The sequence below is a fragment of the Crocodylus porosus genome, unplaced genomic scaffold (assembly GCF_001723895.1).
Source record: "Crocodylus porosus isolate Cpor-Errol unplaced genomic scaffold, CroPor_comp1, whole genome shotgun sequence".
Taxonomy (NCBI): Eukaryota; Metazoa; Chordata; order Crocodylia; family Crocodylidae; genus Crocodylus; species Crocodylus porosus.
Genome location: NW_017728932.1, coordinates 12,594,332 through 12,663,514, shown reverse-complemented (window position 1 = coordinate 12,663,514; position 69,183 = coordinate 12,594,332). Strand labels below are relative to the sequence as shown.

Sequence of the window (69,183 nt, the reverse complement as noted above, 5' to 3'; positions counted from 1 at the left end):
AGGAGCCCCAAATCTATTTCTTCCCCTTGATGTGGGGGTCTGTAGCAGACCCCTACCACCAAATCCTTTTCTCCTTGCCCCCCATGTAGCCTAACCAAACTCGTGAGATTGGCCCCACTTCACTTCCACTCCTTGCTATGCAAAAGAGTCCTCTAATGTCCAAAGGCAGGTCTAAACTTTTTAAACATGCTGGTTCCCACATCTCACCTAATCCAGAGAAAATGACTTTCCTTCTCTCCTGCTCTCTGAGAAGCACGACGACATGCTAATCAGACAAAGAGCCTATATTAATGCAGCAATTGTGTGCATCCTAACACCCAGTGCAATAGCCATGATTGCATTTGTTTATTTGAAGTTCCCTGCCCAGAAAGTTTGCAGAATACAACACCTCCTTATGACAAGTTACAAAGCCCAACTGATCAGTACTTCAAGGTAATTTATACCTTTCTATTGTGGAAGTAAGACATGGATGGATCTGAATTTAAGAAGTCTTTACGGACTGTTATAATACAATATATGGGAACTAAGAAAATAGAAGCTTTGGATATTGCATATCCCCTGACTTCATTCAACTGCACTCATCAAGACTTCGTACAGCAAATAACACATCCTAACTTGTCAGAAAACTGCTACTACCAGAGACAGCATTGTCACTCCCTCCTAGCAGAGACTAGCTCCCAGGCTGTCAAAGCGTTGCTTTGTGAAAGACAAGGATTTGACCCCCGGTCCCCATTATATGCTCTCCAACCCAACTGAGGCACAAGGGCATGCAAAGGAGAAGAATGCAGATCAAAAGCAGAAAGGAAGTTGTGCATCCTTCTACACTGGCACCTCCTGGCAGATCGGGAGCAGACCTGGCCTCAGGAAAGGAGTAGTAGAGAATACAGGTAGCAGCAAAACAATCCACTAAATGCAAAGGACAAACACCACCACTGTATTAAGAGGCCATTTTAGTAAGCGCCTTGTGATGCTCCGTTTTGCAGACCTTAGAAATGCTTCCATTTGCCTTTTACTGTAGCCGTTTAATGAGTTGCAGTTAAAACCTGACAACTCAAAGCAAAGAATCTCAAGAAGGACCAGCACCGCCCAGCTTCTAGCATTCAAATCTCACAGCCTCATTAAACAGTTATAGGCACGTGCGAGTCATATATCTTATACACCTACAGCATTGTACACTTTTACCCAGAATACAGAGCGCTCCACTCACAGAAGACTAGGATATAATGCGGCAAAATGATTGCCCTAAATTGTTTCAAAACCTCCCACTGTGTCGACAGCAATTCCAGTTAAGGTGAATTTCTATAGTCCTGAGAATTAGACGAATGCTAGAGGAAAGGTGGCCACAAGTAATTATAAATAAATTTGCTCCACATCCCTTTCATGCCCGCCCTCTGCAAATTACCCTGGGAAGTGCCTTTACTAGCAGAACTGTTTGCACACACAATTTTTGAACAAGTGCTGTTTGAACATATTGAAGTAAGCTTCTATTGCACCCCAGAGTACAAACACCAGCAGACTCTCCCTATGCCTGAAGAAAGGTGTCTGTGCCCGAAAGTCTGTAATAAACAATTTTTCCAACCAATTAGCTGATCTAATAAAGCTAATCACATTTTACCCAAAGAACCTTGTCAGAATAAATGCTATACATTGGGGTTTTTTTCTGAAAACAAATTTAAAAACAAGCATTCATATTAGAAACCTGCTTCAAAGAGATACTCTCATCCAGTCACAGAACAAAAACAGGGCTGTACAGCTCGTTTGTCCAAACTAAAAAACCAAACAGACAAACATTACCATCAAATATTTGCAATGAATTGCTTGGTAACAAGCTACAAACCAAAAAGTAATTTCTGAAATGTCTGGCAAATCACTTACAAAAGCAAATGAAAATGGCCCAGCTTGTGAAGCTTTCTGAACAGAAATCAAAGCAAAATTTATACACATAATTCATTAAAAATTATTCACTTAGGTCTACCTAAAGTTCCTCTGTAAGAAAAATGAATCCCTAGGAGGGTTGGAAATTGGATTGAGACCCTCAAGACTCATTTCATACAGGCCACTGAACAGCTATCAGATGGTAACAGCTTTTGGCCACTAGCAATCTGGTATGCATTAGGACAGACAGGCCAGAGGCAAAGGGCTCTTTATATTATTACCAGCCCCAAGGGGACATCAGCCCCCTGTAATCTACTTCATACTGGAGCCCAAGGATGTTACGCTAGGCTATTGGTCTGAAGAACAAGAGGTCTGTTCCACAAATCACGTTTTTAGGAGTAGCGTTGCTTAATTTATTAATCCTGACATGCATTTTCCTTCACTCCACAGCCAGAAATTCACATCAAGCCCCTCTTAGCACAATGGCCAAGATCGTTGTCATTCTTTTTGCTCAGTTGCCAGCCTCAAGAAATCCTAATTTTCTTTGATTTATCATAAATCTGTATCGTCTTCTTCCTCTCTACTTACTAGCAATAAGCAGCAGCAGCACATCAGACCGAGCCAAGCTATCACGGACTGAAATGAGGGGTCAAATTGGCGCGACATTAATCTAGTTTCAGGGCTCCCCCTCTGAAAGCATCTGTGTGCTGACTACCTTTACAAACTATTTCTGACTACATTTTAACTCCACCAGCATGGTCTAGTCATCAGAGTCAACAAGGGGAGCGAAGCTACTTGTAGAAACAATAAAAGTCTCACTGACATTACAAATTCTGCATCCCCTGAATTCTTAGATTAATACCAGTAAAAAAAAAAAAAAAAAAAAAAATCCTAGCTATTCATACAAAAACAAGCAGCAAAGTTATGCTCAATTCTATGTAGCTACTAGGTCTCATTCTCCCTTTCCTAATGCCTTTATAGTTATTTACATCCATGCAAAGCAGGTACAAAATCTTTGTAAAATATTAATCAATGATTATGCAAAATGAAAGCCAGTGGGGGGGGGGGGGAGGAAGGCATTAATTTTGTGCCCCCAAGAAATCTGCTTTGAGTTTAATTTGAAGGGCTGATTCAAGGCTGGGATCTTTTACTGATTTTTTTGCAAAGCCAGGTGAAACTCCAGGAGGTTTTGGAACACAGAAGTCAGAAGTTGCCACACAAATCCGGAGTGAAAGCAGTGTTCACGCAAGCTGCTGTGCATTACAAAGCTGTGGATGAAACACAGCCCCAGGAATCTGCAAGCATTATCATTTTTTCTATTATGAAATCTGAGCATTAGTCAAGTTTTGATGAGCAAAAATGACAAGAAAACATTTTAACACAGTTTTTCCAATGCGTTGCTTACCACTTTGTATCCATCCGCATACCTTGCTCTGTTCCAGTTAAGTGTTGCCATTTATCAATATAATCAGTGTAGTCCAATTGCTATCTAGCACCACAGAAAATGTTTATAGACTGACAGGTTTAACATTCAAAGCCAAATAAGCTTGCATAGCTATACCTCTAATAAATACACAGAAATACTCTGGTAAAGAACTGGATTAAGTATGAGACTGTTATTCTGGAAAGCCCCACAGTGAAGGAGTATGCCACAGGATACACACCAAAATACAAGCTCTAACAAACCATTTTTTTCCTTAAAGGATACATGAAAATAGTTGCCAAACATTTGCCAGTGCCTCCAAACCACTCAAGACAAGCCATCTTAGATAAAAAAATTACCACTGTTCTTGTACCAGTGTCCTATACAGCTGCTCTATCGGAAGTTTCCCAATCACAGGCCCCAGCTCTCATGGGACACTTCAAGCACCCTGAAAATATGCCAGGGGGGCAAAACAGCAGTGTACAGGCAATCCAGGAAATTTTTGGAGGGTGTTGGGGACAACTTCCTGGTGCAAGTGCTGGAGAGGCCAACTAGGAGCCATGCTCTTCTTGACCCACCGCTCACGAACAGGGATGAACTGCTGCAGAACGTAGTAGTGAATGGTAATTTGGGCAGCAGTGACCATGGGATGACTGAGTTCAGGATCCCAAGGAAAGGGAGGAAGGAGACCAACAGAGTAAGGACCCTGGACTTCAGAAGACCAGACTTCAACTCACTCAAAAAACTCATGAGCAGGATCCCCTGGGAAGCCAGTCTGAGGAGGAGAGGAGTCCGAGACAGCTGGCTGCACTTTAAAGCAGTCTTACCAAGAGTGCAGGAACAAACCACCCCAAGGAAGACAAGCAAGTACAGCAGAAGACCAGCTTGGCTTAGCAGGGAACTCTTCAGTAAACTAAATCACAAAAAGAAAGCTTGTAAGAAGTGGAAACTTGGACAAATAACTAGGGAGGAGTATAAAAGCATTGCTCGGGCATGCAGGAAGGAAGTCAGGAAGGCCAAAGTGCAGCTGGAGTTGCAGCTAGCAAGGGAAGTGAAGGGTAACAAGAAAGGTTTCTACAAGTATGTTGGCAGCAAGAGGGGGATCAGGGAAGGTGCTGAATGGGGGAGGCAACCTTGGGACAGAAGATGCAGAAAATGCTGAAGTGCTCAATGCCTGTTTCACCTCAGTCTTCACAGGCAAGGTCAGCTCCCAGACCACCGCACCGGGCAGCAGAGTTTGGGGAGAAAGTGAGCAGCCCACAGTGGTGAAAGAACAGTCGAGGGACTAGTTAGAACAGCTGGACACATACAAGTCCATGGGGCCGGATCGGATGCACCTAAGGGTGCTGAGGGAATTGGCTGATGTGATTGCAGAGCCACTGGCCATCATCTTTGAAAACTTATAATGATCAGGAGAGGTCCCGGATGACTGGAAAAGGGCAAACATAGTGCCCATACCTGAGAAAAGGAAAAAGGAGGATCCAGGGAACTACAGACTGGTCAGCCTCACCTCAGTCCTTAGAAAAATCACAAAGCAGACCCTCAAGGAATTCATCTCGAAGCACGTGGAGGAGAAAAATGGATTAGGAACAGTCACCATGGATTCACCATGGGCAAGTCATGCCTGACCAACCTGATTGCCTTCTATCATGAGATGACTAGATCTGTGGATGCGGGGAGACTGGTAGATGTGATATACTTTGATTTTAGCAAGGCTTTTGCACCACAACATTCTCATAGGCAAGATAAGGAAGTATGAATTGGATGAATGGACTGTAAGGTGGATAGAAAACTGGCTGGAGCATCGGGCTCGGAGCATAATAATCAATGACTCAATGTCTAGATAACAGCTGGTATCAAGCAGAGTGCCCCAGGGGTCGGTCCTGGGGCTGCTTTTGTTCAATATCTTCATCAACAACCTGGAAGATGGCATAGAGTGCACCCTTGGCAAGTCTGCAGATGACAGCAAGCTGGGGGGAGTTGTAGATACACTGGATGGGAGGGCTAGGATTCAGAGAGTCCTAGACAAATTGGAGGACTGGGCCAAAAGAAATCTCATGAGGTTCAGTAAGGACAAGTGCAAAGTCCTGCACTTAGGAGGGAGCAAACCCGTGCACCGGTACAGGCTGGGGCTGACTGGCTGGGCAGCAGCTCTGCAGATAAGGACTGGGGGGGTACAGTGGGCAACAAGCTGAATATGAGCCAAAAGTGTGCCTTTGTTGCCAAGAAGACTGATGGCATACCAGGTAGCACTGGTAGGAGTGTTGCCAGCAGGTCGAGGGAAGTGATTATTCCCCTCTATTCAGCACTGGTGAGATCACATCTTGAGTCCTGTGTCCAGTTTTGGGCCCCCCACCACAGAAAGGATGTGGACACATTGGAGAATCCAGTGGACAGAAACAAGAATGGTTTGGGGGCTGGGGGATATGACTTATGAGAAGAGGCTGAGGGAACTGGGCTTATTTAGTCCGCAGAAGAGAAGACTGAGAGGGGATTTAATAGCAGCTTTCAACTACCTGAAGGGGGGTTCAAAAGAGGATGGAGCTGGACTGGTCTCAGTGGTGACACATGGCAGAACAAGGAGCAATGGTCCCAAGTTGCAGCAAGGCAAGTTTAAGTTAGATATTAGGAAGAATTTTCTCACTAAGAGGGTAGTAAAACACTAGAATAGGTTACCCAGCAAAGTTGCGGACTCTCCATCCTTGGAGGTTTTTAAGACCTGGCTAGACAAAGCCCTGGCTAGGATGATCTAGTGAAGAACGATCCTGCTTTGAGCAGAGGGTTGGACTAGATGTGACCTCCTGAGGCCCCTTCCAATCCCAATTTTCTATAATTCTGTCTAGTTCTGGTGAAGCAAAATTACGCTACTCCCAAGATTTCTAGCCCAATGTTAAAGCCCCAAATGGTTCAGAATGAGGAATGAGCCTGAACAGGGACACAGGACCTAAGCCTCCCCCAGCCTCTACTTAACGCTGTGGAGGTGCTGAACCACATCTCAGTGTCTGACCTTGGGGCAGCCTCCATCTGTGCAAAGGCTCCAAACTGAATCTCTGATCACTGGCAGGTTACATATCTCTACCAAGAGCTTCAGGTTTCACAGATGAACTGCCAAAGGCGACATCCGCCTGTTCTGGAGATCAGCTCTCAAGTTCACATGCAAATTTGCATACATGAATATAAGTAGCCTTCTGGTCTCATGGTGAACAACGGGACATTTCCTCCAAGGGATCTAGATTCTGTCCACCTAAATCAGCATCACACAGCCTCTCAGGGTATATAAACAACATTTCAAACAAAATTAACATCACAACAAAAGCAGAAAAAAAACATATTACAGTCGAACAAACAGCAACAACTGTTTTGGGGGGAGATTTTGGTTGCTTGTGGGGGAGGGGGTTGGAAGAAGGCAATTAATTAATATTGGGTTATAATATCCAAGTTGTGGGTTATTAGGTCATAACCAGACCAGGTGTTCCACAGAGGTGCATTTTTCTACAATGTGTGTATGGGAAAGCAATGATATAGAATAGCATCACAGATGCACACCTATTAAAAAAAAACACTTTAATCTCTGGAGTAGGACTTTGATACCAAACATAATGTGTTCTGGTTCAATCGGTTTGGTACACAGATGAGAAACAGACCTCAACGAAAACTTGTAGCTGAGCCTTCCCTGACCAGCAGTGTTATGCAAAGCAAGATTCCCTCTGTTCAGGTATCTGCCTTCATTCTCCTAGCAACAGATAAACAAATGCAAAGAGGACTAGAGTGCAACACAGCAGGAGGGAACAAGGTAAGGTCACTAGACCGGAAAATATGGACAGGGAAGGAGCAGAGATACTAAAACAAAAAGCGAACCCTGATTCAGGAGGCCGAACAGCTGATTTCACCAGCAAGGGAACTTCTGGAAGCTTACTTAGGGGCTCCTACTGAGGAAGGGAGAATTAACTCCTCCTTGGTATAGCTACGTTGAGATCAGAGGCGTCACACCAGTGAATGCTCCCGAAAACAGGGATAAGCTGCAAGTGAATTGGTATTACACAAACTGAACCATATACCCAGGAAAATATATTACAAGTGCACTAAACACTTACGGAGGAAGACTCCGCCAGAGCTAACAGGTGATAAAAACATGACGTGAAGAACTTGTGGACCAGCAGGGAAAGGAAGCAGCAAATGCAGCAGGTGAGATGGGCAGAGAGGAACATCAGCATGATTTAACATCTCCCCGCTCTCACCTTCCTCCAAGGTTTTGCATTAAATCGGCCCTTTGGTGCAACAGGTGATTTGGATGGCCCCTTCAGTTTGGGATGAGGCTGCAGCCCTGAAGAAGTGCATGCAGACCAGTGAGTGGGAACTAGATCCTTTCTGATTTGGGCTGAAACTTTCCACTTTCACATCACCCTGCCTCTCATCTCATCTCATTCCTCACATCCCTCCTTACCGTCTCTCCTTCCTAACAAAGCGGTGTCTCGCCCTGTGCCTCACCCCTTCACCTGCACCAAGACACACTCCCAACAGACTTCCACAGCTCCTCCACAGATTGCTTCTCATGTGGCCCTGGCAGAGCACTTATGCCTGGGATATTTGTAGGGGTGCATTTGGTAGCTCTGTTGATCTGAGACAAAAAGAAATGCAAAACTCTAGGGCACTTGGTCCAGAGACAATACCTTTTATTAGACCAACTAAGAAATTGCCACTAAAAAAAAAAAGCAACCTTTTTTTCTGGGATATTTGTAGGGATTGGTTATTATTTTGCTGCCACATTGTTTGTGATCGTTCTGTTACAGCTGGGAACAACTCCTCATCCTTCCAGTGGCACCAGGACACAGTCCTGCAAAGCAGGTGAGGCTGTTTGGGCAGGAAGGGGTGTTTTGAAAAGGATCTTTTAAATGTATTTGCATTTTTTCATTGAAACAAAATCTTGTTTCCATTTTACAGGGGTGTAGGCTGTAGCCGTGTTGGACTAAGGACAGGGGAAATAGGCACGGTTCTCCGGGTGAATCTGGTCTCTTTCATTAAACCAACTCAAACAGTTGGAAAAAAAATTCCTTTCCATTTTAACCCCACGTTCAAGCGGTTGCCCCCTCCTCCCTTTCACGCTTTGGCCCAGCCTCCACACTCAACAACCCCACTCCCCAGCCAGTAGAGCAGCCCAGTAGCCACGTGCGTAGCGCAACACGCACGCGCAAGACACACTACCTACTCGCTCCTTTCCCCACGTGGATGCTGCGCCACGCATGCGCACGCCGGCCAAACCCCGCCGCTGCGCATGCGGACACCGCCCCGGCTGGCCTTCACCCCTCGCGCATGCGCACAGCCCGGCCGCTGGTGGCAGGGTAAGGAAGGGGGGGCGGGAGGAGCTCGCGCGGCCAAAGCACGTGGGGGGAGGGGGGAGCGCCCGGTGGAGAAGCGGCGGCGGGAGCGACCACGTGAGCGCGGCGGCGGGGGGTGGGGACGGGACATACCAAGAGGGTGGAAAACAACCGGGGAGCGCGGGTGGGCCGGCTCGGGGCAAGTGGCTTCCTCCCCTGTTGTGTCAGTTGCCCCGTCTGTGAAATGGGTTTATTGACTATATGTACGTAAAGCGCTGAGAGCCTAAATTGAAATGACTTGTATTTTTTGGACAGGAATAATTGGCTGGGCTGCCTCATCAAAGCCCATCTGCTCCTGCACCCAAAGGACTGTGCGCCTGGTAGAAACACCAGTTGACATTTTTGTTTGCGCTGCCCGCACCCAATTGCAAATAGATCAGGTCTGCGTCTTCCCGCGGTTTAACGCCCCGAAGGAGGGCATTTGCAGTTTGATGGAAAAAAATTAAGGGCGTGTTATATTGAGATTTTCGACGCTGCGGCCCCCCTCAGCAATCACAACCGTTATTGGGCCCCATCCATCTTCTCTCCAGATAAGTAGTGCGCCCAATGCCCCCTCAATCTTTAGTATTATGAATCGTGGCTTTCTGCATTTGGTTTCAGAAAATGGACTTTCAGCCTGGGTTCCTGTGACTGCTGACGGCCCTGTTGCAAGAGTGGTCCTGGCCATCTGACGGGACGCTCATCTACGCTAAGGGCTCCGTAGCAGCCTGATTTATTTTAGGTGGAGGCCACCCAGCCGGGCTCATAGACTGAGGAGCGCCGAGCTGGGCAAGACGACAACGGCGTGAGGAGCATGGAGCGCCTGGCCTCGTTCAGCAGTAAGTACCGTGCCTGAAGGTTCAGCATGGACAAGGAACGTTGCGCTGCTGTTTAGGGGAAGTTGGAGCTCCTTGAGAGAAGGAGGTCGCGTGCTGCATTTCAGCACCGAGTCCAGGGACTGCGAAAGGGCTGGACCACCTTGTGAAACTGACTAGCTCTGAAACTGACCAGGTCCCATCATTTTCCAGACCTTCAGTAGCAGCCTTTTGACAGCTGCTGCTTCACGGTTTTCTTCCACCAACTGGTACGTTGTCAGCCGGAGTACAGTTACGTTACAAAAGTAGATCTTGCAGCTAAAACGTGCTTTGAGTGGCTCATTCATTTAAATGCTACGCAGACAGGGCATTTTTACACATGTAAGTGCTACAGAAACCGCCCAGTGCTGCAGCGCTTGCAGATGCATAAGTGGCAAAATGCACATCAGAGGGAAGAAAATGGCAGTGGTGTGGTTTTGAATTAAAACACCTCTGATGCGCTTTAGTTCAAAAGCGCACCGCTGCCATTTTCTCTGGACTGACATGCATTTTGCTGCTTATACAACTGCAAGCGGCACAGCGCATTGTGCGTCAGCTCCCATGCGGAGCAGACTCGATTAATCGAGTCTCTTTCAAAGCGGCAGGTCTTCGGCACATCCGAGAACTAAAAGGTACATGTATACCAGTGTTTGTTCTAGTGGAAGCAAAAAAAAATTTAGACCTGCTTCATACTATGCAGTGAAGAGAATTATGCGCTTATCCAGTATGCATGTAAGTGGAGTTGACTACAAACATGTGAACTCTTTCCCTGCGAAAATAATTCATGTAAAAATGGAATATAACCTGAGAATCTAGGAGAGTGGAGACACACTTTCTAGAACCATAGGAAATACCTTGAGGGTCCCTGAAAGGTCATCTAGTCTGTTTACTTGCTGTTCCCAGGCAGGACCAGCTGTCTATAAACATATACCTGCATTGTAAAACTGAGACTAGCCATTTTGAATAACTGTATAAACCACAGTTGCATGCTTGTATTGCACTGGATTTCTTTCAGCATGTTTTCTTGATGGTTTTGTAGATGACCCATTTGATAAGCCCCCTTGCCGAGGCTGCTCTTCATACCTCACAGAACCGTACATCAAATGTGCCGAATGCGGCCCTCCTCCTTTTCTCCTGTGTTTGCAGGTAAGCTGATGGTAAAAAGTGAAAATGTGTGCTTTCTTGAGAAGGTCATCAAGGCAACTTCTAGTGTTAACCCACTGCATATTACCTGCATTACTGTTGGGCTCATATCATCTCAAGTGCACCTCAGAAATGTCTGCTCAGGGACCAAGAGAAATGTTAAAGGCTGGGGGGGGGGGAAAAAACCAAAAAATGTAACACGAGCAGATGAAGGAAATCCTTGAGTAGGCAGCAAAGGACAAACCAGGAGACATGGGCTGGTGACCCATGTAGATAGCTGAACCATCGTTTGTCCTATCGCTTATCATGTCTCAGGGTTTATCTTACCACTGAGCTTCTTTTAAAAGTTGGAGTACATAGCTATGAGCCGCCCTTAGTAGAAAATAAAAATGCTTATCAATTAAATGTTTTCTTCTGTGAACTTAACTCTCACACATGCTATGTTTGGAGCTCTGGGTAAACAACAGCTAACATCTTTTCAGTAAAGCCTAAAAAGATTCAGAAATAAAGCTGGGGGCTTTTGACTGCACCAGTGATCTTTTAGTTCTCTTGTAGGCAAAGTTCATTCATCTCAAGATACAGTTATACATACTACACGAGCAGGTTAAATTTCTTTTCTGTCTTTGTTTACGCATGCCAGCATATTTGCGTGTGAGTGCATGCATGCATGCATGTGTGTTTTGTTCAACAAAAGGGAAAAACTTTTTTCTTTCATTATGTTGCTCCACATAAAACTTTCTAGGCTCTGTCTGAGGAGTGTGCCAAGAATAGATGGCTCCTCATATCTGCCTGATTTAAGTGCCATGATACATTGCAAAACACAATTACAAGCATTTCCTGGTGCTGAAGGTCAGTAGGATACAGAATAAGTTTCAGAATTAGTTTAACTTTAATGTTCACCTTTTTTAAAAACTAAATCACACTTGGAACCTATTTTCAAATGGGTATTTTCTGGTAACTACAACACAAGAGAGAAAAACCAAACAGAAAGTCTCAAGAAAACTAACGCAATGCTAATCTCCTTGTTTTGCAGTGTTTCACACGAGGATTTGAGTACAAGAAGCATCAGAGTGACCATACCTATGAAATCATGGTAGGTACACAATTCAGGTGACTTTTATTCATCTTGGGCCTTGTTAGGAGAGAAACTTTTTTTTAAAAAACATGGCTTTACTTGATCATGGGTCTGTTAGATACAGATCCTTAAATTCAGAAATGTATAGCTATGAGGAACATAAATGAGGAACAGAATTCTGCATGGAGAGTAATGGCAACTAACTACGTAGTGGTGCACAGGGGCTTTTTCAGTTTATTTTTTGTCCATACGTGGCTCAAACTCTTTCATTAAAAAACAAACAAACAGGAGGCAATATTTCTATCCATGGAACAATTTTCTATGCACTTGCCCCCAAGAAGGAGCTACGAAACCTTTTTGGGAATAACGTGGCTAGTTTCTGTTTCAAGGCATCGCACTTTGTAGAAGTACCAGAAATAGTACAAAATGCAGCCTCGTGTAATTTTGATGACATTCTCACAAACTAAGAGCTATTACAGCAGGTGACGTGCATTTAATGATTTTTATACATCCCTGGGACACAACAAAGGCCTTAAATGGCCAGGATCAAAGCAGCGGGAGGTTTTGCCAGACTGTGACAGGGTAATAACTTCACTAGGTGGTGGGCTATACTGAAAGGATCACAGATTTTTCTTTTCCACTCCCCAGACTTCAGATTTTCCTGTGTTGGATCCTAATTGGACGGCACAAGAGGAGATGGCCCTTCTAGAGGCTGTGATGGACTGTGGATTTGGAAACTGGTGAGAATTTAGTGTCTGGACCAGAGCCAATTTGGAGTTTTCCCATTGACTTAAGTGGGTTTTTGAGTCAGGTTCTCAGAATATGCTGGGGCACAGTAATTCATCAGTTAGATGGTTAGCAGAAGGCTGAGATGCTGGCCTCTGTTCTCTTATCTTTCACTGATTGTGTGTAGCATTGAGTGTGGGATGGAAATCGCTGATGACCTGGTACTACAGGCTGCTAAGAATCTGAGAGATGTAGAGTTCCCTCCATTCCCACCGAAGTCTGTAGGAATTGACGGAACTTGGCAATATGCAAGATCAGGCTTTCAATGACACTGTGCCTCGGCTTATACATAATTGTTTTATAGATGAGTAAACTGCTTAAGACAAAGGTTCTCAAACTGTTCTGTAGCAGAGCTAGTGGTCTGCTAAGAGTTTGCTGCCACATGTTGCAATCTCTTCTCTCTTCCAACTGCTATATCGCATCAGAGACAGCTAGACATACATTAAAATACTTTGCAGATATTATTTTCCATTCACGTAATTGGCATAGTTGCTACAGGGATGATATACATTTGCAAATTAAAAGAGATCATGCTTGCAATTTTGAACCATCTCCCTTCTCCTTCACAAGCCAATCCCTATATTAAAGACAGAGAACTCCAGGCTTTGCTAGAAGAGAACTGTCAGGTCTTGTGGATATAATCGTAGACAAAATTAAGCCTGAAAGCCTGTTCCAATTTCCATTTTGAAAAGGACATTGTCATGGATGCTGCTTGCAGTACTTTAATCGCATTGATTGTCACGTTTCTTTATGCTTAAACACATATTGGCTTTGTTCATTTTTTCCCCTATGCAATTTGGCAAAAGCAGCTTTTTCTGTCTAACAATGCCCCTCCCCATGCGCACACATACACAGTTCTGAGCTTAGTAGAAATAAAATGTTTACCTATATGTCTAAAATGTGTGTATGTGTCTATACATATACACGTGCGTCTTCAAATTACACTACAACTTAATGCAAATAATTCATGCTTTTAGAACAACTCTCACCCAAATTAACTTTACAAAAGGAATTAATAAGTTTCCACATACCTGTCCAAGATTTCAAGGGACTGTTCATACATGCAGAATACAGCTACCTGGTAGGAGTAAAATACAACAGTGGTTTCATATTGCAACACAGAGAAGGAAGAAAGTTATATCCTCATCTAACTGCAAGAGGAATTTGGGAGACTGAATGCAGTTATGTGGCTTGGACTTTGCCATCACTTGAGGGTTAATGAAAAATCCTAAGGGATCTTTAATGACAATAAAAATATGAAATTATTTGTCAAGTGGCAACAGTATGCTTGGAGCTGTAAAAACAACAAAAAAACCAAAACAAAACCCCAAAAACAGGTAGTGGGGCACTCTCTCTCATCCAAAGAGTTTATAATCTGAAAATCCAAGAATTACATGGGGTCAAGATGCCTTGGTTTTTACATGGCGCTTGAAACGTGCTGCCCTGAGTCTGTGCTGAAGATATTAGTTTGGTACTGACTCAGAAGAGAGTGCCACCCCATGGATTATCAGGCCTGTTAACATTCTGTGGAGGTCTCCCACCCATGTACTTTAAATGATAAAACATGACAGGATCACACCACACAGTGAAACAGATGCAGGTTTTACAAAGCCAGACTGTTGTAATTCACCCGCATTAACATAGTCTAGAGTTTTAGGCGTAACGGAAGCCAGTGATAAGCTATGAGAACCTGTGATGAATAGGTCTTAGACTCTCAATACCCAACTGGTGATTTTGAGAGAGCTCAAGAAATACTGCATCTCAAGCACTTTCCCATGTTAGATTACAACAGTTTTGAGGAGAGTTGCACATTAGGATCCAAATTACCACAATTGATGATATTCTGAGGCAGTATTTTTGTCTCTCAGAGACCAAACGTCTTGTTGATTTGCTTCAGAAAATAGAGATTTAGATAATAGTTGTTGGTAAAGACCAGTGGGATACAAGTGCTTCTGGGCCAACTGCAGTTTGTTTGTTTGAGAGCCAGAGAATGACCAGCTCCACTTACATAATGAAACCAATCAAAACCTGTCCGAAATGGATCCCCCCTGGGGCCATTAATGAAAAGAACAATTGCTGTACTCCTTTTCCCCCACCAACCATAGGCAAGATGTGGCCAATCAGATGTGTACAAAATCCAAGGAGGAGTGTGAGAAGCATTACATGAAACACTTCATCAACAACCCCTTGTTTGCATCCACCTTGCTGAACCTGAAGCAGGCCGAGGAGGTCCAGAACGCAGATGCAGCCATTCCATTCCACTGTAAGTATCCCCCACCACGATAGACATGGGGAGAGGGGGAATGGGACATTTCCTTGCACAGTCCCTACAACAATATGCAGGGAATGCAGTGAACAGACCTTAGGGGAAAAAGTCTGTACTCCAGTTTTTTGGAAAGAGGATTTTCCATATTGTGAGCTGAGCCATTGGTATATGGATTATATATGACTGTGTCCTGCAGGTGCCTTGAAGGGAAGGGAGGAATATGATCACCCCATGCTGAAAACACATGCACATGCACTTGCATACATGCAGCCAGTTGTTACAGGCAGACAGAAAAGAGGATTTCTAAACTGCAGGATGTTAAGGTTATTCTATGAAGCACTGGCTTACTCCTACTTTAATATGCATCACTGCTTATATTTATCAAAGAAATGGCACTTTTTAAATGAGGCTAACTTCCCATTCTTTCTTTGACTAACTGTCCGTTTGTATATATGCCAGGTAGGCAGCTGTAGCAATTTTGCAAATTGATTAATCTGTCACAAAGTTAACGTTGCTCAAGCTATCTCCTATGTGGTAGAAGTTCCCTTACAAACCTCACATAAATCACTGGGTTCTCAACATCCTGAGGATGCCATTTCATCATAAAGGATGTGCCAGTGGTTAGAGCCAGTCAAGTGGCAGCTGGAAAATCTGGTTACTGCTCCTAGCTTTCATTATGTGACCTGGGGATAGTTGCACTCTGTCTGGCTCAGCTCCCTTACATGTAACATGGGGTCTGTAATGTCAGTCTCCTTCACAAAGCTGCTGTGAGCCTTAGTCCATTACCATTTGGCAGACAATAAAAATGCAGAGTTATAGGTGTTTAATTGAAACTCGCTATAAATGGGACCCAGAAGGTGGCAGCTTTAACAACCTTGTTGCTGTTAACTAAAAGAAAACTCTGACCTAAAAGTGAAGGACAGCAGCAGCTTCTGCAAGGGATTCTTTTATGTGAAACACTGAATTTGCATTTGATGTCACATTTATCATCTTGCATTTTATTCTTACCACCAGAGAGCTCCCTGTAAGGAGCAGAGGGTACCTCACCCCAGCACTTTTACCCATCCCAGTTTATAGACTGATCAGGTTTCCTTGACTAACACTAGTTACTCCTGCGTCTGCTGCCAAGGGAATATCTATTAATAAACTAAAGCAACAAAACCATGCATCTCCTCAGCTGCTGATGACCCTCCGCGACCAACCTTCGATTCCCTGCTCTCCAGGGACATGGCTGGATACATGCCCGCAAGAGCAGACTTTGTCGAGGTAGGAGTCTGTCTTGTTCTATTATTGTGTATGTGCTACTGATGCTGAAGCAGATGCAGCTGCACAAACCTCCTACCTAGCAATCTCTTTCCCAAAAAATTATAAAGGGAAATGAAATGGGGGCAGTGGATGATATAATGAAGGATTTATAGATCAGAGAGAGGTGGCGCCAAAGGGCTTGGAAAACTCCTACGTGTCCTCCCGCAAGGCAGTGCCTTGTGTAGAAGGTCTGTAAGGCAGGTTGTTATGAAACACCCCATAACAATCGGCTGCTTATGCAAGAAAGCTGGATGTGTGAATGAGATGCTCAGCTAGATCGGCCAGCTTATTTTTAGTTCATTTTTGTTCCAGAAAAGTATATGTGAGCTTGATCCAAAGCTCATTGAAGCCTCTAAGAACCTTCCCATTGCTTTCAGTGTCTATATCAGGCTTGTCAGAAAACGGCGATCATTGCATGTATAGAACCTGTCACACCCCAGGCTAAATTCAAACCTCATGCTGCCAGCAAGCACAGCCCCCATTGGTCCATAATATTTTTTGGTATAACTTTCCTTTCAGCTTGGGAGCAATATAAATTATCTAGTGGATTACATCACTGCATTTGAGTATTAAATCCCCATTCTGGTTGGCTGCATGTGTAATTTCTGCAGCCTTTGTAAATTATATTTCCCCTCATTAAAACCCCATTAATGTCCCACCTACTCATATCTTGCACAGGGATGTAGCCAGTTACATACAGCCATTCTTAAGCGTTTTGTGCGTGGGGCGACACTGATATTTAGCAAATGTTTCCATTTTCAGCCTGCCCCACCTTGTTATCCAGGTTTCGAGCATTAACTAGAGAGCTTTTGTTGGTCTCCTTTGAACAGGAATTTGACAACTATGCTGAATGGGATTTGAGAGACATAGATTTTGTGGAGGACGATTCGGACATTTTGCATGGTAAGCCCCAGAGCTTGACAAAAATGTTTGAAAATGATGTTTTAAAATGCCTGCTCACAATTCTTCCCCATTTACTGATGGGTAAAGTTGCAGTATTGATCGAGTTCTCTCACCTGTGTGTGCTGGGATTTCAAACACTTGTGCATTCTTTACTGTCTTTCCTCCCAGTCTCCTGCCAAAAATATTAACCCGTGTATTAACTTAAGACAGGGGGCATTTCTCCTATTGCAACAGTGCAAAGCAGAACATGACCTCAGGCAGTGATCCCCAACAGCAGCAGGCAGCACTTCATAAAGGAAGAAAAGAGTACTGTGTCCAGTAAAAGCCAGAGGTGAAGTTTAGGTAGACATAAGATAATTACCAGAAGTTTGCCAAGAGACAGGTGGCAAGATGCTCTTCTGAAGAGTATATGGAACAGCCATAGATCTTAAATGGTCAGGACCTTAGTTTCACTGAAAGATGGTGCTGTAGGCAGCTAAGTATCTTCTACCGGTGAACTGGGATATTGCTTTACTACTGACCCAAAAGAAAAAGTACCACCTACTGTATTATTGCAGTGTCTGTTGCACTTTGGAAGTCGTCCCATCTATCCTAACCATAAGTTGTTTAGGGAATTTGCTAGTGTACCTATTTAGGATAAATTCAGGCAGACACCAGGAAGACAGATGCAGATGAAGCCTCAGTGCAGCAAATTAAGACTCCTGTGCCCTTGAGATTAAACAAAGATTGCACAGTCAAGTGTGTGCACGGAACTGCCACCGCACAGGGGAATGTAAAGATTTCCTTTCTGCTCCATGGAAACAAGGCTTATTCAGAGCTTCTGATTTTAAAGGGTTCAGTTCCTGGAACTTAAAATACTGTGAATAATGTTGTCTAATTGCTACCAGGTAGGGGGAAGTATTAAAATAATGTTTTAATCCATGGAGAGAGAGGATTTCTGGTCTCTCCTATTTATAAAGAAGTTCAGTATTCCACAGCCCTCTGCTTGCACTTGAGAGTACTCCAGCTAATCGCTGTGGGTCAGTTCTCAAATAAAGCCTTAACTTCTTCAGCCACAGAGAAGAATCGGCATTCCTCAGTCCACCCAAATGTCACAATTTAGTTTGAAATTTAGTGAGATGCAGTTGAAGGCTTAATGATTACAAAATCTCTTGTACACGAGAAAGATTTTCATCTCCAGATGATACACTGGGAATAACAACAGTTTGTCTGAATGAGAAATGGACCCCTTATTCCTTTACCAGCTTACCTGTAGAAAGTATGGACTTGTTCATTGTACGGACATTCACCACACCATTTCTCCAACAAAAAAGTCATAATTTCTAGCACTGCTTGTAGTGTGTTTATATGTCATTACATCAGGTCTGGTTTCCCCCAACTTCTAGGCTGAAAAGCCAAGAAGAGTCACCTTGTTCTGTTCACTGATTTTAACTTTTTCATTCGTTAGTTATTCACTGAAACCACACGTTCTCTGTCTCTCTCACACAGACACACACATACTCTCGCATATTTACTCCCCTCCCCTCTTCAATTCAGCTATTTAAGATAGCTGTTTTCCAGCTTCCTATTAACTCCTGTCAAGCTAGGTATTATAATAAGATTCCTTTCAAGACCTAACTCCTGCCTTGAATCTTCCATTATATACACCGTAGAGGTGTCACGGTCCCTCTTGGCAGGCACGCAGTCAGTCCCATGGCCGTCTAGGTCTTTTCTCTCCAACCCCACGGACCCTGCAGCAGCCATCCCCTTCACTGCAGCTCCTTGGGCAGATTCTCAAGAGAGCGCCTGGGCAGAAAGTCACAGGGTCTCTCTGGCTGCTTGTCCTTCTATGTGTCAGACCTTTTCCAGTCCTAGCAGATCATCAGATCCCTTTCCCAGCTTGTGCAAGAGGGGAAGGAACTGTGTCTAGTCCATATTCCGTTGTCCGAGGTGTGATTCCATGCTGTATGCCAGAGGCATGGGGAATTTCTGAGCCCAGCCAAAGATGCAGGTCTATGTATGACTTCAACCAACTTCCCTGATCTTGGGTTATTCCAGGGGCTGGAGAGGCTCTCTAGTACATTTGAAACCCTCCTGAAGACCTGAATGATAGCTGCCCTGAGGGGCTTCAGTACTATCTAGAATATCTGGAACTGATTTTTACAGTGCCCCTTCTGCTTTCTGGCATAGATCCGCTGAAGAACGGCTGGCTGGGATGATGTAGTTGGGACTGGTCCTGCTTTGAGCAGGGGGTTGAGACTAGATGTGACCTCCTGAGGTCCCTTCCAGCCCTTGTTTCTATGATCCTAAGAAGGTCCCTGAGAGAGAGCCATTGCTGGCTCACAGCTGGGGCTTCTAAGCTTCTTTACAAGGCTCTGGCGCCTTTACACACTATAGAAATCAGCCAGGGCTGAAGAACTCATCCTTCTACAACAGGGGTGGGCAACGTGGCCCAGGGGCCCCGAAAAAATTTAGAAAATTAATATTAATCTGCCCTGGCTGCCTATCATGTGGCCCTCGGTGGCTTGCCAAAACTCAGTAAGCGGCCCTCTGCCCAAAATAATTGCCCGCCCCTGATCTACGAGGATGGAATTTCTCTTCCTGGGATTTAATGTAAATTTGTTTTCCTTTCCTTTTCTTTTTTTAAAGAAAAGAAGTCCTTTCCTCCTACTACAAATCTAGGTTCCTTGTCTACTTTTTAAAAATGTTTTTAGATTATACAGTGAAACTGAACCTGTTGGATTTGTTTTCTCGTCTTTTCCTGTCAGGTTCACATCCCCAGACAGCCCAGCAGTTTTGGAATTGCGTGCATTGCACAGGAATGTTTGAGGGCTTTCATTTTAATGATTTAAAAAAAACCTGATAGGTAATGCTGTTACTTTCCACATTTATATTCGGCATCTACACTACCTGACCCACATCCCTCTAGTATCACTGCAGTTGTCCTTGTTAGACTTCCTTGTATCGCTGAACAGTCTCAATACTCCCACAAGAAAGATGACTGTGATTTTAACATCAGATCCCCAGTCTCCCAAGCCATCTTGAACCAGAAACTCAGAATCTTGTCTGCTGAGTCATCCTGCACAAGTCTGACCGCACAAGGGATAATCAGTATTCCTCGGTTTGTCCTTTTTGATTCGAACAAAACAGTTTCAGCAACTCTGAAATATTTGAGTCCGTGGCCTTTTGTTGTATGTGGGCAGCATTTGTAAGCCAGCAAGTGCATGCAAATATATAATTTATATTGCAATTAGATATAGCATAATGGATAGGGTGAAAGAAACAATTGATTACAAATCAGTAATTCAGTCAAGGATTTCTGACAATCTCATAAATTGTGCAGTTCCATCAGAGACTGAATTACAGTATTAGTTATTAATTCTTGTCTAGAATTCCCCCTTCCCTCCCCTATAAAGAGAGATTCACTTTCAACATTGGAAAGCATTTTCCTGAGGCTCTTTATAAGCTTGAAAGAAACTATTGGAAGCAGACTACAAATGTGATTTTCAGAAAAGGGCAAGGTTATTTTGTATGAGGTGAAAACTAGCAGGGTCCTTTTCAAAATGCTGCTTTTAAGTACTTGCAGACGAGCTTCTTTGGGTAAATCTGATATCTTTTATTAGACCAACTGAAATAGTTGGAAAAATTCTTCTTTGCAAGCTTTTGGGTACAAATGCCCTTCATCAGACTGAGGAAGCATCTGCAGTTGGTGATGCTACATGATGTTTATGCCCTGCACATTCCTGCGGAGACCGCTATAGCTGCCTCACTTAGATCCCCTGCCTGCTTGGAGTCATTGGCTCAGAGCGGACCTCGAGGGACTTCTGGTCCAACTGCCTGCACAGATGCTGGAATCCTACTCCTACACCACCCCTGTCCAGTGCTTATTCCATCTCCTCTTGAAAAACCTTCACTAACTTGAAAACCTCCAGTGACAAGTTCCCTGGGCAGTCTCACAGTAAGGAGGCTTTTCCTAAGATCTAATCAAAATCTACATTGCCGCATTTTAAAGCCATCACTTTATGTCCTGCGGGGTAAATTTGGACTGTACCCACTACATGTACACCAAGCTGGGTGCATACTGGGAAGGCCATCCATTTGCAGAGGCTAGTTTAGTCGTAGGATGCCAGACACTGGGGTAGTTTGCCTGCAGCAGGCCTATCGCTCAGTAGCATGGCAAAGGTCTCTGTAGAGCAGATGTTGGAAAGAAAAGCTCTTGGACATGTTCTTGAAGATTTGCAATACCTTGATTTTGGAGTACAGGAAGTAGCCTTGAACTTCTGCCTATTCTGGGAACCTTAGAAACTATTGCCCAGGGCTTTATCATGCCCTTAAAGGACACTTTGAACATGATGTCAACTTGGATTTTCCTCAGGTACCAGTACAACAGCTGTTTCTCTAAAAGAAACATGTAGACCAGTCATTTTAATTCTTGTAGCATTTCTTTTCTCATTTCCATGCAGCATGTAGCACAGTAGTAGTCTGAGTTATTCATGCATTCCATATCTTGTAATCAGTTGCTTCTATGTGAATGTGTCAATAAAGAGAAGGAGAAGACTGCAACAAATATGAATTTTCTCTGTGTGAGAGCTCCAATTTTTCCTTCATTTGCTCGGGTAAATGTTCTCTCTCCTCCCCAGTCAATCATCATTTCTTTCAGAACGTTTTACATTTAAGTGAAAGCGTAAGAAATACAATCCTCCAGTTAAAGGTGACCAATTACTAGTGGTATTTATAGGAGTCCCTTTTTCAATTTCTGTGTCTACTTATTACGTTCTGCCCACACAAGTCCCCCAAAAAATAACATGGTAGCTGAGCTTTCTACAGGTTCAAGAATGCAGAAAGGTTTTATTTAAATTGGCAGCAGTTCCAGAACTTAGTAAGGTATTTCATTCATATTTGACTCGCCGCATGTCTCCTTCTCTCCCTAAATCTAAACAAAAGAGAATTTCCTAATCTTGCCTTATTGCTGGGTTAGGTAACCCCCAAAGTTTATAAGACACCTTTTTTTCCAGTCACCCTGCACTTAACAGGCAATCAGTAAAAATCAGAGTCATAATAGCAATAACGATGCAATTTTTTGCAGCTTGATTTTTATAATGCTTACAGTACTGCATTTAATAAGCTGAAGTCTGAATATGTTATAACCCTTATGTCAGTCTTTAGGTATTGCATTAATTACCTCTAAAGCAGAAGTACAGCATAATCCTGAAAATGCTTTATTTGCTGACAGAGCATCAAGAAATGTCTTTCAGAACAAAATTCCTTTTAACTCAGCCACATAACCCTTGGAAATTTCTAGTAAAACAGGGATGACTGCTAACTTGCCCAAAGACTTGGGGTTATATATCATTTGCGCGCATATATCTATCTATCTATCTCCCTATTGTATATTTCAAAATACCGTACAGTTCATACAGTCATTTTTCATGCAGCCGGTTTCTTCATTTTTTGGTTAATTGCTTATTGATTGGTCCCTCCATTAATAAACTACTATTGATCAACTTTGTCCTTAATCTGTAGCTACAGGGAGAAAATGGTCATGTCTGGGTCACATTTCTAAATTCTGCTACACTTTGGCCACCCTTCTTTGTGCAACAGACTGGGTTGGGAGGAGAAATGCTCTTGCCCGGTTTCAGAGATTTGCATGTTGTCTCTGCAGACTATGAATCTATTATAGATTCATAATTTTTCTCAGAAGGAACAGGCTTAAAATACTTAATGTTGTGAGAGAATGCCAATCTAGAAATTGACCCACTCACAGCTTGTATTTAGCATCATAGGACCTTTGAATTATTTAACAGAATTACGAAGGGAAGGCAATGGGTGTCTCCTTATGTACTCTTGCCTGAGTTTACCGGGAAAGTTATTAACCTCATTGTATCAGTGAAAATGAGCTGCAGGATCTAGTGTAGATGGGTTGAAAAGCAGACAAATTAATTTAGAAATGCACGTGGCCTCTAACAAATACATTTTCTCCATGCTTACCGAGAGCTGCGCTCAACTTTTCTTTTTATTCTTTTGCCAGAGAAGTTACAGAGAAGTTAACTGGCTAAAAAGCTACTTAATTTTCCCAGAAGGTACAAAGGACTACATTGCTCTCATGGGCAGAACCACAAAAGGTTTCCCACCAGTAAAAATATTTAGCCCAGTTATTGAAGGGAAGGAAAGTGTGGATCAAGGCAAACTAAAGTTCATACTTACACAAGATAGATGTCTGTGTTAACTGGAAAGAGAAACTAGAGGAAGTTTTTCCAAGTGGCATGTGTAGCTTGCACAAGACTAGCCTACAGCAGTTTGCTGCTGCTGCTGCTGCTACGTAGGTCAGTGGTTTGAGATGTTCAATGTCTTGAAGACAAGGCAGCTAGCCCCCTTCCTGCAGGTGAAGTGGGTCTTGTCAGGCTATGCTGAACATGGGTTGTTGGGGGACTTGGGGGCAAACCTAGTTTGATAAGGCTTTTTGTGATGAATCTAGTCTTCATTTCTATGCTTTGCAGCTCTGAAGATCGCAGTTGTAGATATCTATCACTCCCGGTTGAAGGAAAGGCAGAGGAGAAAAAAGTGAGTTTGTCACCAGTGACTCTATGTGACTGCTTCCCCCGAACATGCTGTGTGCCCTGAGATTCAGTGTAATTGGCTGTTCTCTAGCTTTGATCACTTCAGGGACATTTCTCCCACTGGAACTTCATAACAAGGCAGAAGTGGTAGAAAGGCCTGGCGCTGGTACCTTGCACGGTGGTGCAGTCTGGGGCAAACAGTACTTTCTGTACCAAGATCTCAAGGCACTTTGTTAGCAACTAAGATTCCAACGTGTCTGGGAGACAACATACCCATTATACAGAGGGAGAAGCTGAGGTTCTCCATTGTAGGGAGCTAGTGGTACGTCCAGCAGCAGAAACCAGCAGTCCTGCCTTTCAGCTCCTTTCTCCAGTCCCTATACAGTCCTGGCAGGCCACACATACATAGGTCCTGGTTTAGGAAGCCTGAATTCCAGTCTGCTACTTTAATTGCTACACCAAACTCTCTATGGTGAAACACTCGCTTCATGATCTTACTGCACTAGAGTTTCCAGGTTAGTTCCTAAGGATTCATAAAAAGATCACAATTATATTGCTGTCATGAGCGGCTAATTTCTTCAACACGCTTCAGGATTTTTAGAATCAGTCAAGAAATTTATTTATTAGCCTTTAGTTTGCAACATCTTTTCAGGTGGTTCATTCAGGTTTAAGGTTATCATCTGCTCTCTTAGTGCCTTGGGGAAAGATGATCAACTTCAGAGTGAGATTCCTAGCCCTCCTCCCAAACACAACACGGTTAGTCTGAAAATAGTTGAAAGAAAGGTGACCTAATTCATCCTGACCTTCCTTCCTCTAAATACTTAATATTAGTGTGTCATAATCTACATGGCAGTATACCGTGTAAGCTGTCAAAGGCAGCCTGGCCCCATAGTCCCTGTCATAGTATAGTTCATATTTGTGTTGGTGACTCCTAAGTTTTATAGATGGGGAGAAGGTAGTATCTTAAAAGAAAAAAACCCTGCTAACGTCAGTGTTAAAAAGTATGTCCCTGCTGTACCTGGGGCAGGGATACAGATTTGTGCAGTGTGTATTAGTCAGAAGTGTGATGGACTTCCTAGAGTAAGAGCTGTAATTTTCTGAATGCCTCTATTGCTCACAAGCTCTGTGCGTATATTATAACGAGATGATGGAGATGATAGTCATGTGATTATTGCAGAGCTTTGTGACCAATTACTGGTCAGATACCTGTGACCACCTCAATTGCCTTTGCCATCTTTATTCCCTCCAACTGTTTTAATAATCCAAACTCCTGAGTGGCTTAAAAATGACCAGTTTTTAACATCTTAAAAAAAAAGTCAAGCTGGCAAAGAAGCTTCCTTCTTTGCTTTTGAATTCTGGCATTGATCGCCCATTATTATGCCCCATACAAGGAGACATTTCTCCCACTATGCAGCTGGAAATCTTGCCTACTGAGACCTGACTCTTGCTTTTAACCTTGGGAGCTGACATTAGTCACAGGGAGTTTGTTTCTAGAAAAACCATTTTCAATCCTTTTGAGAGGTCACAGCTTTCCTCGCGCCTTATGCAGTTGGCTTTGTAGTAATACACATGGCTATCCCAAACTCATGCTGACCCGAAGCCCTCTGAATCAAGGGTCAGCAGTGTTTTTGGGCCAAATGCCAAACACACCTGCAACCTCAACATGCAAGATGTTGTTGTGTCAGGAGCGGATGGCAGGGGAGCTACGAGGGGCCCAATCCTTCTTGTGATGGCGCAGCCCCAGTCCCTTCCCCACCATCCGCCCCATGGCACATGTGCCAAGCAGAATGCCACATGCCACGCTCTGACATATGTGCCAGGGGTTGCTGACCCCTGCTTTAGATCCTCTTTTCTCGGCTTATACAACTTTGCAAGACTTTCACTAAATGTTACCAGAACTACTTCAGAGTTTTAAGTCACAGTTTATTCCCAAGCTTTCTTGGTATTTATGCGCTAATGCATGAATTACTACTTTATAGTAATACAGGTTCTTCCTTCTTATAGAATTATAAGAGACCATGGCCTCATCAACCTCAGAAAGTTTCAGAGTAAGTACAAATAAAGCTTTTTTGTTTTAATATGGTCTCAAGCTGAACGCTTTGCATGCCAAATGTTCGATCTCGTGTTATAGTGTGGTATACTCACACTACATCTAGATATCACGTGGTGGCATGTATAGTTCTGAGCACCATATCATAAAGTTGCTTGACACATTAGATGATAATTTTGTCACCATAAGAAGTATCTCAGATTTGGAGCTTTGGGATGGTTATGCATACTCGCAGTCTGTTCTGATCCCTTTCCTCTATTGCTGGTGGGTTTTATTGCCTCTTCTCAAACCAAAATTACCATTAGACCCATTTCACAGCTTTATGCTCATCCTAAAAAGCATTATAAACCCATGTTACTACAAACTGATAGAAACCAGGTATTTCAGCAACAACTTGGGACCCTGATAGGGCCCCTTTATACAAAGCACTTCATAAGCCTCAAGGCCCTGTCTGCACTGGCAAACACTAGTAATAAAAATCACTGTATACTTACTGGTTTGGGTGTCCCGGTGCTAATAGTAATGGCATGCTTAATAAGGTTTTTGTTCCCCAAGTATATTTGACCATCGTGTTGGGTACAAAACAGTAGGAATTCTGCATAAATGCCTCGACCTGCCACCTTTTAGCACTTTATCTCTAACATTGTGTGAACTCCTGAGTTGCCAGCACCATGTATGAATGCATAAAAGGAACTGCTAGAAGTTATCACAAGAGCAGCTTCTCAACACAAGGCTTTGCTGCTCCAGTTTCCTGCCAGGCATAAAGGTGTTGCTTATAGGGTGCATATTTTTTCTGTGTAGTTTTGGAGAGACGATACCCGAAGGAGGTCCAGGACCTTTATGAGACCATGAGGCGGTTCGCAAGAATTCTAGGGCCAACTGAACACGACAAGTTCATTGAAAGCCATGCATGTAGGTATTTGGGGTTTTACGGTTAAACTGTTGGGAAGGAGTGCACATTTCCAGTGAGGAGTTGCACTTACTGATCGGTGACCTCCCATAAATGTGTATAATATGGAGAACTAGTTTTCCTTCTCTTCTCCCATCTCCCCACCTAAGGCAAATATGGTTTTGCCCTACATAAGCAGTAGCTCTGACAGGTTGGTTTTTCTTCAGTGTTTTGTCTATTGTCTGACATGTCACCAAATGCTCTAGTCCTATGGTATTTTATCTAGTCCTTTCTCTTCATAAGACAACTCTCCAGGCACTGCCACTCTGGCACAAAAAGCAAAGCACTAGTGACTTAGGCCTGTGTTGGGATTAAGTCAGCTATTAATTGCATCTTCTGTGAGATACACATGTGGCATCTTAACAAGTACATGATGGTTCAGTGCAGCCTCCATTATGTGTTCTTCCCTCATCTAATTTCAAATACCACTTTTTTTTTCTCACATAATTATAGGATGCACCTCAGTGTGTCCTGGTGTCCTAGTCAAATCCCCATATAAGTCATTACATCCTGCTTGCTTAATTCTGTGATTTGAACTGGGAAGATCCTTCTTCATTAGCAAGCACAAGGCTACATGTAAATAGCCACTATGTTCTACCCCAGATGTGGCTGCATTTCATGACCGATACTGCTACATATCAATGGCCTGATCTTAGAAATCTCAGCTCCCCAAAGTGGTGCTTCCTTGCAAACGTAGTCCCATGGTCTTATTAGCAATAGTGAAATTCTTTTGTAACCCAAGCAGTCTTTTTATATACGTCTCCTAAGCAACGCAAATTAATTCATGCTAGACAAATTATGCTTATTGTGAGGTAACTGGTACTTGGAAACTATATAAGTAAAGCTCCAATGAATAAATCTCTGAACTAGAAATGAAACAGCAAGGTTATAATGGCAACCTGAACGGATTGCAAAGGGGGATGCATGTCAGGGAGATGGTCCAATTATTATAGCAGTAGTTCAGAAGTGGCTTAGGAAAATGCAAGTGCCTGGAAGGCAAGGAGCCGCATTTTTTAAAATAAGTAAATAAAGGTAAAATGAGAACACACAAAGGTTTTCAAACCATGAGTCACTCGCTTGCAGAGATGTTATGTGCCAAGCCAGAGTCCCTTGCTTTGTAGTCTCAGTCTTTTGTGATCTGGGCTATTGCCTTCAATGAGAACTCAGATGGGCCCTAAATTTTATGTAAAGCTTTCCTGTCTGTCAACTGGAGAGAACAGCACATACGTGACTAACAGTGTTGTGAGGACTGTTCATGTCTGTCAAACACTTCCTGGAACCTCAACGCATCATATGTGCCATATAATAGGCACGGAAGTTACCTGAGTTTGAACTTCCTTGGGCACAAACTTGTAATTCAGACGTGGTTTTGTAGAGCGATGACCAAGACTGGCTCAGAGGTTCTACCAGCACAAGGCTGCCTGTGGCTGTCTGCACTTCAGCACCAGACTGCAAAGTCAGGGCTAGTAGGATTCCTAGTGCACCGATGTTCGCTACCACCAGTGCTGACCCGTTTTTGTTTTTGGCTTTCTCTACTCCTCACTGTTGGGGGGGAAAACAGTGGAATTCGAACTGCGAAGGGAAATAAAGCGGCTCCAGGAATACAGAGCAGCAGGAATCACCAATTTCTGTAGTAAGTACAAGTTAGATGACTAGAAAGGCCTATTTCAGATAAAGAAGTAGTCTAATAATACATATTAGAAATAAACACAGTCTTATTTTACACATCCTCATGCTAGCATAAGTATCGTTCGCTACCTCGGCTACTGGCAGTTGGCCGAATTATCCATGGGTTCAATTATGGGGGTTTCAAAACTAGTTTGAGCCATTGGGTAGGTTGATGAACGTGCCACTTAGAGCTCTATGTTTGTTGCCACCCAAAAAAGTACAGAAGAAACTGTATTGTACCCTGATCACAAGTGCTTGGCATCTAGGGGAAGGGGGAGCTGCACGCACCGTCTGTCAATAGGCAGAGAATACAAGGGAGGGATCCAGCCTTTGAAATGTCCAATTCCATCCTGGAAGTGCAGTTACAGAAGTTTTTCTGGCCCTGAAATAACATGGGATTCGAAAGGGTTGGACTGCCGTGCTGAGGGGGTTTTACCCCACACAGGTCCACTGAAATCCCTCACGCTCGCTGACTGAGGGTGGCAGAACCTCACCCAACGTTACAGAAGAGTTTTTTGCCCATCTCTAGAAGTGAAAAAGCAGCAGGCCAAGAGTTTTGCTTGAGCTCAGTTAACCTGAATATGGGGTCTGTTGCTATAGGTGCTAGGACTTATGATCATCTCAAGAAAACCCGAGAAGAGGAGCGGCTTAAGCGCACGATGCTTTCCGAAGTCCTCCAGTACATCCAGGACAGCAGCGCCTGCCAGCAGTGGCTCAGTCGACAAGCCGATATGTACGGATACAGTAAGATTAAGCATTTTCCATACACAGGCATTAATTGGAAAAACACATGAAGCACATTTCTTTTTGTTGGCAATGACTGTGTTTCCAGATTAGTGTGGTGGGAAAGGAAGGGCAGTCTGCAGAATCCACAGGAATAGAAACCCTGCTCTCTTCCCCTTGCTTTTACTTTTGTCCTGCTTATCTCTACCCATTTACATTTTCACTGATGTCCTACCACACTTTTAGCTTCTCTCATTCCTTGGAGTCTCAGACCAGCAGAGACCCCCTATGCCTGACAAGGGGTATACCCGAAAGCTCGCGAAGAACTGTTTTCCAACTACACAGTTGGTCTAATAAAAGATCTCACATCTACCCAAATAACCTGGCCTGCCCATGTCCTTAGACCAACACAGCTACAACCAAAACCTAAGAAATAGAAAAGCACTCATTTTGGGCTGGAAAAAAAAAAGACAAGCTAATTCAGTAACTTGGTTTCTGACATGTGGTTGGGTTTGCGTTTGTTTGTAGCACTTTACCACATTATCTTCTTACAAATTGAACTGTGCCTATTAAGCCGTTGAGGGAAACAAGGGTCTTTACAGCTTTTAATGACAGCACATGATATGTGAAACACTTTGTTACAGGATGATCTTAGATACAGTGGCAGCAGCATTATCACTATAACAGTTCACAGGGCTCTGGGGCTTTGCTTTAAGAAAAAAAAGCACAATAGAAGGAAGGCAACTGTGCAGCTCATATGCTTTGGTGTTGAAAATTTAGGAGGATTATGATTTCCTTCTGGCTCCCACAAGGATAGATCAGTCTCTATCAAGACAGTGCCCTCCTAGGTGGATTTTGGTTTTTGTTATTTTTCCTTTTTTAAAAAAAAAGCTTTCAACTTCTGTCTTTGCTCCATGGCCCAGTCGTGAACAACTGGAAATCCCGCTGTCCCATTGCACACACAGATCCTTAGACTTCTAATTATCATGAACAGATAGAAATGTAGGGACCAATTTATTGTTATTGTATTGCTATCATTACATACATGTCAGTAATTTGAACTCTTATTTCCTTACAGTGATGCTGGTCTGAGCCCCACAGTCACGGTTGCTTCCAATTCAGGTAAATATACCTTGCAGTGGAGCTGCAAGAGCCCAAACCAACCATGCATCAGTCACACCACCCTGGCAGCTGTCTAAAGAGAGTGGTCTCTCTTGGCCAAGTGAGAAAGTATCACTCCAGAGCCCTTATGTGCCAGCACTGTAAGACTTCACACAGCCTTTCATTCACAACTCATTCCAAGAGCAAAAGGCATAGATTTGCTGAATCCTTATCGTCTTTGGTTACAGAAGAGAATCCGTTCTAGAGCTCTTTTATTGAGCAGGGCAGGAAAGGAGAGTGGGGCCCCCTATCATACTGAAACAAGTCACTGGAAATATCTTGTCCTCTTTCTGAAGCGGCATGGAAATGGTACCCGGGCCCCTTCACATATCAGAGGAATGCGAGCATGACAAACATGGCTGGCTGCAGATGACGTGAGGGTACATGTGACTCCAAAATAATTATCTAAGAAAAACTATTGAGGTTGCAGAATGAAGCGTGCTAAAGGGACCAGATCCCAGAACACAGGTCCCTTGTGCAACCTCAGTTGCCAGTATGCTTTAGGATAATCTTCAATTACACAATTGCTTACTACAGGACCCCTACCACATTCAGCAAACAGAGTGGCAAGGCTCTTAGGGGGATTCACGCTTGGATAAAAGAGACGTGTCAATAAGAACCCCACTGCATTTGTGGCAGAAGAGGGATGGCACGTGCTGAACGGTTGGGGGATTGCAGGAGCAGGAAAGCACGTTGGGGTTAAGGTAATTGTGAGCTAACTTGGAGAGCGGGATTCTATCCCCGTCTTTGCTGGAGTTCCTGTGATGCCAGGAGTCGCTTCAACCCACCCTTTCATGGGTGGACACAATGCGTGTTCCTCAGTTTCTGGGTGCCTGACTTGAGGCCTTGAGCTCTGGGCTGGAGTGTTGAACACGTGGCTGCTGCTGAAGTCAGTAGGAGCCACGCTTTGAACACTCATGAAATGCTGTGTTTTGTGGCGGGGAGAGAGGGAGAAGGAAACAGGCCCCAAGTGTCTCAAACCAGGTGGCCAAAATGAGTGAACTTCCCCCTTATGTGGTAGGATTGTTGTGAAATTAGAAATGGGGAGATCTTTGTGAAGCAGGTAGTTACCACAGCAATCAGTGCTGTAGCCAAAGGCCAGGAGGCTTTTGCACTCCTCAGAACAGGGCTTGTTCCGTTGCACAGTCAATAAGGCCTGAGGCTATGGGATGAGCACCCAGAAGAAAAACACAAATCTGGAAGAGCTGCTCATTAATGACCACTGTCCATGCTGCACACTGAGTGTGACAGGGACGCTGTGGGGAAAATAGTATGTAATTGTGTAAACTGAGCCTGTGCCATCACGCACACACATGGAGGGACACCTTAAGTTGCACTCTTCTGCGCTCTTCTGCTTGCCTTCCCCCACAAACTCTGCCCTTTGCCCTCTACCATGTCCCTGCCCCATGTTCCTACCATGTCTCTTCCTCCCTAGCCAGTCCCCCTCGTCGTTCCTCAGGCTTCTCATCCTGGTCCCAGTCTTGTGGCTAGAATCAGTCTGCCCTTCCGGACTGCATGCCCCATTCTGCTTGTACATCCCCTCTGAGCTCCACGTCTGATCTGTCATCTCTTTCCCTTGCCAGATTGCAGTCACCCCTACACCCACGTTCCTTTTCCCAGGTTTTTCCCCCAGTCCCTCCCACCTCTCTCCCATATCTCAGCTCCTTATCAAATCTGCCTCCTTGTCTCCTGCCCACCCTACCGGTTCCCAGCTCTCTTCTTGCCCAGCAAGTTCCCTCTCCTGTGCTGACCTCCAGGCTGTCTTTCCCTCCCCCATTCCTTTTTCCCTTCCACTCCCATCCCACATCAGGCTTTTGTCCCTCTGTATTTGGCCCAAAGATCTTCCTTATCTGTGCTGTCTGTGCCTAGGAAAGGGGAGAGGGGCTTCCTGCTCTATTCTAGTACTCAGACCCAGAGCAAGACTCAGCATAGCCTTGGAGCAGCCAGATACTGTAGCTGCAGGCAAAGTCTTGACAGACTCTTTGGGGATTTAGCTATGAAGTTATAAACAACCGAGAATGGGGTCCAAAAGTGAGGATTTCTGGCAGGCTTTTGCTAGGCTGTACTGCAGCCCTCCCTTCAGCAAACAGAAGACAAAGCCTGAATTGCAGTTGCTTTACATTGAGTGCATTTTTTTGCCCGAATGCATGATAGGAGATTTACAACCAGCTTTGCAAAGGCTTTTGGCACCTAAAGGAGACAGGTGCCTTGCAAAATGGAGAGCTGCCCAGAGGAAGTTGGTTATTAAAAAGTAGATCAGCCAAAAAAGGGTAATAATCCCAGCAGCTTCCTGTAACCTCTGTGTTTCACCCCTGTTTTTCTGGTAGTCTGTAGCCATTGTGGCACAGTCCACACTCAGCACTGTACTGCTTTAAACTCCAGCAGTACCCAAGTCACTTCTGCTAAAATGGTGCCTAGTTTTACTTAATCCTAGCCAACATCCATTCAGCCTGCATTGCCAATTCTAGTTAACATCAGAACTAGAATATTATTTCAGAGTGAAAAAAATCCATTGAGCCTCATGCATTTGCACCACTTAAAAATTGCAAGCCCACCTTCAGTTAAACCACTACAATTTCACATTAAGAAAAGTCCCACATAGCTGCCCATGAACACTTGGATTGTGCTGGGTAAAGATGAATGGCATTTGCCTGTGGAGCAAAGCCCCCAAAACATGCTGTCTTCATCGGGGCTTATACAGTGCTTTGCTTTTCACCACAGGCAGACGGAGCGCCCCGCCGCTGAACCTTACCGGTCTGCCAGGGACAGAGAAGCTTAACGAGAAGGAGAAAGAGGTAAGGAAATCAGGGAACATGAGTGGGAAGACAGCCAAGTCTCGGCTAGTCAAACTTGGCAGTTCCCTTGTTGGCTGCTTAGTCTCCGCTGCTACCGCACAAGTATGACATGGACATAGCAAATTAGTGCATTTAGCAGCAGACGCCCAAGGGAGTGCGCCGGGGCATCATTACATGGTATTGTGTGCAGAGCACAGCAGACTTTACTCAGCCCTTGTTTTGTATTGGAGGAAGAGGGCAATTATTCTCATTCGTGAATATTTGCTTTGTAATTGGCTGAGCATTTTGAAGGCCTTCCTGGAAGGCTCAGTGAACCCCTATGATCTAGCACTTAATTCATCCAAATGCCACAGGGCCAACCTCAACCTACCCAATTAGACCAACCCTGCTGCCTTGGGGTTAACCCAGAAAGAGCTGCACGTGTATCAGAGAGCAGTTTGACCTAACACACGTTAGCAAAGCATTCCTTAGCTTGGCCTCGCTCTAGATCTGTGCCACCAATCCTTACGTGAGGAACTGGCCTGTATACACTGCAGTCAAAATAGGCATATCAGTGCTGGATGTACACCACCTAGCGCAGAGATTAAAAGCAGCGTAGCTGCTGCAACACAGCACTCTGCACAGGCTAGTCCTGGGAGGAGTTACCTAGCTTCTCAGGCAGGTTTTACAGCCTGCATGGAGCTTCATGCCGTGCAGTTAGACTGGTGGCAGTAACTGCAATCTCACCACTTAACCAGTGTGGATATTCCTTTGGACTAATATGGCTAGCAGAAAGCATCCCTGAAAGGCTCCACTACTAGAATGCCCTCCCCTCACTAGGCCTTGCAATAGTAGGTGGCAGCCTTGACAGAAGAAGAAAAAAAAGCCGGGGGGGAGGAGGAAGATGTTCTTAATCTTGCCTCAGGTCTTCTACAGGGCATGTATCAATGCATGTGATGTGCACTAAATGGATTTCAGACTCTCCTGGCTCTTTCCATCTGGCATGGTGCTTCCCCTTCATTGAATCCTGCAGAATTGAAAAATCAGATCACAAGTTCACCACTGCACGTGGCGTTTCTGGCTTCCTTCAGCATATAAATAGCAGGGACCAAAAATATTAGCTTATGCGGGAATCCGATATCCTGGTCTGCAGAGTTCAGAGAAGCTCCATCTTGCCGAGACCTTGTCTCAACTGTTCTCTGTCATCAGGGTACAGTCACTCCACATTGCCTTATTAAATGAAAGAGCCAGCCAGCATCTCCAGTATCCATATAGCACAGCATCTAATGGGAGGCCTACTGGTGAGAGCTACTGGTACCTTTCTGTCCTAACAGCAAAACCCGAGAGCTTTTTAGAAACAATATTTTCAGTCTGCAGGAGACTGGACATAGTCATCGCTAATTAACTCAGATGCATAATCTGTATAATGTTCCCAGCCGGACTATTGTGTACAGAGCTGCTTTTATGGAAAGGTATTAAAGCCTTTGTCTGTCAGAGGTTTATAGATGCCCTTCCTGGCATGTGCCCAAGATACTAGACTCTGTGGTTGTGAGCCTGAGCCCCTTTGGCACGTGTTCTTCCCTTGGTCTGCAAAGAATACCCTGCTTCCCTTCCACGCACGCAGGACATAAGAGCACTGCTGCCTCATGCTGGACAGCTTGGTGTCATCTCCCTAACCGATTTGTCAGGAAGGGATGTTTCTGAAAGCAGCAGGAGTGTTGGCAAGCTCCTCCTCTAACAACCTGTAGGTTGGGATCCCCTGTCATTGCTGTTTCCCCTTCAGGAGACAGGGTGGGGAGGACATGTATTTTGGGTTTTTTTCCTCCCCCAACAGGTATTGCAAAGCAAGCAAGTGTGACAGATGTTAATGTTTATTAACTTTACCTTGTCTTCCAGCTCTGTCAGATGGTGAGATTGGTCCCCGGAGCCTATTTAGAATATAAAGCTGCTTTAGTGAACGAGTGTAACAAGCAAGGAGGCTTGAGACTGGCACAGGCAAGAGCGCTCATCAAAATCGATGTGAACAAAACCAGGAAAATCTATGATTTCCTGATCAGAGAAGGGTACATCACAAAAGCCTAGAGACAAACCAGGGGGGCTTTGATGCATGTCAGCATAAGGAAAGTTTGCAGTAGTTTTGGCAGCATGGAAAGATCTTAACATTGTTGAGCCAAGGACACTTTAGTGGAAAATCTTTTAAGGCTCTCTTGGGTTAAAAAAACAAAAACAAACTGCAGAGGGAGCTTTGTTAAAGTTGTATGAACACTGGTGTTTCTCTGTCTAGTCCTCTTGATTGTCGTCAAATGTTCTTGTCAGTATTAAGCTGCCGTGTACTTTTGCAAAGCGCTGTGCGCTATATAAGCTAGTATTAAATAGGTCTGGGCATTCTTTCCTAGCACTTTTTGGAGCTCAAGAGAGACAGCAATGGAGGGTGAGGACGCAAAGCAGCTCACATGCATACTGTGTGCGCAGGGTGAGACTTAGAAGCTCATCCCCTTGCACTCCTTCGTAGAACAGCATTGCCTATCTAAGGAGACAATACACACTGGAGGGGAGGAAAGCAGCATCCACCGTGCTCTTGTTTTTAAAATGTAATGCTGTACAGTGAGGGAGAAAAGTCACTGCGGGAAGTACTGTCATCTGAACACTACCTTTATGTGAGCTTAGTGCACATCACTGCAAGAGGACCTCCAGGTTCATCGAAATGTTGGTCAGACTTGCACACAGCTCCTGTTTTCGTTGATCTGTCTCAGATGGGAAGAGCTGATGCTGCCGCCAGAAGCGGGTCTCAGAACATACATAAACCATTTGCTGCACTCGATCAATACCGAGACTCGCTGAGGCCTCCAATTAGGACGAGCTACATGCCACTATGGTAACGGCTGCTCTGACCCGCTGAACTTGGGGCCAGGCTCCCTTGTATTACTGCATTTAGTAGGAATGTAGTCAGTTAGCCAACAGAAAATGTAACAGGCTATTGCAAAAAAAAAAGAGAGATCCATTATTAGACTTCAGTCTAGAGTGCTGTGTTAAGTAGTACGAGAAAACCGGCGGGCTGTCCTTTGTGGCTATGCAGAATATGGTTTACTAGACAGTAAGTTAGGATTGTTATCAATTATTGGATAGGTTCTGTCTGTTAGTGCGATGATAGTGTCTGGTTGGATCATGATTGCGTGGATTACCTAACAGCTAGAGCAACTGGAATATCATTTATAGTCTCAAAATTGGGGTTTTCAACAAAAGAGATCCCAAATAAGCTATCAGTCTACTGAAAGGGTTTTTTTCTCTTTACGAGTAATTACTCTGTGCATATGAAATACCATTGAATTTGAGATATTTTGGTATGTAATAAAATTGATTTGAATCACCATTCCTTAGCTAATGTTCTTGGGTAATTCTGGCCAGATTTTTGAAGGTGTTAAGGTGCTGAGCTCCCTGTGTCTTTGCATCTCACTTTGTCAAAATGATAGTAGCTAAGATAAAATACTTGTTCCTGTGTCTGGCAACAGCTTTTATGGAAGTTGCTACATGATCTTGCCAGTAAATACCGCTAAGGTAAAGCGGAAGTTCTAGATGGCCAGGTGGTCACAGTAACCCATAAACAGAGGGAAGGTCAATACACCATGTTTTTATTGGACTAGATATTGCAAAGGCAACAGACTCATTTGTGCTCCTTTTCAGTACCTCGCAGTGTAAGATGAGCTTTAGGAGCTTCTTTCTTACATGAGAAATACAGAACTGGTCTGCTCTATTTTTCCTGGAAAACTAGCAGATTTTTTATTTTTTGCTGCAGTTGGCTGTTCCTCGAATGGGAGGCATCGGGAGCTAGTAATAGCTCCATGCTGACCTGCTCCAGGCCAGGCTAGGCCATAAGTTGGGGCTGCCCGAGGTCTGCCCTAGCTTCTGCCAGCTGGTTCAGCTCTTAATCATCTGCCAGCTGACCACAGCTGAAGCACAGTGTGTTGCAGCAACTCTTCTCCGACCCCCCAACCCCTGTGCCATGAACTGCATGAAGGAAGCAGCTACACTGGCTATACCCACTGGCCCACATGACCTCCCCTTTGCTTCAGCACAGCACGAAAGAAGTTATGCAGGCTGAGGATTTGGCCCAAATGCAGAACCAGCCTTGTTATGACACCACAAATGCACCGGAGAGCAAGAGGCCTTTTGCCACGCCAGAGCTCTTGCTCCTTTTGTTAGCAACTATTTGACCTGACTGCCTGGAAAACACCGGGGGAGAAAAGAGCTGTGTGCAAGAGTCAATAGGTCTGCCCCTTCTGACGGGTGCTGGAGCAAACGCTCCACTTCAGGTTTCCCACAGAGACCAGCAAAACCAGGAAAGAGGAAAGGCAACAGATCCAGGGTAACGAGAAGCACAAGGGGAGGGGAATGCCTGACTCACACACCATTGAAGTAAAGGCCAACCTTTTCTGCCCTCACTCATCTTTGCAGGCAGTAGGGGTGGGGGCAGGAAGAGTGGAGAAGGTGTTTGTGTTAGTGTCAGGCTTAATAACTAACCAACGTTTGCCATTGTCATTTTAATCTATGCTGCAGCCAATTGGGGTTGTAAGACAAAAAGACAACCCAAACAAAAGGATACCCTCTACCATTCAGCTCACTGCTGCAATACAGTGGGAAAACGGACATAAGCTGCATATTGTTGCAGACCATTCCCTTTTGGTTGTGGTCTTGTTCTGTCCTATGCTGTGTTGCCCCCCCCATCCTATATTTTCAGAGCCAGCCTTGAACTTGAAGAAGTCACGTGGTTGTACGTGGAGCTTCAGCACCTCGCCATTGCTTTCCCAGTACTTAAACACACCAAACAGAATGGAAGAGCAAGGCTTCCTGGCATAACTCCCACCAATCCTACAGCCATCCGTGGGCATGTACTGCCCAGTTAAACACTGCTGAATAGGGAGGCATGAACTTCTTCCCAGCTGCCAGAAAAAAAAACACCCCAAGGACATTTAAGCGTGTTGCTCCCTGGAGAAGTTTCACCTCACATCCTAACTGGTTTTAAAACCTGCTGGAAGCAGATAGCTGCCCGCAGTCAGGCGGCTGAAGAGGTTTTAAAACCAGCCCCCGACCAGTTTGCAAACAAGCTTAGCAGCACTGGTTTGAAAACAGTTTAGGCTTTCTGGGTGTGTGCAGAGCAAGTTCTTCCATTAAAGAGATTTTTAAAGAATAACTCCCCCTCAAAGGCTTTGCTATGGTAGGGTTCAGCCATCCACTCATAAGCTCCCCAAATGCCATCTGATGCCACATCCTGCCCCACCCCAAGCTGTGCAGGCTTCTGGTGCGCCTGCTTGCAGGCTGAGAGGGGTGCTGGAACCGGCCCTCTCCAAATCCCTTCTCAAAACCAAAACCACCCACCCAGTTCATGAACCGCAGTCTGCCAGGAACTTGGTCTCACGTTGCTTCAGTATGTGGCTCATTTGTGGCCACTGGTCTTTATTGGTCCTGGAAACTGCCATGCACAGCCCTGGCACTACACAAGTAATTAACAGTAATGAAAAGTTAGGGTTGCCATGGATATGGTGTTCTATTTACAAGGCTCGTCTTTTCCAATCACTTGGAACCGCGCGGCGACAAAAGGAAATCAGAACCCCATTCATCATCTCACTTTGCCATTTTATTTTTAATCATGATGCGATATTAAAGAGGCAGCCTGATCCACAGGTTCACACCAGCTGTGGGCTAAAAGGAACTGGGGTCTATTTCTGTCTTCTTTGCTGATGGGCAGCGGGGGAAAGAGGGGACGGAGAAGGCATCAAGTTAAGCAAGTCACTCAGGCCAGGATTTTCCAAAGGGATTTTAGAGGCCTGCCTTCCTGGATTCCCAATGTGACACCCTAGAGGGGCTGAGCTGAGATGCATTAGAGACCAACTCTCTGGGGGAGGGAAAAAAATATTTATATTTTGTGGGAGGCCAGTGCAAGAAGCCTAAATAGCTAGGCTCTAATTATCTATTAGAGAGAGAGAGCGAGCTTTTTAGGCTTCCTGGACTGGCCTTCCATAAAAGTGGCAATGCCCCCAGAAAACATCAGTCACCTTTGGCAGTCATGTGCCTCATTTTCCCCCCCAGCCTGCAAGATCAACGTAATAAAAGCCTACCTCACAGGGGAGGTGTGTGTGAGGCTGAATCGTTTAAGCATGTAAAGTGCTGTGCAGCTCTCGGACAGCATGCATTAGAGGCAAGCTCTGCGCTACTGGCACGCCGTGAGCTCACAGCTCAGGATTTCAAGTGGCTTAATTACAGAGCCAGGTGAATGCGAGAGCCTAGTTATGGAACGAGACTCGGGGAAGATGGGATGCAGGCCAGGCTCGGTTAGCATGTCTTGCCAGGACCCCGTACTAGTCACTATGCCTGAACGCAGGTAAACAATCTTGGCACTGATTGCTTCCACCACTTGTTACACGGTACGACTTTGGGGGGTGGGACTCTACATTGGGTGTGTTGCTACTCTGCAATTAAAACAAGGTGTTCGTCCTTGTTTTTAATAACATATGTAGCTCAGCACATGTTTCAATTATGATTCAGCAAAGCACTGAAGCTTCCTGGAATGAAAACAACTTGACTTTTCACTACATGTTCGTACAGCCCTTAGCACACTCGGCTGTCTTTGAAGACGGACTAGGGCTCTTGCATGCGGCTGCAAGACTAATAATGCAGTCATGAGTCTTAGTTTTAATTGCCACCTGACTGGAATTTGAGCAGCCTTTAGTGACATCCAAGCCACCTCAGTTTGGTGACAAGAATCACCTCCGCAAGAGCTACGGCTTTTCAAATAAAGATCATGCCGCTTGCAGTTTGCTCATTTAAAATAAAAAGCAAAGCAAGAAAATCCAACTGAGGTGAACATGCCCCCACGGCATTTTTCTTTGACGTGCCAACAAACTGGTTTGGCAGCCCTCTCTGGGAATGAAAGAGGCCGATGTCTCGGTTCAGAGAAAAGCAATTCTCAGTTGTATGGGGATGGCATATGACAAGCAAGCATGTTGCAACCTGGCTTCAAGATCTACAACTCGCACATCTCGGGGTCTGAGAAGCGCAAGAGAGCAAACAGTTGGTAATAGCCAGCGTGTAGCTTATTTAATAGAAACTATTCTCCCCATGGCTGTCACCCAAATGTTTTCAAGCTCTTCCTAAAAAGAGTTGTCCTTGCTCTTTGCATTAGTGTATTCACTACCAAAGCATCCTATGTGCACATAGTCACGCTAGCAGAGTTGGGAAGTGATGATCATACATTTCAGCTGAATAAGGAGCCCATGACGCGTGCCCATCTCTGCAGACACATGCGTGAATGTTTTAAATGCAGAAGAGCCGTGGAAACTTGGTCTGATAGTCAGGGTCCCAGCCTAGGGCTTGGCAGAGCTGAGTGGAGTTCCCTGCACGCCACAGACTTCCTGATCTGCCCTGGGTCAGGCACTTCACGTCTTTTGTGCCCTAATTTCCCCCACCCATGCAGAGGGAAGAGCAGCACTTCTCCATTTTACAGGCATGTTTTGGAGGATAAACGCGCCAAAGGTGCTCAGAGAGCCAAGAAACGGGCAATGTAAATATTACGGATAAGCAGGAGCTACTGAAGGAAGAGGAACAAGCAGAATCGTCAAAACCAACCTCATAAGATGAGGGTAGCACAAGAGGAAAGGATGCAAGAAGCTAATAATAGTTATACATACATACATACATACATACATACACACACCATCAGTTAGCGTCAAGGGCTTTGAAACAAGACTTTGTACGTTGTAGGCCACGCTGGAGCAGTCGTTAGTCCAAGCATTGATTACTTTGAGTATGCTGTGGGCACACTGCAGCCAGACGCTCTGTGCTGCTGGTGTGTGTCCATCCGTCTGTCCATCCCGAGGGGCTCAGTGTTGTGAAAAGAATGACCACATGCTTACTTCGCCCACCACACTAGTTCTGCAACCCAGCTCCTATCGACTATGTGCAACTCAGTATAAAAAGGTCACATCAGGGAGGACAACACTTTTTTGTGGGATAGAGAGAGCCTGAGTGCTGTATTAACCCCAGGAGCTACACGTTCAGGAGACAGGCAGGTAAGATAGCTAGAAACCAGGTGGTGCCAGCCACAAAAGCAAGGCTGAGGACAAAGCTCAAGGAGGTGTTTCAGCAGAGCTGAAGCCTATGCAGTTTATTGCTGTTTGTTAACGGGTCTACGTCCAAAATTGAGTTCTTGGACTGTACGCCCCTGGGGACAGGGAAAGCCTCTCTCTTCTGCATTTGGCAAGCACAGCTGTCCTGCTCCAGCTGAGGCCACTGTAATAGTACTACCCCTGCTAGGTAAAGCTGCTCAGTGGGAAGTGCTTGGCATTTTTCAGGATCTGGCCTTGTAAGTTCTGAGCCAAAGCCTGCTGAAGCCACTGGGATCTTTGCCACTAATTTCAGGTCGGGCCTCTGATGACTGGTGGGGTGGTTATGTTGGTATGTACACACACGTCGGGGACTAAGGGAGAGAAGAACCAGGTCTTTAAGTTCACCAAGGACTTTGTGCTTCAGCCCTTGCATGATTAAGGCTCAGGCCAGGCAAAGCCACAATTGGGGACAATGACTCCGTCAACACAGCCCCACATCACGTCTGTGCCTCCCAATTTCTTCCCCACACTCATGAATTGGACATGCACATGGGAGCGGTCCCTGCGTATTTACAGTCCACACCCAGGCAAGCCCAGATCCTTTCCACCAGGGCTGTGCGATACCAGAGCAGGACAGGCAGGCACTCCTCACCGCAGCTCACCTGTCCCTGACTCCCTCCCTCCCCGCATGTGCCCAGACAGCCCTTGCAGCAGCTCTGACAGCGCCACGTGTTTGCCCAGAGCCCTGTTAGCCCCTTCCTTCCACTGACCCAAACCACCAGTCTTTGAGATGAATTCAGCCCCTTCTCTCGTATTCTTCTGCCGCTAACCCTGTGGGGTCAGCCCGCAGCTCCGGTTTCTGTCCCTATTAACAGCTGTGCTCTGCATTGTCACCGTGCATTTAATGAAGCCCGCGCCAGGCTCCTTTGTTGGATTCACCCCTGGGAGATCATTTACTGCCTCCCTGGGGAGTCACTTGATGCTGGTAAGAGTTAGGGAAGGAAGAGAGGCAGAAAGGATAAAAGCGAGGGAGACGGCAACCCAAAATACAGGGCTCTGCTTGCTCCTCTGGACATGACAGAGCCTCTCGGCCTTGATCCACACGAATGGCTGTTGCAACGTGGTTTAACAGCACTGTGGGCGAGTGCAGTGGCTGCTGTTGGAAAGCTGGCCCTTACCACGGGCAATACACGGAGGCGCGTGGGAGACTGCATCTTGCCCGTTGCAAACAGAGAGCACGTGCGCGGTCTCCCCTCCCCGGCTCGCTGTGGTCAAGCGTGACTAAGTGATTGTTTAATTGCAGTCGCCTGCACCTCTCCTTCGCTTCTCCCATCCTGCAGCCAGGCGCGCTATGGCACAGAGCGATTCGCCAGCATGGCGCCGCAGGCTAGCGGAGGAGTCTGGGAAAGGCATCCCGACCCTTGGGTGCTGGCTCTGACCAGCTGCCCGTCGCGGCGTTGGCCCCTGCCGTAGAAAAACGAGGCCGAGGCAGTGCTTGGGTAGGAAAATACGTCACACGAAGGCAGGGTCTTTTGAGAGTCAGCCTCTGCCCATCATCACATGATGCACTCAACCGGCTGCATCCTGGGCCTGGGCTTTTGCATCACACGGAAAACCAGGGCTCTGCAGCCTTTCCAGCCAATAGAGAGGGGGGAAAAGTAAACTGTTGCGTAACCATGGAAACTGGTGAAGAGCAGCTGCACATGTGGCAACATGGGCCAGGTGGGGAAAGCGGGAGCCAGCTCATGGCTTAGGCTGCCTGCACGGCCCACGTGTCAGCCGCAGATCACAGAGCGGTGGAATGAAAAACACGCTGGGTAATTAAGCTAATGTCCCTAAAGGCCGGCTGGGTCATGGACCAAAACTCACCCTTCAGAAACGCACCATAACATTTTCTAGCGATTGCCAAGCCATGCAATCATGATACAACGCCCTCGGGCGCTTTGGCTCGTCGGGAGAGCTTCGTTGACTCAGAAAGATGGAAACGAATGCTGAGCTCCACCCCAGAAGCGCCCACCCCGCGATCTCTCCGACACATTTCAACCCCCTTGAATCTGATCTGGTCGCAAACGTTTCGTCCCAAAGCATTGGGTGATCTCTTGGGTCTCCCCCTTGCTTCACTGTTCAGACATTATTTCTCAAATGGGTCTTTCCGGGGGAACCAACGGGGTCACCGGGCCCTAACCAGCACATCTGGCCATGCCTCCAGGTGGCCAGTTGAAGCAAGATGCTAAATTCAGGGAGGTATTCACAGTTCAGCCTGGGACAAAACACAAAAGGCTGCTCTTGAGAAGTCAGAGCAACACAATGAAAAGACAAGCGGTTTTCAAAAACAAGGGGTGTGGGGACGTGCCTGAGTGAGCTAGCAGAGATCTCCAAGGGGGAAAGCAACACTGCTCTCATGATCCAGGCCCGTCCCTCCAACCTGTCAGTCTTTGCATTTGCTCAGTTTGGAGCTGCGCTCCTAAAAAAAAAAAAAAAAAAAAAAGGGCAGAGGAGAAAACAGGCACTTTAGCAGGGATGCCTGAACGTCACCTTGATCAGCTCTCCTGCTGTCACTTAGCTCCTGCGTTCAGGGCCATCACTTGCCGTCTCAGTGCTTGTACTCCCACATGCAGGGGGGAAAGAGGGGGGCCTTTTGACATTTCCTTTTAACTCTAGCGCTCAGTTAATTTGTCGTGCGCCTAGTTCAAAGGATTCCAAAGTTTCTCTCTTGTAAATTGGACTTCTCTAATGCGCGTTAAAAGGCTCGAGGCTCCCGGCAGGTTTAAAAGCACCAGTCACATTAATATTTATGCTGCCAGACACTTTTGTGTGGATATTTAAAAGATGACCTAAAGTTCTCCTCCTGGTGGCTATCTGCAGTGTCCAGTCATCTAGGTAGTTATAATTTAATCAGTACAAAGGGACAAGAACCAGGAGACTGAGCATCGAGTTGAGGGGATGCTAAATGACCAGTATTTGTCAGGTGTACATGACAAATAAGGCCAAGCCTCTCCTAAAAACATGCATGTCCATGTATGTTTTTAGGAAAGGCTTGGCCTTAGCTCATCCTCCATGCCTGGTAACCCATCCTGCCACGACCAGTCACCATCATTTATGCTGAAGTGGCTTCTACATGTCCCAACCAAAGCCAGAGTCCTGTTGTACGTACAGCACTTGGTGCACACACAAGGCTTGGAAGTAACCGTTAGCATAGCACTGGCACGTTCAGCACACAGATAACACGTAACCACTGAGACCATCCCAGCCCAAGGAAGGTTTATGGCATCACGTACACGTTTAAAAGGCAAGGCTCCCACCTCCTCCACTTAAGGCATTCGGCTGAGCCAATGCAACATGTGTACGAGGTAGACACCGAACATGTATTGCAGTTCACTCGCACGCACGCAGACAGTGGGCAGCTCTGCCAGACAGACATTCACCCACCACGGTAGGCCTCTGGAAACAAGGAGACAGCAGCTGACTTGGACATCAGAGGCCTGATTCCCTATTGCCTTACTCCACCTTAACGGTGGGATAACGCCACATAACGGTCACATTAAAGTGAAGCTGGAGCACTGCAGAAGTGTCTTTAACCCCCACCCCCCAAATCCTCATATTTTTGGCCTCTTAAGGATTTTTGTTTTTTTTTTAAATAATCTATTTTTGCTCTTCTCCCACCTCCGCACTGAATGTGATGCAATTCCTCACCAGAGAGGCAGGGTCTGAAGGAAGAGCACTGCCTCCTATAAGGCCGATAGAGGGTCCGGGAAAGCAGCAGCCTTTGGAGCAACGAACAGATTTGGTGCTGAAGTCTGAGAGAGATGGATCCATCTGTGCTGCTGAGTCATGAAACCTTCTGAAGACAAAAGCCACAGGGCCAAGTGTTAAGGGAAGTTTTCTATTAAAAGAGCTCGCTATTTTGTGTGTGACAACAGAGCAGAAACTGAGCAACTCTGCCCGGAGCCTGGCAGCTACGTGGCAGCATTTGAGGGGTTAATGCTGGACACACATTTCCCACCCCCGCCCCCCCGATCTCCTTAGTAAGAAGTGAAGCTAATGTTGTCCGACGTCCTAAGCTTGCCAGGCCCCAGCAGACCCGCTCACACTGATTTTCAAGGCTTCAATGAAACTAAAACCCCTCCCACATGGTTTTATTTTTAGAAGCACACTTGTTCCCAGCTTCGCTGGCCCTCAAAGACTTGCACGGCCCTTGTCACTGCGATACCAAGGCACCCTCACCCCATCTCGGCAAGATAAAGCTGTATTATTCTCCCCATTTCACAGGTCATGAACTGAGGCACTGAGGAGCGAAAGGACTTGGCGCAGAGGGTGTCTGCAGTGCCTTCACTGGGGGCCCGGGGTAGAAGAGAGACTGAGGAAGGAACAGGCAATAAGGGCTGGTGGCCCATCTCGCCTGTCAGGCAGAAGCAGCTGCTGGGCTCATCAGCATTTCGTGAGTTCTTGTTTCCAGCTTATAATATACATAAATAAAAGTGAAGGAGCCTTTTGGAGAAGTCCCTTGAATAAAAGAGAAACGCAGTCTTCTTTTTAAACCACAGGCCTGGATGAGACAGCTGGGGTCTGGCCTCAGTCTACTTGGGTGGCTTCGGCGACATTTCTGCGCCTCAGTTCCCTTTTCTGTACAATGGGGCCAGGGAGCTTTGTCAGCAGAAGAGGGGCGAGAAGGTTTAATTCGCTCATGCATTTAAAAACCACACCGGGCGTAAAAGAGGGCAGAAGAGCGCGTTTATTTGGGACGCAGGGCGACAGCTACAGCGACCCGACCAGAGCAAAGCCACCGGGGCAACGCGTGGTGCAGATCGGACCGAGAGGCTGTCTCCACACCTGCGTTTCGCGGACCAGTGCCGCCCACAGACACCGGAAAAAAATGGTGCTTCATCCCTAGTGCAAAGCTCCTTATTTCCTAGGAAGCCGTGCGGCTCCTTTAACAGGCAGACGCCGAGAGTTTGCCTCCCTCAGCTTTGGGGAAGAGCCAGCTAGCTTAGCCTGTAGAACCGTATCTTGGTAACTAACACACACACCGAGCTGCTAACACGGAGGCAAGGAAAAGTAGGAGGGGCTGGCACAACGGAGAGCGGTGAGATCAGATGCCAGCAGCTCAGGGAGTCATTCCCCAGCTCCCAGGAATATAAAAGTCCGGCTCATTCATCACCCTGCCCTGGGACACTCTGGACCACAGCTGGCCTGGCAGGGAGGAGCAGCCTAGGAAGTGAACTGCTGAGGACCCCGCTGTCGCCTCCTGCGAAGAGGGTAAGAGGAAAACAACATCACTTTGACATTTTTTTAAGACTCCATAGACAAAACTCCTAAAGAAAATGACAGCTCTGGAGGAGGGGATTGGGCTGCGCCGGGGGAGAGGGGAAGCCGTTCGCCCAAGAAAGAGGATTCAGCGGCCGGCAATGTTAAAGGAGTCGATGAACCAATCTCTAGCCCTGGTGTTGGGAAGTCAGACAGCAGCTGGATGTGTGTGTGTGTGTGTGTGTGTGTGTGTGTGTGTGTGTGTGCATGTTGGGGGAGGGCATGGGGGGAGGAAAACCGAATAGCTATTCTAGTTTATGCTGAGATCATTGGAGTTTCGTCCGTCGATAAAAGCCAATCGATTTAGGAAGACAGGACACGGCAGCTTCCTCCTTGGAGCGTGGTCAAGGGGGCCTGGTGGGAATACAGCAGAGCGCCCCAGCCTCTGGGCTCAGAGTTTTCTCGTGCCTCTCCGTCTCCAGCCTACATTTTTCCAGTGATGTCAAGGAGGCAGCTCCGTCCCCACCTCTGGAGAGGCAGGAGCTGTATGTGCAAAAAATAAACTGTGCGAGCTGCTCCCACGGGGAACTCGGCTCCCTGCTGCCGGTTGATTATCAAAGATGCAACTCGCTGGACGAGGCTGCTTAGGCGAGGGACAGAGGAGCTGGAGGGGGGAAAAATAAGGGGGGGTGGGCGCAAATCTTGTTTATTGCCATGGTAAGTCCAAGTAGCGGCAGGCACCCAACCACCTCTGCTCAAGGAGGAAGTGGGCTTAGCTTTGGTTTTAGGAAAAGATAGGATTCAATGTCTCTTGGTTATTTCCCTCCCCGCCTTTTAGCCCACCCACTGGGTACAAGGGAATTCTTAAATCCATCCAACCAACTCGGGAGCATTTAACTACTGTAATAAAAACCACAACACGTCCTGTGGCTTCCTCAGTGCCTCTAATTCCAGGAGTGTTTATAGACTAGACCTGTGCTGATCTTGTTAGTTCTTTACAGCCGGATCGATGGCAAAGTTGCTTTAACATGTGCCGTGCTACCAGATGCCTTTATTCCGCCCGAGCCGAATGCCCACTCTGTGATGGGCAGCTGGTCTTTTAAGTTGTCTTTGTAGCTCTTTGAAACTCGTATGAGGTTTGCATGGTTTGCAGCTTGTGTAATCCTCTTGGGGAGCCTGGGGTGGAGAAGGAAGGGCACTTCGTGTAGGGTTTGTCGCTGCCTTCACTGCAGTGGAAGGTGAAGAAACACTGAGGTATGCCTCAGCCTCTCTGTGCAATGGCAAAGAGGTCTCCTTGCTTCACCCACCCAAGCGCTCTCTCTAGCCAATACCTGGTCATCTCAGGCAAAGCGATGATGAGTTTCCTTCTCCATCTGCGGGTCTAGCCTTGCATCATTGAGGCCCAGGGGAGCTTTGCTGAAAACAGTTATTAACTTAGTTTCTTAGGGCCAACCAGCCTGAGCAGCTGGGTGGGATGCAAGGCAGGTGCATGAAGGACCAGCACAGGGAGAAGGAATGGTCCGAGTAGGGGCAGGGTTGTTTCACGGCGGCTGAAGCTGCTCCACGGCCCCGATGCAACAGAGGATGGGAGGCTGGCCTAGCGCTGGGTCCTCTATGAGGAATGTCAATGAGACTTCACCACACCCTCCTGAATGCTTGTAGAGAGCCTAAAAAAAAAAACAGCGGGAATCCACGGTCAGTCCCGAGACAGGGTACGTACACAACCACTGAGCAGTCAGGCAGGATCCACCCTGATGAATGCCAGGACAGAGCAACAGGCTATGCACCTCTTCAGCTGCCTCTAGAGAGGCACACCTATTCCTCCACTATTGCACGCAAGGAAGATGTAGAGATGACGACTGAATGGGAGGGCCTCAGCATCCTCCCCAGAGACTGGCTTACTGACGATGTGCCTGCTAGAAGGTTTTACTCTGTGCGTCGCCCTTGGGGGCTCCCTGTGCTTTGCTAGTGCGGTGTGTAGAGCTGCAGAGGAAAGGCTCTCTAGGGAGGGGACCATTAGCAGGAGCGAAGGTGAAGGAGCGGACTTCAAGGGTGGAAGAGAGGAATGTGCAGAAGCCGAGGCCTGCTAGCTGGTTAGTTTCAGGGATGAGCGCATGGGGCAGTCTAGGTCTCCGTTCTTCCTGGGAAAGCCAGAGAGGCAGGTTCAACCACCACATTAAAACTCTTCCAATGAGATGACACACAGGCTTTCTTTATGCCGGTATGCAAACACTCCTGTCCAAAAACACCGCCGCTGCAGTCCCTGTGCTTACTGTGGGGTTGCCACAGCGGTTTGAATGATGAAGGAGTGCCAGGCTCACAAGAAGGCTGTGATGGTGACCGTGCAAAGTACTCTGCGCTGCTACGTAGCTTCTCAGATCTGACCTGCAACCCCCTCCTTGCTAAATTAGCATTGAAGTATCCATCTTGAGAGGAGAGCTGGAGCAATGATCAGGGTATGAGGCTAAGCCTCGAGACATAGGTTCAAGACTGGCCTATCGCAGGCCCCCCCTGTGTGGTCTTGGACAAGTCATTTAATCCAGAGTTTCAAAAGTAAATAAGTTCCTAATGATGCATATTAGGTACCTTTAACCCCATTCTTCCCCCAGCTAGGCAGTTAAACACTTGTGAAAAGGGTCTAGGTGCATCTTTAGGTGCCTTTTAAAAAATATTGACTTCAGCCTTTTGGTGCATTAGTTCTTCCTGGTGCAGATGGGAGTAACAGCTCTCTCCCCATCTCACCGGGGTGGCTGTGAGGATAATTCCAGTGAAGAGGACAAGTTACTCAAGTAGTTCGGGGCTGGGTCCTGTTCCAGCGCCTGCTATAGAGGTGCAGTCTGAAGTTTCTGAGTGTGGAGTAGGCCTGTAGCTGATGCAACAGAAATAGCAACAAGAAGGGAGGGAGAGACATGCCCATAAGAGTTGATTTAGCTTACATACACAAGATAGAGATCCCCCCAGCAAGGTTTCCAGCCTCTCTCAGCCCAAGGACCAAGTACAGACTCTTGCCTACCAGGTGCCCTGCCCTAGCTGTGTTTCCCCACAGGGTACTATCGACTGCATGTGCCCTCTGCAAATCCCACGTGGCTGCCCAGTCCCGTCTTGGGATCCCAAGGGCCAAGACGGCGGCACCCTGCCTCTGGTAGAACAGATCCACTGGATTTCGTGCAACTGTTCATGTGAGCAAAGCTTTTCCACGAGCACTCATTACATGCCGACGTGTTACTCTAGGCTAGACCAGGGCAGTTGTGATCAGAGTTCAGACATGTCCTTATCATGGAAAGGCACATGCTCTATTGGTGCCTCTCCAACAGCAAAGTGATGTACAGGAGTTAGGGACACTTCACCCCTCCTCTCCAAAAAATCTTCTCCTGCTTCTTTCTTGGGCAGTTATTTTTCTTCTTTCGCAGTTATTTAAAAGACACCCCGTGGCCTTGAAATCATAGCAAGGGACTGCCCAGGTCAATGCAGACTGACCTCAGCCCTGAAGCTGTCTACACAGATACTCAGTAAGGTCTTTTCTGATGGAAGCAGGTGCAGTGGCGACTGCAAACACCCCTCAGTGTTGTGCCAGCTGGATCCATTTCCCCAGCCCCGCTGCACAACTGCTGCTCTGGGCAGGACTAATCAATGAACGGTTTGTGGATGTGATGAGCCTGGAGGAGGATTATAGCCTGCTCCAACAGATTGATCTGTAGTCCTGAAGCCCAGAATATTAACAGATGTTCTGTTATTACATGTTCGGTTGAATAAGGATCTCCCAGGAGAAAACCAGAGAGTAGCATGGAAAGGATGCTACTGAACACAGAGGTGGCAGGGAACGTGTTCCTCTACGTTTGCCACCTCGACACACCCACCCATCGTTAAACCCACTGATGCACCCTAGGGATGCAGCTGGATAGCCTAGTTCTCTTCTATAACACTGATGCTGGTTGAATATCATCACCTGCCATCAGGTGTTTGCACGAGATCACACCAGCAGCGATCTGACTCCTTTCAACTGACTGAGTTATGCTGGTGGAAGTTAGGCATGAGAGGTGAATAATGCCAGGGGGGGTTTCGTTTCCAACAGTCGGCAGGGAAAAAGACACTATACGTGCACCCATCCAGCCTTGGAGAGCGGCTGTTTCCTCTGCCATGTTCACGGCACCTCCAGACTATACCCTGGTTCTGCGCTAAGAGGAAACCTCCTCAGCCCCACCTTCAGTAAGAGGAAGTTGTACCAGGAAGACAAGTGCATCCAGAGAGTTGGGTGGAAGTTTCTGAGTCTGGAGTAGGCCTGTAGCTGATGCAACAGAAATAGCAACAAGCAGGGAGGGAGAGACATGCCCATAAGAGTTGATTTAGCTTACATACACAAGATAGAGATCCCCCCGGCAAGGTTTCCAGCCTCTCTCAGCCCAAGGACAAGTACAGACTCTTGTCTACCAGGTGCCCCGCCCTAGCTGTGCTTCCCCACAGGGTGCTATCTATCTAGGCATCTGGATAGGGCAAGTTTCACCTTGCCCTTTCCACCCCCAAATTACATAATGCCCCCCCACATGCTGGCTGCCTTATCGCAACCAAAAGAGGCCATAATACAACTGGAAGTACAACAGGAAATAAAAAGGGGAACAGATAGAGGCAGCACCCGGCCTCTGGCCATTTGGCATCAAAGCTGGCAGCACCATTTGAAACCCGAAGGTGCAAATCCCCGGCATGCACACCCTCTGCGTGCATCACGGCACTAAAAATACCCCTGCAGACAGTTGCCTAGTGAATTTTTCACACAGATCTCGCTTCTCATCCCCGACACCCAGGCTCACATTTAGAAACCGCTCTCACCCAGCCCGCTTTATCATTCCCCTCCCTGCGGAAAACAAGCAGGCGGGCTTTAGTCCCCTGCCAAGCGCTCTCAACAGGTTCAACGTGAGCAGCTCCTCTCTCCCCGGAGCGTAGTAGATGCAAAGGCTCAACAGGAGGTGGAAAGGGAGGTCAGATTACCCGGCCTCTCTCAAACAGCTCATTGTGGGGGAGGCTCGGGAGCCTAATGAGCTTTTATTTTCCCTTTTACCAACACTCCCCTCTCCTGTACACATCTCTTCCTGTTAGGAGAGGGAGGTTTTAACAGCAATTCGCCAGGCCAGGCGCTCCTATTCACAAAGGAAATTGGAATTCGTTCACCGTTAGTTCTGCCGAGCGACTGTCCATACAAATATGAGTTTACGAAGCTGTAAGCATGCAGGGAATTATCCACAGAGAAGCAGAGAATAGGCAAGGGGCAGGTGGGGCCTAGCCCCATGTTGCTCAGCAAGCAGGAGGGAGAAGTGTTTGCCGCTGTGTGTAAATTCTCTTTAATAGACAGACTACCCCAAGCAAAGCCACCGCTGTGCCGAGCGAGCAACCTCTTTCCTTTCACCAGCTGCTGCGGACAGGAAGCCTGTTTTCATAATGGTCTGCTTCTGCTTTCTCTCTGGCTGCTGTCTGCTGCGTGTAGTGCCCCCTCCCCGCTGTAGCGAGACCCCCTTGCTTTGCCTTCAGTGGTTGCGTGGCTTTGTAGAGGCAGCTCTACGTCAGCGGCCGAGGAGGAAACTCTTTTGCCCCCAGGAGTTGGGAACGGCTCCAAAGCACGGCTTGCCAATGAAATGCTTTGAGATCCTTCACTGAAGCGAGGTGGGTACTGTATGAGACCCTCTGCAGAAAGGGGGGTCATCACAGACTCGGGCAGTGCTCAGAGGCAGGACAGGGCCACAGCCCGCCCCTCCTGCATCCCTGTACTCCAGCAAGCGTTAGATCAAAGCCACCGAAGGACACCGATCTGAATCTTGAGGATTCAGGATGGGGAGAGTTAAGCAGCGATGCATCCCTGAGCCCCGTCCTGAATCCCAGCCCTGCCTGCCAGGGGTTGCTAACATGAGCTGCAAAGCCTTCCACGTTGGGTCAGCTACCTGCAGTGAGCAACAAAGTGGGAAACAATACTGCTATTCACACGGGCGCTACAGCCGCCTGCCCCTCGAGCCGAGCAGGCTGGTTTGTGCCTCCCCACACGGTAGCTCTTAGGTAGCCTGCCCTGCTCGAGTCACCTTGCTGTGCTTCTAAACAAGAGAAGGGTTTCTGGAGCGCCCAGATGCCAGCGCCAGGCCTGAGACCTGCCTTGTGTTCGGGTTCACGGTTCGTGGCCGTGGCATGCAAGCGTGCGTCACGTTACGGTGAGCAGCCGGGCCTGCAGCCAGACACTCCAAAATAATCCAGCTCTTGCTTTGAAAGGTTATTTCCAAATAAAACCCCATTTGCTCCCTTGCTGTGAGAGGCCCCAGCCCTGAACCTGGTTGCAAATGCCAGCCCTCCGAGGCGCCCCCGCCGGCTCGTGCTCCCCGGCCCCCTGCCCTTTTCTGCCACTGCAGACTGGCTGCGAGCTCCCTCGGGGCAAGAGGCTTCGCTAGCAGCTGGCAGGATCCAGCTGTCAAGTGGGAACAAGCAAACAAACAAAAAAAACCAGCAGTCCTGCCTGCTCCTGCTCTCCAAGGGGAGGGGGCGCGAGGCAGCGTGGCAGGGAATACAACGTGCCTGCGGGAAGGCTCGGCTGAGCTGGCAAGGATTTGCTATGGCAACTGAAAGGCCTTGAAAAGTCAAACATGCAAAATGCTGTGGGCAACAGGAGAAGCAGTGTCAGCCCAGATCCCAACCCCGGTGCTCCCAGTATATTCCCTTCCTTCCCCTGCCCCTGGAAACCCTCGCTTCCTTGGGATCCACCTGCAAAATGGAAGTGCCAGACTCAGGGCCACAGACCTGTACCAGGAAATCCAGGATCTTAAATAGGCAGCCTTGTCCGGCAATACCTCATGCTGAGGTTTCCCTTCCCTGTTGGGTCATGTCTAGCCCTGTGCCACCAGCTCCCATCAGAGCTGTCCGTGGAGTGCCTGGCACTGTAAAAAGAGCAAAACAATGGGGGCACTTAATGCACCTGCCGTGGACTCGCCCACGGCTTGGCTGTGCAAGGGACAGTCAGCAACAGGTTAGGAGAGGATCAGATCTCTATGAAAGCATCCAGTCATCCAGTGTTGGTAGTTACAACATTGCTTTTACCTATACTATCAATGTCTTTTAGCCATCAGCCACATGCAGCTCAGATCTAAAGTGCTTCTCCCCTTTGTAAGCTGCGATGGCTTGACTGTCGTAGTGGCTCCAACCCCTAGTCATGGCCATGAGAAACCCTTCTGCAATGTACCTTGATAATGAACTGGGACCTGCTGCTCTTCAGAGCAAGACTCTAGACCTAGGCTAAGTCTAAGTGCAACCAGGGGTGTAATTGCAGTCCGTCACCCAGCTCTCACCTAGCACAGCTAGCTACCACAACAGTGTGGCAATGGTGGCACAGATTTCAGTATAGGTTGCCCAGGCCCCCTGGTACTTCGTGGCACTAAGTCAGCTGCTAACTTTCATTTAGCTGGATGCTATGTGGCTCCGGTCACACTGCTAGTGGCAACACAGACAGTAGTGAGCAATAGGGCTTTCAATGCTATCACGGGTAAGAAGGTCAGCCTAGCTCAGTGCAGGTGCTTTACTCACCCGGCTGTGGGGTGAACCCCAATACCAGATGAACAGGGGAATAAAACATCCCACAGATCCACCCTACCCGAGTAGCTGCATGCGTCACAAAGCAGCAAGTCTCGTACTTCACACTGCAGCTCAGGCAGATATCCCCGATATAAGCACACCCAATGCTGCTTTAATACTTCCACATACCTGTCTAATTCTCATTTCCCTGTGGCATAAATTAGATCTCCTTTGAGTTACGCAAATCTGTGTTTAACATGTTTGCGGAGTGCTACGTAACTTCCTTCTCAATAGGCCTGTTAGGACTTCCAGGCAGGTTTCACATGCCCAGTAACAAGTTGCCAGGAAGGCAGTTTGAACAAGCAGCTCTGCTCTAGAAAAGGATGGTTAAAAAAAAAAAAAAAGTAGTACCTATCTTACTAGCAAAATCCATCCCTTCCCCAAAGCTAGAGTTGGAGCAACTGGATCATTGTCATGAAGCTCCCATGGCCTTGCTCCACCCTGCCCTGCGCAAAGTTAGCCAGCCAACTTCTACAGTGCGAGTCAACACAGAGCACGGTCCTTTACCTTTACCCTTCTCCACCACTTACAAAATCATCCTCGTTATTAGGCCTCCCATCTTCAGTTCATTCTCTTTCTTTACTGAATTGCTTTTATCCCATCCAAAGGGTGTACTGACATGGCTCTGAATCAGCCAGCATTTTCAGGGAAGAGTCAGGCTATCATCCCCAACAGTCCAGTGAGCTCGCGAGAAGGGAATCAGCCACAAATGCCAGCCTGGTGTGGCTCCACCACACATCCGTGGCTCATACCCATCTCACTTCACCCGCAAACCAGCAGAGCAAATTCACATTGGGTCTCAAGTCCTTCAACCCACTGCTCATGGGCAGAGCTGAGGGATACATTAGGTTAAGCCACTGTATACCACAGACCAAGAAAAGAGTGAGAAACCTCTGCCCTGACATAGCCTTCCCCACCAAGTTTTGGTTGCTTTTTGGACAGTCTCTCAGATCAGCCGGATGGTGACCGGTGTAGGCCGTTAGCATAGGCTGTCTTTGCTAACAGTTTGATCCACTCAAGCATCATCAGGCCCCAACACATTTTCACTAGCTTCCTCCAAGAGAAGCACATTTGTCATGTTTAAAATGAATAATTTAGCCTCTCCTGGGAGAAGGGAGAGATCCTGCCTCAGAGCTGGCATTTCATGCACCCGGCCTGCAAATCTGCTTCAAATCCCACATGATGCTCTAAGAAGAGAGCAGGAGCTTAGCTTCCTCTCTTTCAAAGAGCAATCCTCTAGATTTAGTCATTCTCCTTCCCCCATGCTACCCTGCTGGGTTTGCTATAGTAACTCTGACTCAGAGGAGATGCCATTTGGGTTTACGTCAGATGTAGCTAGTTCCTGTGTGGCTCCGCTCATCCACAGATCTCCAAGCATATTGCAGAGGTCAATCTCACTATCAGGGAAGCAAAAAAAAAAAAAATCAGAGCACAGAGAAGAGAAGGGATCTGCCTCCAATTATTCACCAGGCCGGCAGAAGAGACAGGAAAAACCCTCACAAGTGTCCCGAGTTCCAGATCAGTACCATATCTGTCCTCCACCCCACTTGAATTCAAGTTCAGCCATGTGCTTTGGCCACATCCATGAGGCACTGGCCATGTTACTTATCTTGCTAACACGTAGGAAGCAGATTGCACTTCCAGCAGCCTCAATTAATTCTGCACAGGCACTTTGGGGCAGATTGAGTGCACAGCATTTGCAAGGGAGACCCTAGTTTTTAAGGAAGTCGCCTGAACAACAGACACTAGGGCAACCAGCCACAGCCATGAGATTTTTAAAACTAATCTATGTTGGGTACTTTCAGCTTGAGGCTTTCAGATGCACTCAGATTACTTTTCAAGCATTTCTCTGCAGCTGAGGGCTAGAAACATTCCCTTTTTTTAATGACAGCTGAGAGTCTTACACAAATCTCAGGAGTCCAGAAGCTGGGGCTAAAAGAAAAAACAAACAAACAAAAACTACCACAAGACTTGCAAGAGATTCACAAGACTCAGCAACACAAACTTGCTCGAGAGTTTAGGGCCCCGTGCAAGCAGGGATCTGAAAATCTGGTCACTGCCTAAGTGGAGGCTGCTACCATTAGAAAACCTGCCGCAGCGAGTACGTGCTAACCCCTTCCGAGAGGTGAAGATCCCAGCATTGCTACCAGCGATCTCGGGTGATGAGGACACAGCAGCAGAAAATAGCTGTGATGTGGATTTTCATGGGTTAAGGCCAAAAGGGAATCTCATGACTCTCTACCCTAATCTCCTATATGAAGTCAATGGGATTTGAGCATGGCTTCTAACTCCTTTGGGATTCCTGCCCTGCAGAGCCAAGCTGGAACAACTAAAGCCAAAGAAGCGAATAAGGAGAAATGGAAAATTTCTACTCCCTATTTTTCCGAACAAGAGCACATCAGGTTTGTGATAAGAATCGGGCAATTCGGTGACGTTGCACTGCTTTGGAGGGAGGCATGGGATGCTCCCAGTCAGTCTGAGGACCCAACCCCACCCTGCTCAGATCCCTGAAACCAAGGTAACACATCCACTTTTGTTCCTCTCGGCCTGAAGACAACATCCTGGAAGTGGTGAAGGGAAACAGGACCCACCTGCCCTTGGCATTAATGGGGTTTCCGGGACTCGGGCAGGATGGAATCGGCTCCCACAGCAATGCCTAACAGCTGGACTAGCATCTTGCCCCATCTAGGTTCCCACAGAGATCCTAACCTTGAAAGACTCGTACTAATGGCCAACAGAAGTGGGCTAAACACACATTTCTTTCCTGCTGCTTTTATTCTCTTGTTCTCCCCTTATGACAATAGCCTGCTTGTCCCCATGACAGACCCACCATTGATTTTTGCAAGTGTCACAGACACCCCAAAACAATAATAAACGTGTCCCTTGCCAGGCACGTGAACAATGTCACGCATTAACCAGCAGCAGAACAAAACCCACAAACAATGGACTGGAAGCTTGTACTGACTAGGATGCCACCTCAGGACCAGTATCACGGTGGTGCTTTGTGCATACAGATAGCTTTTAGCACTGATGCCCAATGTGCATGGCTTGCAGAGAAGCATGAGTTTGCCCAGTGTAAAAGTATAAATTATTTGTTGTCTGCAAAGACATGAAAAGCAGCAGCGTTTCTGAGGCAGCCACTAAGGCATTACATCAGACTGCTTTTGAGTCCCAGCTGGGAGCATCTTGAGGCTGGCACATCACGCTGTAGGTCTTGTTGATCATCTGGTTATTCCTGACGAGACGTGTCATTTGGGGTGAGCGGTGCGGGGGCGAAGTGGGCTCGGGGGATTGGTAATGGGAGCCGGGATGCAATGCACTGGCTGGTGTAACGTGATAGCCCTGCCTGGGGTGCTGGCTCAAGGATGTACTCCAGAGCCTCTGGGTATAAAAGCACAAGTCTGCTGCCTGAGCGAAAACAGCCACCTAGCACTGAGGCTGTGTGGCCTGGATCCTCCATAGCAAATCAGAGGGCCGCACTGAAAAAGCACCAGCTACTAGTGCTAGTCCAGCCCAGGCCCACAGCGGTGAAGCTGGGGGGTCACTACCTTTTCCCACTAGTTGGATTGAGGACACAACAGGTCACAGGAACCTGTTTCCCCTTCAGACATATAGGCAATTGTGCTGGCTTGTAGCTGGGGCTCACTGGCAGAATCCAGCACCTGCCCCTAGTTGCACAGATCTCAGTGTACCTGCAGGGCAGCGTGCTTCAAAAGGCCAACAGCAAATCTGCAAGAAAGCAGGTGAATTAAACTATTTTTAGGTCTCCCCAACCTGCTGGACCCTCCTTTGTGGAAGCTCAAACCTCATTCATGCCTCTGAAAAGATTCAAGACTTCTGACTTCACATTAAAAGTACCCTAATTTCCCTTCTTGCCTGGGCTCTGCTGGTTTGGACTTTTCTATTCAAATGCACGTAAGATGGGACTGCTAATAAAAATGATTCCTGAGCCAGGCAGGAACAGCACGTGGTAAGATGTAAAATCAAGCAGCCTAGCACAGAGCAACCAAGGGGATGCCTCCGTCACAGCATACATGTGTGCTGCCAATGCCAACAGCCAGCAATAAGTGTCCTCAGGGGCATTAACTGAGCTCTCTCAGCCTTCCCCAGTGGGAGGCATGCCTTGATTTTAAGAGATTCCCAACTGGGGTTTTTGGCTTCCAACCACCTCATCTAAGTCACGGTTCATCAAAGTCCCCAGTACACCGCACCTCTACGTTGCAGCATTGGGCCTTACTGCTCTGCTTAGGAAAGTACTTTTCTTCAGCAACTGGCAAGGGAGGCCTTTCATAATAACAAGCATGCACATCCGTGGCCTGCTGGGCCTCTCACTAAGCTCACATCATGGTCACAGACAGCAGGGCAATCCCCATGCTCTCTCGCATTAGCTAAAGGAGACTCTCCACCCAGCAGTAGCAAGCGTGTGGAGCCCAGCTAAGCCATGGCAGCTCTGCCCAACGCAAGGTAAAAATATACAGGCAGTCCTCGGACTTACGACACAGTTGGTTCCTGAAAAGCACATCTTAAGTCGAAACGTAACTCGGAATGATTTTCCCATAGGAAACAATGTTATAAATGGGGGATTGGTTCCTGAACCAAGGCCCAATACCCCATTTTCACCAACAATAACCCAGAATTTTGTACTCAATCAATTATAGGTGAGTAAGATAGCTACGTTAATGTATTATATTGTAACTAGCAATCCTATTGATTTGGAAGGACTTCTTTGAGGTGACTGCTGGACCTTTTTAAAGGCCGTTAGTTGGACTTTTTGAAGGGCTCTTGACTGGAGTCTTCTCAGCAATCCTAGCTGCAGGTTTTTCTGGAGTCTCGTCTGCTTTCTTAAAGAGAGTGTCCAGCGAAGAGATAGGCAACGCAGCAAACTTGCTGGCTGGCGTAGTGTCGCATCCAATCAAGAGTCGTGAAGTCAAAACCGGTGTCAGAAAGTTGAAACAGGGTGTCAATTTATAAACATTGTAAGTGCGAAATGTTGCAACTCAAAACGTCGTACGTCGAGGACTGCCTGTACGTGCTTCACAGAGGCAGCCTTAGCTTCAAGTGCCCATTGGGATTTCAACTGCTTGCATCAGCTGGCTGGAGCTAGTTATATAGCACTGGGGATGTGCAGGGGGCCTTATGGGAAAAGAAGAAGAGACAGCTTTTGTCCTGAGGTGTTCACAGTCTCTATTATACCAATTTGCAACAGCCAGCTGCTTTTTAAGCAGGAAAGAAATCCAGGCTACAGTACCTTTCAAAGCCTGGACCATTTCTACTGGGGATGCAGTCCACCATGGGGCATTGCATGCCCGTTACACTTGACTGGACACCTGATGCCTACGTATCTTGGTTTATCTAGTTCCTCACATGCTGGCTATGAAGACTAGCCCATAGCCTCGCTGTTCACTGGCCCTCTATTTCTCCTTCCTCACAACAGGCAGTTTCTTTCCACCTTGCCACACTAACCTAATAGGAGCACCCATCAGCATCCTGCTTATGTTGTGCCATGGTTAGCAAATGGAGAAGCAAAGTAAAGTAGCAAGGGGATGAAAAGGACAGCTGGGTCACTCTCAGAAGGTGTCACTCTGCCTTGCCAAAACACTAGCTGTTCCCTGGGCATTAACCCATGCCTTTGCAGCGTTTCTGAAAGGATAGCTGGACATTGGCTTTTGCGTTTATCCAATGTTCCTTCAGGGAGCCAAATCATTTTCAGGTAAGCATGTCTTTGCAGGAAGGGATCCCATTCACGTGGCTTCCGTATTGGCCAATACTGCCCCCCAAAACAAAGACATTCATGTCACTCCCATAGCCAGTTCAGTACAGAGAAGCTGAATGCCGAATTCAGCTTTGAGGCAGCTGACAGCAGCAGTTTTAGCTTCTGGAGCTGGAAAATGTTTGAATGCAACAGGATTGTGAAGTGATAATTTCCTCCAGAGGGAGGCTGAAGAGCCGTCTTATTAGAGAAGAATCACACCTGCTAGCAGCTGCCTGGTCTGTTCTCACATAGGGTCTCTTACTGGCGATTACTCTTGACCATGTACAAAGGAAAAAGCATAATTTTATAGTTAAGGGACTGGACTGAGATTGAGGAGGATTCACTGTGCAGCTTCAGGTTTCTACAAACTCTAGACCCCTTTGGCAGGGAACACTTTGAGCAGCCTCATCAGCTGATCAAAGTCTCCCAACAGGCAACTCCACCACTTAGCAACAAGCCCAGGTGGGAAGGCTGAGAGATGACAACTGTCCTTCCAGAGATGCTTCCATGTGAATGTGGGATCACGAGGTTTTAATATCCATCCGTCGTTAACACAGCACTCTCCCTTGAGATCCAGTCCGGTACTGGGCCAAGAGACCGGAAAAGACAAGCAAGCCCCATTCCAAATGGAGTTTGTAGCTCGTTACATAGTCTTAACCCGCCTTTCATCAATACTGCATTGACACCAAAAATCTCAAGCACATTATTTTTCTTAAAAGCTTCAGCTCCAGCATTCACATAATTAAGCAAACATCTCCTCTTCCATTCAAAACAAACATTTCTAGCCTTTCTGATTATACAGGAAACTCAGCACAGATGACACAGGCTCACCTTAAGGCTGAAAAAGCAGAAGGCAAAGGAAATGAAATATTGTTGGTGAAACAAAAACAAACAAACAAACAAAAAAATCAGATTTTCTTAAAAATCAGTATTATAATTTTTGGGGGCCTAACGGTGGATATTTGAACGCTTGGGATTGGCAACAACATAGCACGTTCAGATGCAAATTCATCAGGGCAGGGACCGTCATGCTGTGTATGATCAGCAACTGCAATACTAAAGCTTTATTCTCTCTTATAATTCAGGTTTGGATGCACTATATAGACACCTGCAGCTACAGCAGTACATCTCCTCGATCTCCAAACTAAACAGTCCACAGAGAAAACGGGTTTCCAGTGAACGTAAGTGCCCAATACCTTTTCTTTGTCATTCTCAGTGTGGAGTTGGGTCTGTGGAATTGAGTGATTTTATCCCTTTGAGAAAAGATAACTTGCCTATGGCTGGCTGGGACACCAGAAAAATGTCTAGAAAATAAAATTAGAGCTGCATCTGTAAGGAACTCAGCTATAACGGGTGAACTCAAGACCATCATCTGTCACTATAATGCAAGCTCCACCCTGATAGAAGCAAGCCACTGGAGTTGCTGGCGGCATACACGACTTGCAATGCAGTGTAGCACATGGGATGTCCTTGCAAAGGGTTTCTTTAATTCACAGGGTTTAAAAGGTCAGAAGGGACCATTAGAAAACTTTGTCAGCTCTCCCAGGCCATTAACTTATACCTCATTCTCTCTTGCGTTGAGCCCAATAACTTGGTTTGGCTAAAACAACTGTAATTTGGATAAGGAATGCCCAACCCCAGGCTGAAGGAAACACTTGCTGATTGACCTGCACTTACTTAAAAGCACTGGAGTTGTTCCCCATTTGCTTCTCCACTAGATTTAGGGGAGACCAAAGTGGCTGTGCTGAGAAGGTTCTTCCCCCGTTTTTATCTTCAAAATAGCAGGAAGTGTTGGAGGTCTCTGAGGATGTGCCCTGCAAGCTCACATCCCTTAACTGAAGGGTCAGGAGTGTCAGATGCCTAGCAAAAGCTTCTTTCCTCCAAGATATTAATTAGCCATAGAAACTAAATCAGCAATAGAAGTCCATGTCAGAAACCCTTGCCTTTATGCTTGCTCAGCTGTCACTCGCTTGGTTCTTATGGTACAATTGTTGCTTGTTCTCCAATCTTCCAGCAAGAAAAGGGCCTGGATTTCTAACGTGGAAAAAAACACACCCCAGTCACCACTCTCAGGGAAAGATAAAGAGAAACATTTGAATGTATATTTGCTTTGCAGGTGCCACGGTTCCCCTACTGACAAGAGGGAGAATGTATTTGAAAGAGGAAGGCACTGCAAACCCCCAATATATATATATATAAATTTCAAATAGTTAAACATTTCCCTGGGATTCCCTTGAGCCCCAAGCAGTTTGAAGCTAGTGCCTCTGCACAAGAAAGCCAAGATAGCTAATCTATTTTCATTTGCTAAAGTAGGCAAAGTGCAAAAAAGCAACACGCCGAACAGCATAAACACTCGAAAGATAATTTGGAGTCAATTAAGTGCAGAAGAGATTGTTCATTATTATTTGCATGGGGTAGAGCCTAGCGGCCCCATTATAGTAAAGCGCTGCACACACACACACACACACACACACACACACAGGCCCAGCCCTGAAAAGCTGCATACCATTAGTAGGTGTTCCAGGCATGTTAGGATTGTGCCTCCTTCTCTTGTTACACAGGCCAGAGCTCCCGTTTGTTTGTGCTGCCCTGCTCACGCAGTGTTGCTTGTATTTTACAGGGTGAGTAACTAAGCCAAGGAAGCTCCTCCAGTTCTAATCCACCAGGCAAGACCATTGTTTCCTTGGCAAGAGATCCCACGGGATCCCTACCCATAATGGAAGCGTGAGCGCGAGGCTCCTCCATGACCTCCAGAAGCCACAACTCCTTGCCGCGAACTCTGATGGCTCCTCGCATGCTTTCTGAAGGGGCGCTGGGAGGCATCTCCCAAATCACCTCTTCTCTGTACCTGAGCAGGGGCAGCGTCGCCTCCAACCGACACCTGCTTTTGGCTCGGGGCATCACCTGCATCATCAATGCCACCATTGAGATCCCCAACTTTAATTGGCCCCAGTTCGAATATGTCAAAGTGCCTCTGGCCGACATGCCTCAAGCCCCCATCTCCCTGTACTTCGACAGCGTGGCCGACAAAATCCACAGTGTCGCGCGGAAGCACGGCGCCACCTTAGTCCATTGTGCTGCAGGGGTGAGCAGGTCAGCCACCCTGTGCATCGCCTACCTGATGAAGTACCACAATGTGTCCCTGTTTGACGCTTACAACTGGGTCAAATCGAGACGTCCCGTTATACGCCCCAATGTGGGCTTCTGGAGGCAGCTGATAGACTACGAGCGGAAGCTCTTTGGGAAGACCACGGTTAAAATGGTACAGACGCCATACGGCATCATCCCAGACGTTTACGAGAGGGAGAGAGGACCTCTGGTGCCTTACTGGGGTATTTAACATGACTGCATCCATGGGAAGAGCAAAAGGGACTCGTTCCGAGTCAACCAGACTAGAGACAATCCCTTCTTCCTACGGCCAACTTCAGTTCTTCACCACAGGGCAGAACCGTAATTGTCTCACCTCACTAACCTGAAAAGCCAACAATTTCCCCTGCTTGTCTTCAACACATACATAAGCAAGTAGGCCTCATTCTACCTTCCACTGATTTAGCAGAGTGAGGTCTCCTTACTAGCATTTATTCCCGTCACAAAGCACCTCTTCCACCCCTCCATCCACCCCCACCCAGTCAGTTTACTAGCATACTACAAGCAAAGAGCTAAAAGGCATTTGGCAGAGTTAATGAACAAAAGTACACTTTGTGATGCAGTAGCCTGGATATTTCTTTAATAGCTTGTTTGCTTCCTCGCGAAATCCTGTAGCTGATAAGGAGCGGCACTAGCACAAAATGAATAAGGTCCTACTCTAACTCAGCGGGTTTTTTAAGAGCCAGAGAGAGGAGTGCAGAAATTTTTGCTAGTGCTGTTATTTTCTTTAACTACTGTAGTGATTTATAATATTATATAGTGTTTAGGAAACCTTTAGCCAGCATTTACTCCTCATAAAGTTAAGTCAGTCCAAGTCTGCCACAAACATAATCCAAAACGATTAAAATAATTGCAATATGTTCCACAGCAGAGTAATAGTCCCTGAAAGCACTTGTCCACCTGGATAAATGCATACATGAGTATGTGTTTGCAGGATGGGGGAAACATAGCAGGGCTCACTTCAAAGCATAGCTCGGTACAGAAGTGATGGGTTAACCTTTTCCCACACCAACTGGCCAAATGAATGCTTAGGAAGTTTTGTGCATGCAGCTACCCTCGCAAAAGGGTGTTTCATTACCCAAGCAGGAAATTGGAAGTAGGGAAATCTGCTGGATCACTTAGCTCCAAGTACAGCTGCAATCTGCCTCAGATCTTTTCAAGTTCACTTTGTAATGGCCTCAAGGATTATGTTGCATTCTAGAATTATCCTGCTCAAGACACATTGATCTAGTAAACCTGCAGTACAAAGATGGCTCTATGGAGAAGGCTTCGGTTTCTTTTTTTTTTTTTTTTTGCTTACAATGAGAGAAGGAGCAATTCCAACCTGAAAAGCGGTAGATGATGTTCAACGATCAGAGAGCCGAGTCATGAAAGTCATCCACACACTTGCATACAGGCAGATATTGATATCACTAATGCAGAACTGGAACCCCAGGAGAACCAAAACCAAGTAACTTGTTTGACAAAGCCGTTTGTGTCCTTTCCTGCATCTCCAAAAGAGGAAGACACAGATTGCTGGATGCTGAGAGATAAACACTGGATTTAAAATGAGAGACTATACTTGTAAAAATTCTCAATAAAGATTATAAACAAGAACATGCCTTAGCTTCCTGTTCATGATTGGGTTTTTAACATCTCTGAAATTAGTGGCAATATTGCTTCAGCTTCAATAGTGCCTTTAACGCAAATCTCAGGTTCAAACTGGCTCCTATTAAAATGTTGTAAATCGGTTACTGGTAACTTGATGGCATTGCTTACCATTTAATCCAAACCTTCACATCATGCCACCATATCATTCTCATAACAGAAGGAGGGCGACAAATGGCTTCATGCAGTATTTTTGTCTTCTGTAACTGTATCGGAAATGTTGGTATGTTCATTTAAAAAAAAAAAAAAAAAAAAAGAACAAGAACTGACCAATGGTGTTAGACAATGTTGAACCAGACAGCATGAAGATAACCTAGGCAGGATTTTTTTTCTCCCTAGGTAAACCAGAATGATTGAAATCAATGGAATTATCACCAGTGTAAATCAGTCTGTTAGTGGGTTCAGCATCTGGCCTCTGCAGCCTGAACCTCAGAGATTGAGTGAGAAAACAAAATCTGATTGGAATCAGATTGCCTGGAATGGGAGACCCTTGATTGCTGCGGGGCTGGAAATCAGTTTTCAAACCAACTGTGAAGATATGAATGTCACTGAAGTGGGCAGATGCAACATGCTAAGCACTACTCATGGGAAAAGAAGAACAAAAGGGATTCTTTTCTTGGGTCTGATTAAACATGCAGAAAAGTCAAAGCTCCCTGCAATGGGCCAAAGCCAATAACAGGGTTTAGTTGCATACTTGGGCAAGGAGATGCAAAAATAAATACATTAATAAATAAATCAATCAAATGAATTAATAAAAGGGAGAAGAAACCTGAAGACTGCTCTTGAGGCACAGAAATGAGAAGCAGGTGAGTGAATGCTGTGAACCCAATGCATACATGAACCCAAAATTTTGGGCATTGGAAAAGCATTGTAAGTACTCAGTTACTGGGAATGATATCTTTATCCTGTCAAAGGCAATTAAAAGTGTCCCAAAATTACTGTTTCCCCTGAATAGCTATACCCCAATTCCCCTGCAAAACCTTCTTTAAACTTAATTGCTATTAGCTGTGGTATATTAAACAAAGCAGCAAAAAAACCGCAAGAATCTTAACAAAGAGTGGCCTTTTGATCTCATACTGCTGCCCTCTAGTACACAGTTATATCGTTCTAGGTTTCTCTAGCGATATCCATTAAGGACTGCTTTAAAAATGGGGATGCAGTTTCCTTGATGTGGAAGGAAGTTTCTTCTGCCTTTTGCAGATGGGCAAACCAAAGCACAGTCTCCCGACTCCCAGTCCTGTGCTTCCAGCATAGGAACTACCCTGACAACAGAAAAATAGCCCTTAGACTAGGGGCCAGCAATAATCAAACTAGATACCTATAAACTGCAAGCAAAATGAAAAGGGTAGAACTGTACATGTATTAATTCCAGAACTGCCACCAACTGATGAAACTAAATGATTTGGAAATACATTAGATGGATTTGAGAGGGAAAAGTCATTCTTCCAGACAGGTAACCCCACTGCTAGCAAAGAGCTATCCTTGTTTAAACAGGTTTCTAGACCTACTGCAGCCCACTTTCAAAAGTTGCTAGGTGAGGCATCTCAAACATTTGCTAATCACAAAGAACAGCTGCCAAATAGAGAACTGGCTCACAATAAAGTTGTCCTATAAGTGCCCAGGGACTTAATATTACTATCTGTATAACTCTGCTTAGAAAGCGGCCAAAGCATCATTATGCTGTATAAGCAACTGTATTCCCCTCCATCCCCATCAAGTTATTCTTCTAACCTCGGTTGTTATGCTGAAAGGCAAGGCATAAACTTATTCGCATTAAACTTCAAATTACTCCTATTTGTACTTTCAAATAAATGTCAAGGCTTATAGGAGTAGACAGTCCTAAGAGCTTTTGACAGCATAATCTTTTCTTTTTTCCATTTTGCATTTTGAGTGTAGGATGTATTATTACAAGCATACCCCTGGGTAACAATATTCTGAGATAATGTGTTAGCCTTTGAGATAATGGCCTGCTTTGGCCACTAGACAAAGAAGAACGTGCACTCCAGTAGAGCACCGAGACAGGAAGCAGAGGGGAGGGACTGTTAGTGTTAACCACTGATCGGGGAAAGCATATAAGTACATGCCTAACTCTATGCACTTGCTAAAGAACCAGAAAATCAATGGACTTTACACACATGCTAAAGGGCTTTGCTGAATTCCAACCAGAGGCAGGCTCCTATTAATACTCCTATCACAGTCAATATTTCATTGATCAAAACATTGTTTTACCTACCATTGAAACAAGTGCTACAAAAGACTTCTCAAAGTGTAATGCATGCAAAACACCGAGAAGCCGAGGGTAGATCTAAAGTCTGTTTCTGAGCCTCTGGCCTTGTAAAGTTCCCAGCAAAAGGACCCCACACAAACATGGAACAGACCCGCTCGGGACATAAAAGGTGAGATATCAAAGCAAGTCAGCAGCATATTGTAGAGACGTGCCAGCTATCCCTTGCAACAAGTCAATGTAGAGATTTTGTCAGAAATCACAGGTTCTTTATTGAGATCAACATTTCACTGAGATTCAACAAGAATATTAAGCCACTTCATGGATTAGTGATGTAAATCACATATTCGAAAGTAAAAGCAATAAAAGCTTTTCTCATCAAGTTTAAATTACCAGCAACAACTCTAACATAGCACTAATTAAAACAAGAGCTTCCACTACTGTATTAAATCACAAGGCAAATGAATATTCAGTTGACTGCAGAAAAAAACACAATAGAAAGGAACATTTTCTGATGTAGACATATTCCCTTTAAAACTATGATATTTATGTTTTAACCTGGGAACTGGAAGAACCGGAATTAAATACATGCCCAGAAAGCAAGAGTCACTTTAAGAAAAAGTGGTTTGCACAATAGCAGGTTTTATTGGGGAAAAAAATCTCTCTCTCATTCTAAATTTCGCTAATTTAACACATTACTAATTGGGAAACAATGTATCCTTTAGATTTTCTTCACACATTCCCTTTCCTTGACCTCATAGACTGTACTTCATTGTAACTGCATTTTTACTACAGGGTTACTCCAAGAAATGGAAAAGCTGATTAGCTCAAAATACATTTTATGGGAAAGCCAACTGTTGCCAAAGGTGAAACATTACTGGAATATTCAAATGTGGAAAGAACATAGTGATTCACGTGTTTTTTTCTTTATCACAACTCCAAACCTTTACAAAGAAAGATTAAACAGTTGGGGGATTTAAAAAAAAAACAAAACACCACGTGACAACAGCTAGGTTTGACTGGTTTCTAATGCTTGAAGGTACTTCATATCACTTAATATATTAAACACTCAAGGGGTGGGGAGGGAGGAGGAAAACAGTCATGTTAGGAACCCAAAAGAACATTAACAGTATACAAAGTTTAAATTAACCGCAGTAATAATCAAATCGAAAAATCAAGATATACACAGAATACAAAATTCAGTTTCCACAAGCAACTCAAAGAGAGAATAAGCACATTAAAAAAAAATAACCGTTTCACACATTTAATTTCATTAATGAAACAGAATACACCAAAAGAGCTACATTTCCAGAACGCTATAACCGAAGCGGATCGCAGTGTGCGTTAGCCTGCGCTCAATTAAAAGTGAGGGAAAGTGGTCTGACAATACAGTGTAGAAAATACTGTAACCTTGGATACAGAGTCCAAGGACACTGGGCCTTTGGCTAACAGTATAATAGCTGAGGAGAAACTGAATGCAACACTGAGTCACTTTAATGACTGGGATATGCAAGTGGAATGCCCTTATCAGCGGTATCTAAATGTAAAATATTTGCATCGTGGGAAAGTATTTAGAAAACCGCCTTTTGCTTGACATGGACACATTCATATCATCTGCTGCCCTCCCTGTCTCTACAGAAGATGAGACTAGTAGTGTCATACTTCAATAAGCTCTTCTATAATTATACTTTTAAATGTCCTTTCCCTATTTTTATGTGCCGAAGACATGCTGGCTACATCTAACGGGGGATATATCTGCCTAACAAGTGGGAACAAAAAAAAAAAAAAAAAAAGAGGAAAAAACTTGACACTAGTATAACAGCCCATAACATACAGTATTCAAAATACAGGTTTGCTGTAGAGTTTGTGTTGCAACCAGTTGAGCCCATGTCATTCCCCTCTAAATAAACTAATGTAAGAGATTTTCTCTAGTTTAAAAATATATATATATATAGAAGATCAGTGAGGGAACCCAAGTCAGTAAAAGAGCTCCTTTTGTCACAATACAAGCAAGGGCCTGGAGTAACCACGGTATTTAACCGCTTAAACTGTTCCATTGCCTACAGCAAGACTGCTCAGGTGCTTAAACACCACCCTAATTTGGTGGATCAGGGCCTAATCCTGCTAATTTACTAGGCTGGATAGTAGACAGTGGAGTTCTTTCCAACAGTAAATACAAGACAATGGTACAAAATATATGGCAGTCCTTGATCGTCATGAAAAACCCCATTATCTTAATCACAAGGAGCTATACTAAACACTACTGCATGCAGACCCTCCAACTAAAACAAAACAGGACAGATGAACAGGAATCACCTTGTTTCAGTAAACACCCTACAGCAGAAGGTAGGTGCTCAGTTATTGAACAGCTGCTATTTGATAAGCTCGAGTCTGAGACCAGGAGACACACATTATTTATTATACAAATACACCCATTTCTGAGAATAGGACAATTTATTGTAATTGATGTAAATAAGGGTCAGCCACCTTTTATTCTTACTAGCCAAGCCTTCCTTTCAGCTGGGGTAATTAATTTGTGAACATAACTAAGTCTCGTGTGTGAAGCATCATTTTTCCCCACCCCTGTAATTTGTTTCCAGCCATTCCTGCAGTTCACAGCAGAGACAAG

At 46.0% G+C, this 69,183-nt stretch overlaps 4 protein-coding genes across 16 annotated transcripts in view; 2 read left to right on the top strand and 2 right to left on the bottom strand.

The window, feature by feature from the left end:
• Positions 1–7,848, bottom strand: part of ACACA (acetyl-CoA carboxylase alpha) — a 177,965-nt gene extending 170,117 nt beyond the window's left edge. For all 5 annotated transcript variants that reach the window (XM_019545631.1, XM_019545635.1, XM_019545634.1 and 2 more), the window contains exon 1: positions 7,743–7,848. The gene's annotated coding sequence lies outside the window, so the exon portion shown is untranslated. The remainder of the gene's footprint in view (positions 1–7,742) is intronic.
• A 722-nt stretch (positions 7,849–8,570) lies between these two features.
• On the top strand, positions 8,571–36,215 carry TADA2A (transcriptional adaptor 2A). 3 transcript variants are annotated; one of them, XM_019545628.1, is made up of 16 exons: positions 8,571–8,637; positions 8,929–9,491; positions 10,546–10,652; positions 11,683–11,742; positions 12,373–12,464; positions 14,616–14,773; positions 15,954–16,042; positions 16,912–16,984; positions 23,461–23,524; positions 25,525–25,568; positions 26,372–26,482; positions 28,081–28,152; positions 28,788–28,920; positions 29,989–30,032; positions 32,793–32,866; positions 34,742–36,215. In XM_019545628.1, the coding sequence occupies exons 2-16, from the start codon at positions 9,467–9,469 to the stop codon at positions 34,925–34,927; spliced, it is 1,332 nt and encodes a 443-aa protein (XP_019401173.1). In that variant the 5' UTR covers positions 8,571–8,637; positions 8,929–9,466; the 3' UTR covers positions 34,928–36,215. The 3 variants fall into 3 exon arrangements, with proteins under 3 accessions (XP_019401173.1, XP_019401175.1, XP_019401174.1); XM_019545630.1 differs by lacking the exon at positions 8,571–8,637 and adding an exon at positions 8,716–8,730; XM_019545629.1 differs by lacking the exon at positions 8,571–8,637 and having other exon boundaries at positions 8,877–9,491.
• A 9,752-nt stretch (positions 36,216–45,967) lies between these two features.
• Positions 45,968–64,283, top strand: DUSP14 (dual specificity phosphatase 14). Its single transcript, XM_019545627.1, has 3 exons — positions 45,968–46,200; positions 60,622–60,717; positions 62,157–64,283. The coding sequence occupies exon 3, from the start codon at positions 62,280–62,282 to the stop codon at positions 62,874–62,876; it is 597 nt and encodes a 198-aa protein (XP_019401172.1). The 5' UTR covers positions 45,968–46,200; positions 60,622–60,717; positions 62,157–62,279; the 3' UTR covers positions 62,877–64,283.
• Positions 64,284–67,176: 2,893 nt separating this feature from the next.
• Positions 67,177–69,183, bottom strand: part of SYNRG (synergin gamma) — a 49,742-nt gene continuing 47,735 nt past the window's right edge. For all 7 annotated transcript variants that reach the window (XM_019545619.1, XM_019545620.1, XM_019545621.1 and 4 more), the window contains one exon: positions 67,177–69,183. This exon is cut by the window's right edge and continues 1,756 nt beyond it. The gene's annotated coding sequence lies outside the window, so the exon portion shown is untranslated.

Bases quoted from the DNA above. Each gene is read 5' to 3' on its own strand.
- TADA2A (XM_019545628.1), top strand. From the start codon at position 9,467: ATGGAGCGCCTGGCCTCGTTCAGCA. The intron at 14,774-15,953 runs GTAAGTATCCCC...GCATCTCCTCAG, and splicing joins TGCAGCCATTCCATTCCACT to CTGCTGATGACCCTCCGCGA. The intron at 23,525-25,524 runs GTGAGTTTGTCA...TCCTTCTTATAG, and splicing joins GAAAGGCAGAGGAGAAAAAA to AATTATAAGAGACCATGGCC.
- DUSP14 (XM_019545627.1), top strand. From the start codon at position 62,280: ATGACCTCCAGAAGCCACAACTCCTTGCCGCGAACTCTGATGGCTCCT.